The 71,270-nt window shown below is 51.2% G+C and overlaps 4 protein-coding genes and 2 pseudogenes across 4 annotated transcripts; all 6 read left to right on the forward strand.

The window, feature by feature from the left end:
- The first annotated feature begins 12,613 nt into the window (after positions 1-12,613).
- On the forward strand, positions 12,614-13,779 carry LOC136450381 (chlorophyll a-b binding protein 2, chloroplastic-like). Its single transcript, XM_066450785.1, has 2 exons — positions 12,614-13,199; positions 13,324-13,779. The coding sequence occupies exons 1-2, from the start codon at positions 12,702-12,704 to the stop codon at positions 13,627-13,629; spliced, it is 804 nt and encodes a 267-aa protein (XP_066306882.1). The 5' UTR covers positions 12,614-12,701; the 3' UTR covers positions 13,630-13,779.
- Positions 13,780-18,538: 4,759 nt separating this feature from the next.
- Positions 18,539-19,784, forward strand: LOC136452870 (probable serine acetyltransferase 1; annotated as a pseudogene).
- A 7,530-nt stretch (positions 19,785-27,314) lies between these two features.
- LOC136452871 (probable serine acetyltransferase 1) lies at positions 27,315-28,259 on the forward strand (annotated as a pseudogene).
- Positions 28,260-44,129: 15,870 nt separating this feature from the next.
- LOC136450382 (chlorophyll a-b binding protein 2, chloroplastic-like) lies at positions 44,130-45,294 on the forward strand. Its single transcript, XM_066450786.1, has 2 exons — positions 44,130-44,714; positions 44,839-45,294. Exons 1-2 carry the CDS (start codon positions 44,217-44,219, stop codon positions 45,142-45,144), a joined length of 804 nt encoding a protein of 267 aa, XP_066306883.1. The 5' UTR covers positions 44,130-44,216; the 3' UTR covers positions 45,145-45,294.
- A 4,762-nt stretch (positions 45,295-50,056) lies between these two features.
- On the forward strand, positions 50,057-51,592 carry LOC136452872 (probable serine acetyltransferase 1). Its single transcript, XM_066453456.1, has one exon. The coding sequence runs from the start codon at positions 50,257-50,259 to the stop codon at positions 51,187-51,189; it is 933 nt and encodes a 310-aa protein (XP_066309553.1). The 5' UTR covers positions 50,057-50,256; the 3' UTR covers positions 51,190-51,592.
- Positions 51,593-58,687: 7,095 nt separating this feature from the next.
- On the forward strand, positions 58,688-60,025 carry LOC136452873 (probable serine acetyltransferase 1). Its single transcript, XM_066453457.1, has one exon. The coding sequence runs from the start codon at positions 58,848-58,850 to the stop codon at positions 59,778-59,780; it is 933 nt and encodes a 310-aa protein (XP_066309554.1). The 5' UTR covers positions 58,688-58,847; the 3' UTR covers positions 59,781-60,025.
- The last annotated feature ends 11,245 nt before the right edge of the window (positions 60,026-71,270 follow it).

Here is a 71,270-nt window from a genome sequence, read left to right on the forward strand (position 1 = left end):
AGGCAAGCTCCAGCCAGATCGACGGCCTCACATGTGCCAGAAGGGCCGCGATCTGATGATGTGTCCTCACCATCTCACCGACAGGTCCAAAGCCTCCAAGGTGCTAAACGGACACAGGCCAGAATTAATTCACGGTATCAGATCAGATGGCAAATTTCATTCGCATGCATGCATGAGGCGAAGCAGCTACCCCTTCAGTTTGTGTTTGCAAGCACTAGCAGACACATCTCGGTGATCAGATCAGATTAGATGCTCTTCATGTGGGTGAGGCCGCGCCGTGCGGGTCGGCTGAGAGTGAGACTTGGGAGCCCCATGTCCACTGAACTTCGCACGATACCTGTCCATCGTCGTGGTAAGATTCGCGTCTCTTGTCACTAGTGCCAATCCGCTAGCTACCAGATTTCTCAGTCCTTGTTACCAACTTACCTTACGAGCTATTGAATAACTAGCGGCATCCGTTAGTTCCCTAACTATCGATTTCCGACCACAAAACAAGGTGCCCTCATATTCTCCCTTCCCTTCCCTGCTTCCCCTGTGGCTAGCGGTACCTCCGCTGCCGTGTCGTCTGTCCACCATCCGTGCCCTGTCCTTCCTAACCACTCAGCTTATTCTTTTTACCCATTTCTTTCGTCGTCTCCTCATCCCTCTCCCGTCGAGGTTAGAAGAGTTATAGTCATTTATGAAAAAAAAAACATGTGACATTAGAATCAGATATACATATCACACCACCTACTCAACTTTTACAACCACAATTGTAGCTTGAAACACTTTATTGGCATGTTGTATATGTAGCGGTACAGATGCACTTGTGGTACTGGTACGCATGTTTTATGCAAAAACATTTCATGTGCAAGTACAAATACCAATGAAATCTTCTACGGTTCAATTCATATACCATATAATAACAACTATAATTGATCTTTGCAGCATTGTAATTGGGTACAACAATATATCCAATTAGAGCGTCTCCAAGAGTCTTTCTAAATTTCACTATCGACAAAAGATACTCGTCAGTCTACCGAGGGGTATCCCATGATGGTAGATTTGTCGTAGAGGTGAGCGAGATCAGGAGCGAAATGATAATACAAGCACCAAGACAAAAAATTTAGACAGGTTCGGCCGTCAGTATGACGTAATACCTACATCCTGTGTTCTGATATATTGCATTGAGATGTATGGATCTGTCCACTAGAGGACCTCTACCTCTCCTTATATACTCTGGAGGGGTAGGGTTACAAGGAAAATACCATATTTGGTACTATACAATAGCTTGCGGTGCACGCCGAGCAGCGCTGTGCACGCCTTGATCTTGTGGGCTGGGGCACCTCTGATGGTGCGGCTCATGTCTTGTCTTGTGGATATCGGCGGCCATACCACCACAGCTAGTCCCCGAGCCTGACAGTAGGTGACGTAGTCATGTGGTGCCAGAGTCAGAAAGTAGAAGACCAGCCGAGCAGGCAGCCAGTCCCCGGGCGTAGCCTCGAGATGAGAACAAGCACATTCACCGCAAGGTGAAGTGTACCCACTTAGTCCCCGAGCCTACTGGAAGATGAAGAATAAATCTTGTAGCAGGGTTAAAGAAAAAGAAGTCTGAAAGCTTTGCCGACGTCATCCGACATGCGCGCATCAAGACCCCAAACGCGCTGCCTAAGATCAGCACCCTGATCCGAATAGCATGTAGTAGCTTGATAGCACACCGATGAGACGTAGCAAGATCCGACCACCAAGGGAGCACCGAGGAGTCTCCGACGTCGCTGGCGATGTCCAAGCACTGAGGAGCGAGGAGTCCTCGGCGTCGCTGGCGATGTCCGAGCATCGAGGAGTCCCCGGCGTTGCTGGCGATGACCGAGCACCGAGGAGCGAGGAGTCCCCGGCGTCGCTGGCGATGTCCGAGCACCGAGGAGCGAGGAGTCCCCGACGTCGCTGGCGATGATCGAGCACCGAGGAGCGAGGAGTCCCCGGCGTCGCTGGCGATGTCCGAGCACCGAGGAACGAGGAGTCCTCGGCGTCGCTCGCGATGTCCGAGCACCGAGGAGCGAGGAGTCCCTGGCGATGATCGAGCATCGAGGAGCGAGGAGTCCCCGGCATTGCTGGCGATATCCGAGCACCGAAGAGCGAGGAGTCCTGAGTGTCGCTGGCGATGTCCGAGCACCAAGGAGCGAGGAGTCCCCGGCGTCGCTGGCGATGTCTGAGCACCGAGGAGCGAGGAGTCCCTGGCGTCGCTGGCGATGTCCGAGCACCGAGTAGTCCTCGGTGTAGGCGGCGATGTCCGAGCACCGAGGAGTCCCTGGCGTCGCTAGCGATGTCTGAGTACCGAGGAGTCCCCGACGTCGCTGGCGATGTCCGAGCACCGAGGAGCGTGGAGTCCCCAGCATCGCTGGCGATGTCCGAGCATCGAGGAGCGAAGAGTCCTCGGCATCGCTGGCGATGTTTGAGCGCCGAAGAGCGAGGAGTCCCCGGCGTCGCTGGCGATATCCGAGCACCGAGGAGTCCCCGACGTAGCTGGCGATATCCGTGCGGTGAAGTGTGCCCACTTAGTCCTAAAGCACGAAGAATCTGAGCGCCGAGGAGTAACCGGCGTAGCTGGTGATGAAGCAGGAGCGACGAACAGTCTGGTCAACTGGTCGGCGATGAAGTGAGCATTGAGTAGAAGCGATCGGCGAACAGTCCGATTAACTGGTCGGCGCCGAAGTCGATGATCCTAGCGGTCCGACCAGTTGATTGGTGGTGAAGTCCGAGCACCAGGTGATCTGATCACCTGGACGATGATCCTGCAATACAAATATGTAGAATGGGTAATACATGATGTACACATATATGAACTCTGGAGAATAATCAGCAATGGCGATGAAATAGCGTAAGTAGCTCGGCAATTAGTTGGTGTGAAGATGTATTTAATATAAATCGCCCGAATAGTTAGTGTGTAGCTGAGTCTCCAGCCCTAACTTGCATGTTAACCATAACGTGGAGCGCGGAGCCCGTGCATGTGTAGGAGGAACAGGCGTCGCTAAGGAGCCGTTGCTAACCACCCATAACGCAGAGGGTAGATGCTCATGCACGTGTAGGGAGGAGTCGGAGACAGGGCCGTCTCTGGAGGCGTCCGAGCATCAGCAGGACTGTTCGGGGGTTTGGAAAATCGTTTGGAGAGCAAACATGGAGAAAATACCTCGGAGAAACATTATGGTGATTAACGAAGATTGGAGAATATTTAGAAAAATATTAAAGCGTGACTTAGCTTTAGATAGAACGATTGGTCGGTGGCGTATGGCGCTATCTGGTCGACGAGAGGATGGACGTCTTCAACCTGATCAGCGAATCTGCCCATCAGGGCATGTTGGTAAGCGGTGGCGGCGCTGGTGAACCCGAAGGGTAGGGCCGTAACCCCTAGAGTTTCCCGAGCAGCCTCCGATAGATCTGGATCGGAGGGTGGTCGGTGGTGAACTAGAGTGTCTAGAGCCGATTCGGCGATGTAGAGGCAATCGGCGAGCTTCAGACCGACTCGATCGATGGATACGATCAGATCGTCATTGTTGATCTACCTCCTCAGGTAGCGAGGAAGCGGGAGGCGAGTCGTGGATGAAGGTGACCTCGGAAGCTGGTTCTGAGATTGGATCTGCTATCGCGGGGGCTGATGTAGCCAGCGATGAATCATCGTCGTGGACCAGCATGGATCTCCATGAGATTGATGACGAGAACGTGTTGTTGATTTGAGGTCCATTTGGCTCGCCATGGATCAAGTGCAGGCCCCTACCTAGCGCGCCAACTGTCGACAAAAGATGCTCGGCAGTCCATCGAAGGATATCTCATGATGGTAGATTTATCATAGAGTTGAGCGAGATCAGGAGCGAGATGGTAATACAAGCACCAAGACACAAGATTTAGAAATGTTCGGCCGTCAGTATGACGTAATACCTACATCTTGTGTTCTGATGTATTGCATTGAGATGTATGGATCTGTCCACTAAGGGACCCCTGCCTCTTCTTATATACTCTGGAGGGGTAGGGTTACAAGGAAAATATTCTATTTAGTACTATACAATAGCTTGTGGTGCACGCCGAGCAGCGCCGTGCACGTCTTGATCTTGTGGGCTGGGCCACCTCTGATGGTGTGGCCCATGTCTTGTCTTATGGATACCGGGGGTCATACCCCCATAGCTAGTCCCTGAGCCTGACAGTAGGTGACGTAGTCACGTGGTGCAAGGGTTAGAAAGTAGAAGACCAGTCGAGCAGGCAGCCAGTCCTCGGGCATAGCCTCAAGATGAGAACAAACACATTCACCGTAAGGTGAAGTATGCCCACTTAGTCCCCGAGCCTACTGGAAGGTGAAGAATGAATCTTGTAGCAGGGTCAAAGAAAAAGAAGTCTAAAAGCTTTGCCGACGTCATCCGACATGCGCGCATCAAGACCCTAGACGTGCTGCCCAAGATCAGCACCCTGATCCGAACAGCATGGAGCAGCTTGATAGCACACTGATGAGACATAGCAAGATCCAACCACCAAGGGAGCACCTAGAAGTCCCCGACGTCGCTGGCGATGTCCGAGCACCGAGGAGCGAGGAGTCCCCGACGTCGCTAGCGATGACCGAGCACCGAGGAGCGAGGAGTCCCCGCTGTCGCTGGCGATGTCCGAGCACCGAGGAGCGTGGAGTCTCGGCATCGCTGGCGATGACCGAGCACCAAGGAGCGAGGATTCCCCAGCGTCGCTAGTGATGATCGAGCACCGAGGAGCGAGGAGTCCCTGGCGTCGCTGGCGATGTTCGAGCATCGAGGAGCGAGGAGTCCCTAACGTCGCTGGCGGTGTCCGAGCACCGAGGAGCGAGGAGTCCCCGATGTCGCTGGCAATGACCGAGCACCAAGGAGCGAGGAGTCTCCGGCGTCGCTGGCGATGACCAAGCACCGAGGAGCGAGGAGTCCCCAATGTCGCTGGCGATGATCGAGCACCGAGGAGCGAGGAGTCCCCGGCGTCGCTGGCGATGTTCGAGCACCGAGGAGCGAGGAGTCCCCGACATTGCTGGTGATGTCTGAGCACCAAGGAGCGAGGAGTCCCCGACGTCGCTGGCAATGACCGAGCACCAAGGAGCGAGGAGTCTCCAGCGTCGCTGGCGATGACCGAGCATCGAGGAGTGAGGAGTCCCCGGCGTTGCTGGCGACGTCCGAGCACCAAAGAGCTAGGAGTCCCGGGTGTCGTTGGCGATGTCCAAGCACCAAGGAGTGAGGAGTCCCCGGCGTCACTGGCGATGACCGAGCATTGAGGAGCGAGGAGTCCTCGGTGTCGCTGGTGATGTCTGAGCACCTAGGAGCAAGGAGTCCCCAGCATCGCTGGCGATGTCCGAGCACCGAGAAGTGTAGGGTTGAGATGGCGGACTAGAGGGGGGTTGAATAGTCTTTTCTAAAATTAATCGTGTCGGCTAGCCAAAACAAGTGCGGAATTAAAACTATCGATCTAGCCAAGACTACACCCCTCTATCTATGTTCTCTAGCACCTTTCAAAGATACTAAACAAGCAACAAAGGTGTCGGGCTAGCTAATGCTCACCTAATCAATTCTAGGAGCAAGGTCACACAAACCTATGCCACTAGTACTTTAAGCAACAAGGGAGCTCCTACACATGCTAGTAAGCAAAAGCATAAAGCCACCTAATGCTCACTAGCAATGCTCAATAACAAGGCAACCAATGCCAAATTAGAGAGCGCAAATACTTAGCTACACAAACTAAGCAAAGTGACTAAAAAGGTTACATAAACCAAATTAGCCACGCAAGTGAGCTACTTCTATGCTACACAAGCTAACTAATTGCAAGAGCAACTACAAAAGCACAATGTATATGAAAGTAATTACAAGCTTGTGTAACGAGGATGCAAACCAACGGGAAGAACAAGGTTGACACGGTGATTTTTCTCCCGAGGTTCATGTGTTTGCCAACACGCTACGTCCCCGTTGTGTCGACCGCTCACTTGGTAGTTCGGCGGCTAATTGGCATCACCCGCCAAGCCCGCACATCGGGCACCGCAAGAACCTACCCCGAAAGTGAGGGTAGCTCAATGACACGCTCAACGAGAGTTGCTCTTCATGGCTCCCGCGGGGCGAGCACAATGCCCCTCACAATGCTCTTCTCCGGAGCACCGCACAAGCTTCTTGCGGGCTTCGACGGAGACCACCACCAAGCTGTCTAGGAGGTGGCAACCTCCAAGAGTAACAAGCACCACCGGCTTGCAACTCGATCACCTAGTGCCACTCGATACAACCTCACGATGCAATCGCACTAGAATCGCTCTCTCACACAATCGAATAATCACTATCAAGTATATGTAAGATGGAGGGCTCCCAAGCACTACTACATAAGCCACCAAGGCTCTAGTGTGCTCAGCTGCTTGCCCAAGGCCGACCATGGCTTTTATTTATAACCCCACAAACAAATAGAGCCGTTACCCTTTCACTGGGCAAAAGTCGGGACGACCAGACGCTCCGGTCCGATCGACCGTACGCTGGACCTCAGCGTCCGGTCGTGCGATGCATGCCATGTGTCCCCTTCTTCAAACACTGTTTGCCCAATCTCAACGGTCATCTGTTGACTGGACGCTGCAGCTAACACTGACCGGACGTAGGACCCTCAGCGTCTGGTCGTTTCCAGTAAGGTACCAGACATGACCGGACGCGTCCGGTCGGTCGTGATCGGATGCAACACCAGCGTCCGGTTACTTCTAGCTTCTCTGCTCTGCCTACGTCACCACACATCACCCTGACCGGATGCATACGGCCAGCGTCCGGTCACTTCCAGCGCCAGCGTCCGGTCGATGACTGTCGCCTGCCCGCTGACCACCACTACTAACCGGACGCTAGAACCCAGCGTCCGGTCCACTTTGTGAGACCCTATCTTTTCTATATAGGGTGTCGGTGGCACCATCAGACTGTCCGCACTCTACGGACGGACACTCCGCCGGTGGAGTTTCAAACCCTTCTCACCTCCATTCCATCGCCGAGTTGATCCACATCAACTCCAACTTCATCTCCTTTGGAAATGTGCCAACACCACCAAGCGTACACCGCTATGTGTATGTGTGTTAGCATTTTCACAATCATTTTTCAAAGGATTAGCCACTCAACTTGCCACACCACTCAATCCTAGCGACGATGCAAAGTTAGATCACTCGAGTGGCACTTAGATGACCGATATGCAAACAAGTTTGCCCCTCTTGATAGTACGGCCATCTATCCTAAACCCGGTCATCAACTTCTCTACACACCTATGACCGGTGAAATAAAATGCCCTAGGTTATATCTTTGCCTTACGTATTCCATTTCATCTCCTCTAATGTTGATGCAACACATGCACCAACATGATCAACAATGATATGATCCACTTCATATCATCACATGATCATATTGGTTCATCGATCTTGACTTCACTTGCTTTTTACCGTTGCCTTCGTCCATCGGCGCCAAGTCTTGCTCAAGCTTCACCGCCACGTGGTCCATCGCTCCAAAGCCTTCGACTTGCCCTTCACGCTTGCAACCGGTCCATCAAGCCAAGTCTTGTCTTGATCTTCTCCACCTTGATCACATGACTCAATGTCATGTCTCATGTGCAATGAGCTCCTTCATCATCACATGTGTGAGCTTTGCAACATCTCCAAGCCATTTTCACCTTCATGGCATATGTTGCTCACACATATGTACCTATGGAATAATTACCTGTGTATCTCACATAAACACAATTAGTCCACCTAGGTTGTCACTCAATTACTAAAACCACACAAGGACCTTTCAAGGAGTCCTCGGTGTAGGTGGCGATGTCCGAGCACCGAGGAGTCCTCGGCATCGCTGGCGATGTTCGAGTACTGAGGAGTCCCCGACGTGACTGGCGATGTCCGAGCACCGAGGAGCGAGGAGTCCCCGACGTCGCTAGCGATGTCGGAGCACCGAGGAGCGAGGAGTCCCCGGCGTCGCTGGCGTTGTCCGAGCACTGAGGAGCGAGGAGTCCCCGGCGTCACTGGCGATGTCTGAGCGCTGAAGAGCGAGGAGTCCCCGGTGTCGCTGGCGATGTCCGAGCACCGAGGAGTCCCCGGTGTAGCTAGCGATGTCCATACGGTGAAGTGTGCCCTCTTAGTCCTCGAGCACAAAGAATCCGAGCGTCGAGGAGTAACCGACGTAGCTGGCGATGAAGCAGGAGCGACGAACAGTCTGGTCAACTGGTCGGCAGCGAAGTGAGCATTGAGTAGAAGCGACCGGTGAACAGTCCAATCAACTGGTCAGCGCCGAAGTCTATGATCCTAGCGGGGCGACCAGTTGATCGGTGGTGAAGTTCGAGTACCAGGTGATCCGATCACCTGGACGATGGTCCTGCAATACAAATATGTGAACGCGTAGTACATGATGTACAAATATATGAACTCTGGAGAAAAATCAGCAATGTCGATGAAATAGCGTAAGTAGCTTGGCGATTAGTTGGTGTGAAGATGTATTTAATATAAATCACCCGAACAGTTAATGTGTAGCTGAGTCTCCAGCCCTAGCTAGCCTGTTAACCATAACGCGGAGCGCAGAGCCCGTGCACGTGTAGGAGGAACAGGCGTCGCTAAGGAGCCGCTATCGACCACCTATAACACAGAGGGCAGATGCTCATGCACGTGTAGGGAGGAGCCAGAGACAGGGCCGTCTCTAGAGACGTCCGAGCATCAACAGGACTGTTCGGGGGTTCGGAAAATCATTTGGGGAGCAAACATGGAGAAAACAGCTCGAAGAAATATCATGGCGATTAACGAAGATTGGAGAATATTTAGAAAAATATTAAAGCATGACTTATCTTTAGATAGAACGACTGGTCGGCGGCGTATGGCGCTATCTGGTCGGCGAGAGGATCGACGTCTTCAACCTGGTCGGCGAATCTGCCCGTCAGGGCATGTTGGTAAGCGACGGTGGCATTGGTGAACCCGAAGGGTAGGGCTGTAACCCCTGGAGTTTCCTGAACAGCTTCTGATAGATCTAGATCGAAGGGTGGTCGGTGCTGAACCAGAGTGTCCAGAGCCAATTCGGTGATGGAGAGGCAATCAACGAGCTTCAGACCGACCCAATCGATGGATACGATCAGATCGTCGTTGTTGATCTGCCTCCTCTGGTAGCGAGGAAGCGGGCAGCGAGTTGTTGATGAAGGTGACCTCGAAGGTGGTTCCGAGATCAGATCTGCTGTCACGGGGGCTGATGTAGCCAGCGATGAATCATCGTCGTGGACCGGCATGGATCTCCACGAGATTGATGACGAGAACGCGTTGTTGATTGGAGGTTCATCTGGCTCGCCATGGATCAAGCATAGGCCCCTACCTAGCGCACCAACTGTCAACAAAAGATGCTCGATAGTCCACCGAGGGGTATTCCACGATGGTAGATTTGTCGTAGAGGTGAGCGAGATCAGGAGCGAGATGGTAATACAAGCACCAAGACATAAGATTTAGACAGGTTCGGCCGTCAGTATGACGTAATACCTACATCCTGTGTTCTGATGTATTGCATTGAGATGTATGGATCTATCCACTAGGGGACTCCTGCCTCTCCTTATATACTCTGGAGGGGTCGGGTTACAAGGAAAATATCCTATTTGGTACTATACAATAGCTTGCAGTGCACGCCTTGATCTTATGGGCTGGGCCATCTCTGATGGTGCGGCCCATGTCTTGTCTTGTGGATATCGGGGGCCATACCCCCACACTCACTCTCTAAATCATTATTTGGAGAGTTATTTGCATAAAAATGGCTTTTTATATCTTTTGATATTCCAACAATTTTTCTATATCTCGTGCACACTCTAGAGAGCCATGCTAATGATCTATGGGGCTATTAACAATATATAGAGATGTTTAACCAATTGTAGCTATGCTGATGAGCTACTGGACTTATTATGACTGAAACATTATGAATGATGCAATATTTGCATCTTTCCTTTGGCTAAAGAACATTAGATTTTAAGCAGTGTGAGAATCAAATGGCAAGCTCCAAAGGAAATCAGGTACCACCTGCCTAGGAGGTTTTAAGTTCATGTTTTTCTTATGCTAAGGAGAGTACACTAAGATTTCGGATGAGCCCAGGAAATAAATCACAGTGTTAAAGAGGTTACATAACCCCTTTTTTATTTCTGAGATGAGTCATGGTTGCAGAATCAACATGTTCTAGTATGAAAGGAAATGATTTTTCTGAAAAACAAATTAAATTCAAGAAGAAATAATAGGGAGAATTTTATCATCAATTGCAAAAGGCAAACATTTGGGCAATTTAGAAGTATTTATATAGCACACTAATGATGATAACTGTCGGATGTATGGGCCCAGGGTACCTTCACCGTCTGTATACTCGGTGTTGTCCTCTTCCTCCACCAACCATCATTGACTTAAATCGGCAACATGCAAAAGCAAATAAACTGGGAATAATAAAAAATCGACGGATTTCAGTATCGCAGGAAAGGGGGTGGGCAGGTGAGGGGGGCAGAGAATCAATCGGCTCGGTGTGTCATGAGGGGTGAGGAAAGAAAGGGGGGGGGGCGGTGTTTCTCGCAGTTGAGTGAGGGCAACACGAGGGGTGGGGGTGGGGAAGGGGAATGGGGGTGTTTCTCGTAGCTAAGGGAGGGCAACGAGATGCTACCCCATGACAACATAGAAAAATACCAGTGAACCGGACTAGCTCTATGTCAAAGAGTGGTGGTTCGCATGGGTGGGATGGCAACGAGACCGATCTGACTCATTTGGGTTGGCACAGAGGTCACCATGCCTCAAGACAGCATCTAAGAGAAAATGAAGTAACAAGACCACAATACTTATGAAATTACCAATTTACCTTGCTATTTTTCAATTTTTTTTAGTACTTGATATATTTTTCACCATTCAGTCTCTCCTAATAAATGATATATATTCTTTTAACCATCGGTAGAAAACCTGAACTGAGTATAGTTTCTCTTCTTTGAAATAACGATTATGTAAATGAGATACGACAATAGCTAGCACTGTAAAATGAGATACTACAAACGGTCGAGAGACGGACAAGTTCCAAGTCTCTGTTGGAAAGGTCGAAAGGATGCCAAGAGCTCGGTTACTGCTTGACTGTGTGTTGTGTGTGGAATCGATCCGTCCCCTTAGTGGGGTGCCCTGCCCTCCCTTTTATAGACCAAGGGGGGAACAGGGGCTACAGATGGGAGAAAGAGGAAAAAACCAAAGGCGGAGAAGGTCCTTCGAGGGTGCCGGGTCTTCCTTTTTCCTTGAGCCTGCCCTGCTGACATGGCAGACCATGCCAGGAATAGCATGTTTCGCAGATCCTGATAGGGCCGGGCTCTGGCTTTGTTTCAGCGAGTGGTCATGTCCCATCCTCCCCCGGCGGACGGTGCGGTGTGTCAGGGCGCTGAGCCATGACTCTACAGGGAGTAGACGGGGAAATGACTATACGCATATTACTGTAGATGATGTGAGTTCTTCCTTGGATTGTTGTGGTTGTCATATGCTTGTGTTAGGATCCACGCCCGAGGGCTGATGGCGGCGCCTACAATACTGTAGGACAAAAGTCGGCGCCTACAATACTATTCGGGCTCTGCCATCCCTGAGAGGGCTTAAAGCGCCCGTCCCGTCGTATCCTGACAGTACCTTCTCGTAGGTGCGCAGGGCATGGTCCTCAGTACTGCGGTTTGACCTGAGTGTCGTGTCTTTTCTCCAGTTCATCATCATGAAGGAGTAGGGTGCAGTTGTCGGGCGAGGCGGAGCCTGCCCTCAAACGTCGGGCGAGGCGGAGACAGCCCTTCGACGTTGGGCGAGGCGGAGCCTGCCCTCAGCCATCGGGCGAGGCAAAGCCCGCCCTCGGATGTCGGGCGGGGCAGAGCCAGCCCTCAGCCGTCGGGCGAGGCGAAGCCCACCCTCGAACGTCGGGCGGGGCGGAGCCAGCCCTCAGACGTCGGGCGAGGCGGAGCCAGCCCTCAGTCGTCGGGCGAGGCGGAACCAGCCCTCAGCCGTTGGGCGAGGCGGAGTCTAGCCCTCGGGGGTCGGGCGAGGCGGGACCAATCTTCCATCGTTCGGGCAAGAAGCGTAGTAGCGTTCTTGTCTGACCGAAAGCGTCAACGTTCGATGGTTATTAGTTTCACCTCATTAGGTACCCCGATATTAGATCCCCAACAATAGTCCGTATAGATACCTAACATCGAGCCCACTGATTAAGACTACCTAGTCTAAATGCATTGTGGTTACCTATTTAGACTACCTAGTCCCTTCCTAAGCCACTAATTTGATTTGTTTATCAATAATACTATCCCTCCATACTAAATTGTATGTTATTCTAGGTTTTCTAGATTATTTAGACGTAGTAGTAAAAACAATATATTTGTCCCGTTTCAACGAAGGGATTACCCAAAAAAGCTAAACTACTTATGAACCGAAAAAAGTACTCTCTCTCTCTCTCTCTCTTCTGCTTCCCGGGTTCCAGTTGGAGAGCGCACTTGACACGTCAGCAAAGCACACGCACAGGTGGCAAGTGGCATGCATGCCAGATACGTGTTATCCAGTCAGAAATCGCAAGAGATATGCTCATCCAGGCAACGCCCGAACGGGTGAGGCTATCCTATCGTCCCGCCATTATTTAAACTCAAGTCCGGTTGCCTGCCTCCTCACCGCAGCCAGCACAAAATAGCTCACGAGCTCTAACCCAAGCACTAGCAGGAAACATCCTCCGCGATCATCAATGGCGGCATCTACCATGTCACACTCCTCCCCGGCCCTTGCCGGCAAGGCGGCAAAGAACGTCCGGCCCAGCGTGTTCGGCGAGGGCCGCATCACTATGCGCAAGACGGCCGCCAAGCCGCCTAAGCCCGCCGCCGCGTCCGGCAGCCCGTGGTACGGCCCGGACCGCGTCCTCTACCTCGGGCCATTGTCTGGTGAACCTCCGTCCTACCTCACCGGCGAGTTCCCGGGAGACTACGGCTGGGATACCGCTGGGCTGTCGGCGGACCCCGAGACGTTCGCCAAGAACAGGGAGCTGGAGGTGATCCACTGCCGGTGGGCCATGCTCGGCGCGCTTGGCTGCGTCTTCCCGGAGCTGCTTGCCCGCAACGGCGTCAAGTTCGGCGAGGCCGTCTGGTTCAAGGCCGGCGCCCAGATCTTCAGCGAGGGGGGCCTCGACTACCTGGGGAACCCCAGTCTCGTGCACGCACAGAGCATCCTTGCCATTTGGGCATGCCAGGTACAAATTAAATCAGTCCGATTCCGACCCCAACTCGCCTAAGCAGTTTGGATTTTGCTCTGATAGACTGATATTACAATGCAATGCGATTGCAAATTGCATCGCTGATCACCTGATCGACCAGGTCGTCTTGATGGGGGCCGTGGAGGGGTACAGAGTGGCCGGTGGGCCGCTCGGCGAGGTGGTCGACCCGTTGTACCCTGGTGGAAGCTTCGACCCGCTGGGGCTCGCCGACGACCCGGAGAAGTTCGCGGAGCTGAAGGTGAAGGAGATCAAGAACGGCCGCCTCGCCATGTTTTCCATGTTCGGGTTCTTTGTCCAGGCAATCGTCACCGGCAAGGGGCCACTTGAGAACCTCGCCGACCATATCGCTGACCCCGTCAGCAACAACGCCTGGGCGTACGCCACCAACTTCGTCCCCGGCAACTGATGATTCATTTCGAGGCAACCTCCGGCCGGCCAAGGAAACAGCGCGATTGTGCCAAAGACAAGCGTTGCGCACGCACCCTGTATTTGGTCGTGTCATACTGTCATTTGGTATTGTTTGATGAAACAAGGATGATGGATACTGTGAGTCTCAGCTCTGTTTCTTTAGTTTGATCGCAGTAGTATTCGGCCTGTTCGTAAACGATCGTAAATTTCTAGCCACAACATTATTTTTTTCTCATACCAAACCCGTCAGCAGTAATAATCCACGATCGTATATAATCGTTTTAGCCCCAGCCGAACAAACTGATTAAAGGAGGATTAAGGATCGCATATGCCCCCGTGGGCCGACTTTTTCCAGGCATGCTGCGCTACAGCCATTCCCAGGCCAGACCAACTGGACAAAATTGTCAGCGTTGTCGGCCCATGTAAACCTAATGGTATCCAATCTAAGAACGGACTTGCGAGCCCGGACGTCCGATCCGGACACTAGCGTCTGATGCTGTCCGCACAGGGAGCGAACGAGCGCCTAGTGCGTCGGGCTCAGGCCGCTTCCCACGCGCATTCAATGTGTAACATCCTATCTATTTTTGAAATATCTAGATACAACAGTTGTAACATACGAAAGAAGACAGATAAAACGCTTAAACAAGCATCTGAAACACTTGCGAAAACGTCTGAAAAATATTTGAAAACCATTGCAAACATGTGCAACATACAGATAAAACACTTGCAAACATACGTACGAAACACTTGAAACATATGCTTGCAACATACATGTGTATGCAACATCTAGATCTACTTTTGTAACATCTAGACAAAACAATTGCAGCATTCGTCTGGAACAGATGAATCATTTGGAACATACACTTGAAACATAGGTGTATAGCCATTACAACATGTGCAACATCCCGATCTACTTTTGCAACATCGATATACAACACTTGCAACATACCTCAAAAACATCTGAAACATTTTAGATATACTATTGCAACATACGCTTTTAGTGTAGCATCTGCTTGCTGCTTGAACGAATGGAGGCTCGTCGACGCGGAGCTCGACGCCGGCCCGAAGCTCGAAGCTGCGGAGCGGCGTGAAGGTCGCCGGTGTGGAGCTCGTTGGCGACACAACCCTCGGTAGGGGCAGAGACAGGGGCAAGCAGATGGAGCACGCCCGCGATAGGAGACACGAGTCCGGGAGGAACCTAGCGAGTGCTTAGCGCATCAGGCTCATCGTGCACGGTGCAGGCGAGCGGTGGGGGTGGGAGCGGGGGCGGCGGGGGCGAGGACAAGGTTCGTCGCATGAGCAGCGGGCGATGTGGGCGGGGACGGCGTGGGCTAGGTCCATCCAGACAGAAGGACGCCTACTACTAGATCCAAGAATATCGAATGTGCGGAGGTATCCGAACTCCGAAGAAGAAAATCATGCACTGTCCACGCAAATTAGACATGACTAGTCACATACAGCTCTACTGTCCTTTAAGGTGGCGCTCGAGCTCGAAGGCATTCCTCCGCATGCCTGGGCCGAGGACACCGCTGCCAAGATCCTGGTGCCAAGCTGCTGGTTACATGCAGTCGATCCACAATCGGCGTCCAAGGCTGATCTATCGGCGTACAACTGTACAAGCTATCTGCTTGGACATGCGAGCCACGAGCAATTCCCAAGGTCGTATGGCTCCACATCGTCGAGAATGAAGTCGTTCGTGGCTGAGTTCGTGGCGCTGCTGCCGAGAAAGCCGGCGCTAGCAGCCCGGCTGAGTTCAGACCGATCACAATGATCCACACCTTTGCGAAGCTAGTATCCAAGATACTGGTGTTGCGCTTAGCTCCGAGGCTGAACGAGATGATTGACAAGAACCAGAACGCGTTCATTCGAACACGATCCATCCACGACCGGAAAAGGAAGACGCCAATGCTGCTCTTGAAGCTTGACATCTCAAAGGCTTTCGATACCCTCTCGTGGCCGTTCCTGCTGGAGGTGCTTCAGGCGCATGGATTTGGGGAGCGATGGCGTCGATGGATTGAAGCTCTTCTGTCCACAGCAACATCCAGAATCATCCTGAACGGTCATCAAGGGCCACCGATCAGGCAACTGAGGGGGGTGCGCCAAGGAGATTCTCTGTCGCCCATGCTATTCATTATAGCAATGGATGTGCTGCATAGATTATTTCTCAAAGCATCCGCTGATGGGGTACTTAGAAAGATGCAGCCGTCTGAAATCAAGTTTCAGTGCAGTCTATACGCTGACGACGTGATACTGTTCATCCGTCCCACAACACAAGAAGCGACGGCGGTTAATTAAAGAAATACTCAACGTATTTGGAACGGCTTCTGGGCTACACGCAAACCTGCCCAAGTGCTCCATCACCCCGATCTATGGATGGGAGGAAACTTTAAACGACATCGTCTCCATCCTAGGATGCCAAGTTCAGCCCTTCCCCATAAGGTACTTGGGACTGCCGCTGAGCACGAGAGCGATCCCGAAAGCAAACTATCAATCTCTGGTGGAGCAAGTGGCAAGGAAAATACCACCCTGCCACGAAGCACTGATGGCAAGAAGCGGAAGGCTCATATGGATCAAGTCGGTCCTTCGGTCAGTCCCCATCTACGCCATGATGGCGGAAAACCTGCCGGCCTAGGCGAGAAAGGAAATCGACGCCATCTGCCGCAAATTCTTCTGGGCAGGATCCGATCAGTCCGTTCAAGGAAAATGCATGGTCGCCTGGCCGTCGGTATGCAGACCAACCGAGCTGGGAGGGATAGGAATCAGCGACTTGAAGCTCGCCGGCTACGCCCTGCAGACACGGTGGCTCTGGCTTCAAAGAACAGACGAGGACCGGGCCTGGAGCCAACTGCCGATCCGAACGTGCCCCCAAGTGCAAGCTTTTTTTCAAGGCATCAACATTCATGGTGGTGGTGAATGGACAACAAACGCTGTTATGGGAAAGACCGCTAGATCAACGGTGAAGCTGTCAGTGACATCGGCCCTGCTCTTTACCCACTGGTGCCTACAAGAACTCGACGACGGCAGTCCGTAAGAGCTGGGCGGCTGAACAGGACGTGGGCACGCAGCATAACCGGCGGAATGTCAACCCAGGCCATCATTGATTATTTACATCTTTGGAACACAGTAGCCGACTTCCAGCTCTCCGATCAACATGATAAAATGGTCTGGCGCTGGACGGCCAGTGGTGAGTATACGGCCAAGTCCGCGTACAAGATGTTACATAGAGGCTCCACCCCTTTCATTGGCCACAAGCTCATCTGGAAAACGTGGGCGCCATTGAGGATCAAAATTTTCCTCTGGCTCACCTTCAAGCGTAGGCACTGGACCGGTGATAGAAGAAGGAGACATGGCCTGGATGCAAGGGACCGTTGCTACCTCTGCGATCAGGAAGAACAAACCATCGACCACATCAACGGGACTTGCCCTTTCTCTAGGGAAGTTTGGTTCTTCGTCTTGCAAGCACTAGGGAGGCAGCTACCCCAAGCATCACCGACTGCACTGTGCTGGTGGCGGAGTCTGCGTTCCTTGTTCAGTGGAGAGCGAAGGTTAGGCCTCGACTCACTGTTTGCGCTGGTCTCTTGGCTGATTTGGAAGGAGCGCAATACGCGATGCTTCCACGACGCTTCAGCGAGCGTCAGTGATCTATTGCAACTAATCAAGGCCGAAGCGGACCGCTGGATTGAGGCCGGCGCCGGAGGACTACGAGCTTTAGCGCGAGGCTAGCATACCATTTAGGGTGCTCTCTTGGTTATGTGGTTGTTATTCTTCAAAATGTAGCCGCTAGAGTTATTCTGCCGGCCGGGTTCGGCTTCTTTCTAATACAATGATGTGCACACTCGCGTATTCGAGAAAAAAATTATCCTTAAAAAAAAACACAGCTCTACTGATAGCAAGCGAAATGCACCCTACCCTGGACCACCGCTTTGCGGCTACGAGGAGCGACACGCAAGAGCTGGCGGTGCGCAACAAAAACAGAAGTTCGCTCCGTTTATATACTTGATCCCTGCGTCGTGAATTCGTGATCATCCGATTTTTTTTTATTTTTAATACTTTTTTAAACTAATTTTAAATTTAACATTGTTTTATTTTTTTCCCCTAAAATTAACATTTTTGTCTGCGCCTATTTTCCTGGCGCGGCAAAGACGTTTCGCCGCGCTATGCACGGTGGTGCGGCGAGAGGGATGATGTGGCGATGATCAGGGCGCTGACCGGTGACGTGGCAGGGTCTACCGTATCACTGATCTTAGTGTGCCAGGTAAATATCGCCCGCGAGCCGCCCTCCCTCTGTCTGCCTTAATGCGGTGGACGACTTCCGCGTCGCGCCCTCCCGCTACTCCCAAGTGCTGTCGGCGCCCGGGCCTCCATTGCCGCCTCCCTCCCTCCTCGGCTTCGTTCAAGGTAATGACGCATTTTTATTTTTGTTTGAATGGTGGATTGAAATATTATGAATGAGAGTTAAGGTTAGGAGAAAAATTATGTTTGGGAACTATGGGCTATGGTTTGGAGGAAGATATTAGTTTGATTTTGTTAATGTTAAGGTTAATTATTTAGTTAGAAGTATGTTACCATGTATATTTTTGTTGCTATAAGTGTTGGTTTTATTATTTGAGTTGCAATGCAAATGATTATATTTTACATTAATTTACGTCGTTTAATTGATTGATGTCACTGTGGCGCCAAGATCGGTGGCGCGGTAGACCCTGCCACGTCATCGGTCAGCGTCCCGGTCATCGCCACGTCATCCCTCTCGCCGCGACCATGCATGGCGCGGCACAGACGTTTCGCCGTGCTAGAGAAATAGGTACGGGCAAAAGTGTTAGTTTTTGGAAAAAAAAAAATAAAACAGTGTTAGATTAAAATTAGTTTGAAAAAGTGTTAAATTTTTTTTTTCATCCAACATCCGTGACCGTGCACGCTCAGGCTCCGCTTGCTTTCGGCAACTCGGGGTCGTGCTCTCCGGATGGGGCGCCCCACGTGGCTCCGCTTGGACCACTCCTGCTCTTGGGCTATATATTGCCGCTCCGCCTCCACCACGTCTGCGCTGCGCGAGCCACACGCACACCGCCCGCACACCCCACCGGCCACACAGGCACAGACGGCGACTCGAAGATGACGGCCGGCCAGCCGCTGCGCACCGAGCCAGCAGCCCAGCCACCGCGGGTGAACCACAGCACCCCGCCGGCGGCGCTCCAAGCAGACATCGTGCCGTCGTACCCGCCCCCCGAGTCGGACGGCGACGAGTCCTGGGTCTGGTCCCAGATCAAGGCCGAGGCGCGGCGCGACGCGGACGCGGAGCCGGCGCTGGCGTCCTTCCTCTACGCCACGGTGCTGTCGCACCCGTCCCTGGACCGGTCCCTCGCCTTCCACCTCGCCAACAAGCTCTGGTCCTCCACGCTGCTCCCCACGCTCCTGTACGACCTCTTCGTCGCCACGCTCGCCGCGCACCCCGTCCGTCCGCGCCGCCGCCGCCGCCGACCTCGTCGCGGCGCGGTCGCGGGACCCAGCCTGCGCGGGCTTCGCGCACTGCCTCCTCAACTACAAGGGCTTCCTCGCCGTGCAGGCGCACCGCATCGCGCACGTGCTCTGGGCGCAGAGCCGCCGCGCACTGGCGCTCGCGCTCCAGTCCCGCGTCGCCGAGGTCTTCGCCGTCGACATCCACCCGGCCGCCACCGTCGGCAAGGGGATCCTGCTCGACCACGCAACGGGCGTCGTCATCGGGGAGACGGCCTTCGTGGGCAACAACGTCTCCATCCTCCACCACGTCACGCTGGGCGGCACCGGCAAGGCGGTGGGCGACCGGCACCCCAAGCTCGGCGACGGCGTGCTCATCGGCGCCGGCGCGACCATCCTCGGCAACGTCAGGATCGGCGCCGGCGCCAAGGTCGGCGCAGGGTCCGTGGTGCTCATCGACGTGCCGCCCAGGAGCACCGCCGTGGGGAACCCCGCCAGGCTGATCGGCGGGAAGAAGGGCGAGGATGTCATGCCAGGGGAGTCCATGGACCACACCTCCTTCATACAGCAGTGGTCAGACTACATCATTTGAGCTTGAGCCACCACAACCGCAAGCTGCAAGAGTGCTCGTCTTGCTACTGCTATACGCCTATTGTTGCGTTTTCTGTGTATATGTGCCTGTGTTAGTTGTAGTTCTTGCTCCAGTGACGTGAACCGTGCTGGACATGGTCTAGGTACGTGTCTAGCTCGTCTCTGGAACCTGATGTCCAGAAAGATGTGCTGAAAGTTCGCTCTTTATTTTCGAAGCAGATGAACAATATTACTTTTTACTCAAGCAAACAGTAGGAAAAAGGATAATTTTTGTTTCTAGAATCTTTTTTTTTTGAGGTCACGACGGGGAGGATTAAACCCATCCCCACCTGAATTTCATTTTCACTTATTCCGGTGGCACAAGAACTCTGAAACCTCATTGAAGCTCTGGCAAACTGAAAGATCGGCGAATTACCTTTTGTATCTGTGTTTGATTATTGTCATGTGCAATTGTGCCACGTTGCCCTATCTGTATCGTGAATTACACCACAAGTCCACAAGTTTCAGTAATTTCAGAATGAGGGCGCGCTGAAGTGACCGGAATGAGCGAAACACCGCCATATCTCTCAGTCAGCGACTGTGAAAGATGATGTCTTCTCACTTGCCAGCACCTACAGATAAGATGGATATCGCATTGGCTCCTCTTTTTTTCTGGACGAAATAACCAAATCTTTACATGGACGCCTTGATGCAGCCTTAATCTGCGCGTAAGATACAAAGTTGTATACTGCTAAGCACATGGTTTTAGTCTTTTAGATATTCTCGTGGGGAATCTCAACGGTGTCATTGTGTGTTCACACACACCAGCTGCTCGTGCGAATAATTAAGGTGGGTATTTAAATCCAGGAGTAAGTTTAGGGATGTCACGTCGGATGTCACATCAGGGTATCATATAGGAGTGTTTGGATAGTAATAATAAAATAAAATTACAGAAGTTCTCAGTAATCCACGAGACGAATTTATTAAGCATAATTAATCCGTCATTAGCACATGTTTACGGTAGCACACATTGGTCAAATCATGGACTAATTAGGCTTAAAAAAATTGTCTCGCAAATTAGTCGCAACCTGTGCAATTAGTTAGTTTTTTATTCTATATTTAATACTTCATGCATGTGTCCAAACATCCGATGTGATAGGGAGGAAACTTTAGGGGGAACTAAACGAGGCCTAAGTGTGTATATAAAAGATATATTCCACCCGTTCCAAATTATAAGTCGTTTTAACTTAATTGGTACATCTATTTTATTATGCATCTAGATATTTATTTTGCTATGCATCTAGATATAATAATATGTCTAAATACATAGCAAAAATAGATGAATCAAAAATATCAAAATGACTTATAATTGGAAAGGGGGAGTACATTCGCGATGATACAGTGCGACTTTGTCATTGCCAACTTGATGCAACATATGGTAGTCGTAGGCGGAGAAGAAGGCGAACACGGCTTTGGCATCGTCACATTGATTTAGGAACATATGGTAAGTCGTTAGATATGCTTTAGCTGTCGGAAGCTTACAATATGCTCAAGTATGTATGTGCCCTGACTTGGTATTTGTTACCGGGTTACTTTGGCAGATTCTAGAGCAATCCTGGAACAGAATAATAGAAATTGGTAAAGAAAGTCTTGCATTATTTGTAAGGAACGAAATGCCTCATGATGACGTATAGAAGATATGATTCACTCCATATAGTGGGATATCAGATTCTGATTATGCGGGAGATGATAGAAATTCCACATCTGGATATGTATTTACTCTCGCAGGGAAGCTATTTCATGAAAAAACTCAAAGCAAACCATCACTACATCGTCCACAATGTATGACAGTTTTGTAGCGTGTTATGAGGCAACGGGGCAGGTGAACTGGCTAAAGAGTGCATATCCGGTTTGAAGGTGGTTGACGATATCTATAGACCACTAAACTTATACTGTGATAATAATCAGGCAATACAATATGCTCACAACAATAAGTCAAGTGATGCTGCCAAACACATTGACATAAAGTATATTGTTGTGAAAGATAAAGTCCAGGATCATGTCATAAAGTCTTGAGCAATATAAGTATAGAAAAGATACTCGCGGATCCGCTTACAAAAGGCTTACCACCCAACATGTAGCTAGCATAGGTTTAAGGGAAAGCCTAAAATTTCTGGACAAAAGAAGGCCCAAAAATAAGTATCTATTTCAGAACTAATGAGGACATGACCTTCATATATATGACCATGCTTGGAGAACCATACGGAGACCAAGAAGATCAGCGATGGTGTTCTAACCGAGAAGGAGGCCCGAAGCTCATCCAGTTCGAGTCCCCAAGGTGGAGACCCAAATCAAGTTCGAGTCCGGCTCGGGCTCCAGGACCGTCTGCCTTAAACTGGTTATCCAGGACGCATCTAGACTCCATTTTTGACGATCCACATATGGTTGGAAAGCTAATTTGATAAGGAAGCCAATCCATATGGTTTCACGTCAAAAGATCTTCAGAATCAACGGGAATCGTTGAAATAAGTCAGCGTCCAGAATCTGCCAGGGTGCTGCAAACACCGTCTTTTGGTCCGTTGGACCGTGTATCGTGTTTGGGCCCATTAAGGGGCATGTCCAGGGGGGGTGACGCCCAAGACTCATAAATAGTAGTTGTCGCTCTCCTTAGGGTTTGGGTTTTGTTTAGTTCTTGATTCCTCATGAAAACAGACGTCGTTTTGCTGCAACTGTCGCCGCCAAGGCCGCTTGCTGTAAACCAGGGCCCTAGTTCTTGATCTTGTTCGCCTGTGGCGATTAGTCCTTTCGAATAAAGACTTAAACTCTTTCTCATTATCATAAGTCTCATATTATTTGTAATTTCAGATTGCGTTTATCTCGTTCTACTTGTGTTCTCGATTCGCTTGTAGGAAAGCCTTCTCGGCGAGGTCAACCGCGTTCGCGTGGTGATAACCAACAGAGCAGTGGTGTAACGGTTGCGGAGGTCCGAATCAGTCTTGGTTTGAAGCCTAGATCGTGAACGTCGAGTCTCCACCAATCGACGTTATCATACCTTTCGGAAGATCGGGCCTAGTCCTACATCAAGAACAGAGTAGTGTGTTGTAGCTGTTAAATCTATCGGTAATGGACCGTGACGATGAGATATGCTCTATACGCTAATATGTAATGGAATGAATAAAAAGTAAATGATATGAAATTAAAAAATAGTAATGAGATCAAGGGGGAGAATGTTAGTTGATCTCCAACGGTCTATTGGGCCCTTGATCTACGTCCTGATCGGGGGCGCCCAACCCTAATATAGTTGGTGGCCCCCTGTCGCACAGCACTATAAATAGAGGAGTGGGGAACTGGGCTCGGATAACGAGTTGACCGGAGCCGCCGTAACCACTCACAGAAACCTAATCCAATCTAACGGAAGTGCTGCCAGCGACGGGATGCCCCACCGCACTGCCGTCACCTCTGCATCGCCCCTACAGTGTCACCACCGGGCCATTAGACCTCGCCTCATCGCCACTGGTCGCCACCACTACCCGGAGCTGCCACAACCCGACGTCCGCGAGGCTGCAGCACAACCATGGCGAACTAGAGGAACCCTAAAGAGGTCTACCCCGAATCTACTCCATTACAGAGGTAATCAGTGATTCTAACAAGAGGCACTCCATGACCACTTCTGTGCTGTCTTCGGGACAGTGGCGGATGGAGGAATGACACTCAATTTCCAGGCATCGGGATCCACCCCATTGACCTCAATGACCAAGAGATGCCGGTTGAAGCTGCAGAAGTCTGGGCGGCGCATCAATGCAATGCCGATGACCGTGCACCAGGACCCGATGGATTCACCAGTGCATTTTATAAAACGGCCTGGCCGATCATCCAGAACGAGACCATGGAAGCCATCGAAGCCTTCTTGCTTGGCAAAACCAGGAACATGGAAAGCTTAACAGTGCGCTCGTGGCGCTGCTGCCGAGAAAGCCGGCGCTAGCAGCCCGCTGAGTTCGACCGATCACAATGATCCACACCTTTGCGAAGCTAGTATCCAAGATACTGGTGTTGCGCTTAGCTCCGAGGCTGAACGAGATGATTGACAAGAACCAGAAACGCGTTCATTCGAACACGATCCATCCACGACCGGAAAGGAAGACGCCAATGCTGCTCTGGAGCTTGACATCTCAAGGCTTTCGATACCCTCTCGTGCCGTTCCTGCTGGAGGTGCTTCAGGCGCATGGATTTGGGGAGCGATGGCGTCGATGGATTGAAGCTCTTCTGTCCACAGCAACATCCAGAATCATCCTGAACGGTCATCAAGGGCCACCGATCAGGCACCTGAGGGGGGTGCGCCAAGGAGATTCTCTGTCGCCCATGCTATTCATTATAGCAATGGATGTGCTGCATAGATTATTTCTCAAAGCATCCGCTGATGGGGTACTTAGAAAGATGCAGCCGTCTGAAATCAAGTTTCAGTGCAGTCTATACGCTGACGACGTGATATTGTTCATCAGTCCCACAACACAAGAAGCGACGGCGGTTAATTAAAGAAATACTCAACGTATTTGGAACGGCTTCTGGGCTACACGCAAACCTGCCCAAGTGCTCCATCACCCCGATCTATGGATGGGAGGAAACTTTAAACGACATCGTCTCCATCCTAGGATGCCAAGTTCAGCCCTTCCCCATAAGGTACTTGGTACTGCCGCTGAGCACGAGAGCGATCCCGAAAGCAAACTATCAATCTCTGGTGGAGCAAGTGGCAAGGAAAATACCACCCTGCCACGAAGCACTGATGGCAAGAAGCGGAAGGCTCATATGGATCAAGTCGGTCCTTCGGTCAGTCCCCATCTACGCCATGATGGCGGAAAACCTGCCGGCCTAGGCGAGAAAGGAAATCGACGCCATCTGCCGCAAATTCTTCTGGGCAGGATCCGATCAGTCCGTTCAAGGAAAATGCATGGTCGCCTGGCCGTCGGTATGCAGACCAACCGAGCTGGGACAAGGTTTTTTTTATCGGCCGATATTCACCGAAATTTCCGAAATTTCCTTTCTATCCACAGGGTCCGATAAAATTTGACATAGGCCAAATTTTTCCCTTCTTTCCTGCTCCCACACAGACAACCCAAATTCAGCCGTGCGACGGTCCCACACTATAATGTTTTATTCTTGTTTTTATCGGTGAACAAGTGATGTTTAATAGCTTAGGAATAGTTTCAAGTCAAATTCTACGAAATTTTTTTAAAACAATTTGAAATTTTTTTGAATTTGGTCTGATATTTCCGATATATCTTGCTTATCCTGTTTATCCATGACTTCCGATAAATTTTTATTTCCGATAATGAAAACCTTGGCTGGGAGGGATAGGAATCAGCGACTTGAAGCTCGCCGGCTACGCCCTGCAGACACGGTGGCTCTGGCCTCTGGCTTCAAAGAACAGACGAGGACCGGGCCTGGAGCCAACTGCCGATCCGAACGTGCCCCCAAGTGCAAGCTTTTTACAAGGCATCAACATTCATGGTGGTGGTGAATGGACAACAAACGCTGTTATGGGAAAGACCGCTAGATCAACGGTGAAGCTGTCAGTGACATCGCCCCTGCTCTTTACCCACTGGTGCCTACAAGAACTCGACGACAGGACGTGGGCACGCAGCATAACCGGCGGAATGTCAACCCAGGCCATCATTGATTATTTACATCTTTGGAACACAGTGGCCGACTTCCAGCTCTCCGATCAACATGATAAAATGTTCTGGCGCTGGACGGCCAGTGGTGAATATACGGCCAAGTCCGCGTACAAGATGTTACATACAGGCTCCACCCCTTTCATTGGACACAAGCTCATCTGGAAAACGTGGGCGCCATCGAGGGACCATTGCTACCTCTGCGATCAGGAAGAAGAAACCATCGACCACATCATCGCGACTTGCCCTTTCTCTAGGGAAGTTTGGTTCTTCGTCTTGCAAGCACTAGGGCGGCAGCTACCCCAAGCATCACCGACTGCACTGTGCTGGTGGCGGAGTCTGCGTTCCTTGTTCAGTGGAGAGCGAAGGTTAGGCCTTGACTCACTGTTTGCGCTGGTCTCTTGGCTGATTTGGAAGGAGCGTAATACGCGATGCTTCCACGACGCTTCGGCGAGCGTCAGTGATCTATTGCAACTAATCAAGGCCGAAGCGGACCGCTGGATTGAGGCCGGCGCCGGAGGACTACGAGATTTAGCGCGAGGCTAGCATACCATTTAGGGTGCTCTCTTGGTTATGTGGTTGTTATTCTTCAAAATGTAGCCGCTAGAGTTATTCTGTCGGCCGGGTTCGGCTTCTTTCTAATGCAATGATATGCACACTCGCGTATTCGAGAAAAAAATTATCCTTTAAAAAAAACACAGCTCTACTGATAGCAAGCGAAATGCACCGTACCTGGACCACCGCTTTGCGGCTACGAGGAGCGACACGCAAGAGCTGGCGGTGCCCAACAAAAACAGCAGAAGTTCGCTCCGTTTTATACTTGATCCGTGCGTCGTGAAATTCGTGATCATCCGCGATTTTTCTAATTTTTAACACTTTTTATAAACTAATTTTAAATTTAACACTATTTTATTTTATTTTATTTTTCTAAAACTAATACTTTTGCCCGCGTCTATTTTCCTGGCACAGCAAAGACGTTTCGCCGCGCCATGCATGGTGGCACGGCGAGAGGGATGACGGGGCGACGACCACGGCGCTGACCGGTGACGTGGCAGGGTCTACCGCACCACCGATCTTAGCGTGCCAGGTAAATATCGCCCGCGAACCGCCCTCCCTCTATCTGCCTTAATGCGGTGGACGACTTCCGCGTCGCGCCCTCCCGCTACTCCCAAGTACTGTCGGCGCCCGGCCCTCCGTTGCCGCCTCCCTCCCTCCTTTCCCTTCCCTTCCCTTTCCCTTCCATTCCCTGGCCGCCTCCCTTCCTCCTCGGCTTCGTTCAAAATAATGACGCACTTTTTATTTTCGTTTGAACGGTGGATTGAAATATTACGAATGTGAGTTAAGGTTAGGAGAAAAATTATGTTTGAGAACTATGGGTTATGGTTTGGAGGAAGATATTAGTTTGATTTTATCAATGTTAAGGTTAATTATTTAGTTAGAAGTATATTTACCATGTATATTTTTGTTGCTATAAGTGTTGGTTATATTATTTGAGTTGCAATGCAAATGATTATATTTTACATTAATTTGCGTTGTTTAATTTGATTGATGTCACTGCCGCGCTAAGATCGGTGGCGTGGTAGACCTTGCCACGTCACCGGTCAGCGTCCTGGTCGTCGCCACATCATCCCTCTCGCCACGCCACCATGCATGACGCGACACAGACGTTTCGCCGCGCTAGGGAAATATGCGTGGGTAAAAGTGTTAGTTTTGGAAGAAAAAAAAAACAGTGTTAGATTTAAAATTAATTTAAAAAAGTGTTAAAAAAAATTCTCATCCGACATCCGTGACCGTGCACGCTCAGGCTCCGCTTGCTTTCGGCAACTCGGGGTCGTGCTCTCCGGATGGGCCGCCCCACGTGGCTCCGCTTGGACCACTCCTGCTCTTGGGCTATATATTGCCGCTCCGCCTCCACCACGTCTGCGCTGCGCGAGCCACACGCACACCGCCCGCCACACCCACCGGCCACACCGGCACAGACGGCGACTCGAAGATGACGGCCGGCCAGCCGCTGCGCACCGAGCCAGCAGCCCAGCCACCAGCGCGTGAACCACAGCAACCCCGCCGGCGGCGCTCCAAGCAGACATCGTGCCGTCGTACCCGCCCCCGAGTCGGACGGCGACGAGTCCTGGGTCTGGTCCCAGATCAGGCCGAGGCGCGGCGCGAACGCGGACGCGGAGCCGGCGCTGGCGTCTTCCTCTACGCCACGGTGCTGTCGCACCCGTCCCTGGACCGGTCCCCTCGCCTGTCCACCTCGCCAACAAGCTCTGGTCCTCCAACGCTGCTCCCCACGCTCCTGTACGACCTCTTGCGTCGCCAACGCTCGCCGCGCACCCGTCCGTCCGCCGCCCGCCGCCGCCGACCCTCGTCGCGGCGCGGTCGCGGGGACCCAGCCTGCGCGGCTTCGCGCACTGCCTCCTCAACTACAAGGGCTTCCTCGCCGTGCAGGCGCACCGCATCGCGCACGTGCTCTGGGCGCAGAGCCGCCCGCGCGCTGGCGCTCGCGCTCCAGTCCCGCGCTTCGCCGAGGTCTTCGCCGTCGACATCCACCCGGCCGCCACCGTCGGCAAGGGGATCCTGCTCGACCACGCAACGGGCGTCGTCATCGGGGAGACGGCCGTCGTGGGCAACAACGTCTCCATCCTCCACCACGTCACGCTGGGCGGCACCGGCAAGGCGGTGGGCGAACCGGCAACCCCAAGCTCGGCGACGGCGTGCTCATCGGCGCCGGCGCGACCATCCTCGGCAACGTCAGGATCTGCGCCGGCGCCAAGGTCGGCGCAGGGTCCGTGGTGCTCATCGACGTGCCGCCCAGGAGCACCGCCGTGGGGGAAACCCCGCCAGGCTGATCGGCGGGAAGAAGGGCGAGGATGTCATGCCAGGGGAGTCCATGGACCACACCTCCTTCATACAGCAGTGGTCAGACTACATCATTTGAGCGTGAGCCACCCACAAACCGCAAGCTGCAAGATGTGCTCGTCTTGCTACTGCTATACGCCTATACTATTGTTGCGTTTCTGTGTATATGTGCCTGTGTTAGCTGTAAGTTTCTTGCTCCAGTGACGTGAACCGTGCTGGACATGGTCTAGGTACGTGTCTAGCTCGTCTCTGGAACCTGATGTCCAGAAAGATGTGCTGAAAGTTCGCTCTGTAATTTTCGAAGCAGATGAACAATATTACTTTTTACTCGATGCAAACAGTAGGAAAAAGGATAATTTTTGTTTCCCCAGATCTTTTTTTTTGAGGTCAACGACCGGGAGGATTAAAACCGATCCCCACCTGAATTCATTTTCACTGATTCCGGCGTAGCCGGTGGGTGGAAGGGGCGAAGCCCTCAAATAGCGTTTGGATTACAAATCAGGAGAGGGGGAGCGTTTACATAGTAAGGGCAGAACTCCATCTACTAGCAGTGATCACATTCTTTCTTCGGGATCCTGCAGCTCCAGGAACGCCCTCTCTCTGGCAGGCGGCAGCCAGGCGTTCCAGGTTGGGCTCCAGGTGTCTGAAGACAACCTCATTCCGGTGTTTCCAAATTTCCCAGCAATAGAGAAGTATGAGGGGGTGAGCGACACTACAGTGCACTCGGGACGGGGTCTTGGTTTGCCACAGCTCAGCTGCCTTAGCTATCTCCCCAGGCGCCCAGCCTATATGTGCCCAGAAGCCGCGGACGAAGCTGAACCCAGAGATGACATGGTCTGCGGTCTCGTCTTCCAGTCCGCAGACTTCACAACGGGCGTCGTCCAGGATGTTCTTGCGTACCAGCGACGTCTTGCACTGAATTCTGTTCTGGGTCAGCAGCCAGCCGAAGATTTTCACCCTTGGGGAGGCGAAGTCCCTCCACACAAAGGTGTACGACGGGCAAGCATGGTCACCGCGCGTTGATGCACGGTATATGGCCCCAGACAGTAGGCGGTGATTGTTGTCTTCGAAGAAGCTAGTGCGTTGATCACGGGTCTCATCCAATGTAACCTCCTGGAGGAGTTCCTCGAGGTGACTGAGCTCCGCAGCGGCTTGGGCGGTGAGCCTGTGCTGAAGGAGGTTGCGCAAGCCCATGTCCACGACGTCGCGGACAGACGTCACGCAGGCCGCAGTAGTGGCTATGCAAAGCTGGCATCTTGTCTGCAAGCGGCCCATCTAGTAGCATGAGTCTTCCTAGAAGGAGGTGTCGCGGCAGTTTCCCACAGTGACCGGTCGTTATGGCGTTGGTAGGCGGGGAGGAGGTCACGTAAGGGCGGGTCCAGTGCGTGCCGGCCATGTCGCCGCCGAGGTCCGCCAAGTCCACATGAGCAGTGACCCATCGTGCCCAGGCTGAAACCGGCGGGATGGTGGAGGCGGTGTATCATCTTGAGCAGCAGGCAGGCATTCTGGCATCTAACTGTCTGACTCCCAGCCCACCACCTCCTTGTTCGCGGCATACTCTTTCCCACGCCACCAGACACTTGGGCTCCGGAGGCATGTTCTGAGCCCGTCCACAGGAACGCACGACGTCGCGCATCAATGGCGGCGATCACCCCTGGCGGGCGGCAGCATGGCTCCCATTGCATAGGTGGGGATACCAGACAGGACCGAGTTGACAAGGACGACTCGGGCGGCTGTGCTGAGGAGCAGTGCCTGTCAGCTTGCCATGTATTTGTCCAGATCAAATTTTGACTTGTGAGCCTGTCAATCATTGCTTGATTGAGCGATGCTAAAAAAAATTATCACTCAGGAGGGCTTGTCAACTTGCAACTCTCTTTCATGATCGGGACAGGGAACATTTCCAGGTCCGCGTGTTCATGCCGTGCACAAGAAACTCTGAAAACCTCATTGAAGCTCTGGCAAACTGAAAAGATCGGTGAATTACCTTTTGTATCTGCGTTTGATTATTGTCATGTGCAGTTTGCCACGTTGCCCTATCTGTATCGGTGAATTACACCACAAGTCCACAAGTTTCAGTAATTCAGAATGAGGGCGCGCTTAAGTGACCGGAATGAGCGAAACACCGCCATATCTCTCAGTCAGCGACTGTGAAAGATGATGTCTTCTCACTTGCCAGCACCTACAGATAAGATGGATATCGCATTGGCTCCTCTTTTTTCTGGACGAAATAACCAAATCTTTACACGGACGCCTTGATGCAGCCTTAATCTGTGCGTAAGATACAAAGTTGTATACTGCTAAGCACATGGTTTTAGATATTCTCGTGGGGAATCTCAACGGTGTCATTGTGTGTTCACACACACCAGCTACTCGTGCGAATAACTAAGGTGGGGAATCTCAACGGTGTCATTGTGTGTTCACACACACCAGCTACTCGTGCGAATAAGAAAGGTGATGTTTAAATCTAGAGAGCAAAATTTAGGGATGTCACATCGGGTGTCAACAGTCAGAGTGTTACATGGGAGTGTTTAGATAGTAATAATAAAATAAATTATAGAAGTCCTCGGTAATTCGCGAGATGAATTTATCAAGCCTAACTAATCCATCGTTAGCACATGTTTACTGTAGCACCACATTGTCAAATCATGGACTAATTAGGCTTAAATTTTTTGTCTCGCAAATTAGTCACAATCTGTGCAATTAGTTAGTTTTTAGTTTATATTTAATACTTCATGTATGTGTCCAAACATCCGATGTGATAGGGAGTAAACTTTAGGGGAACTAAACGAGGCCTAAGTGTGTATATATAAAAGAGATATTCCACCCGTTCCAAATTATAAGTCGCTTTAAATTTATTGGTACATCTATTTTGCTATGCATCTAGATATAATAATATGTCTAGATACATAACAAAATGGATGAATCAAAAAATATATCAAAATGACTTATAATTTAGAAGGGGGAGTACATTCGCAATGATACAGTGTGACTTTGTCATTGCCGACTTGATGCAACATATGGCAGTCGTAGGCGGAGAAGAAGGCGAACACGGCTTTGGCATCGTCACATTGATTTTGGAACTTTACCGATTTAGGACATTTTTTACCTTGCAGCTCGCTGATTGAGGGCCTGTTTATTTCCCATCTTTTGCAAACTTTAGCACTTTTAGCCATCTTTTGGTAAAATAGATCTAAACAGCAAGGGCAAAAAAGAGCAAAACCTAGTCAGCAAAACTTTTGCTATTTGGGACTCAAGAGGCTTAAAATTGGGTAAAAAACGTCTGGGGGCGCGAGCTGGACGCCACTACCCCACACCCCCCACCCCGCTGCTCGGTACCCTATCCATTCCCCCACACTCACCTCCTGGCGCTCTCGCTCTCTCTCTCTCTCCGCGCGAACCCTAGCTCCGACCGCCGCTCTCGCTCTCTCCCGATCCACCAACCCTAGCTTCGTCCGCCGCCACCCCCAGATCCCGCTCCTCCTCCCTGGCCCCCAGATCCAGCTCCTCCTCCCCGTGTAGCTGCAGCTTGTCCTTCCCGCCGCCAGATCCAGATCCACGCGTCGTAGATGGACGGCTACAACGGTGATCGCACCAGGGACTTTCTATCGTAGCCTAATCGGTATTCCCCTATCGGCAGCTACGACACCTTCTCCGAGCAGCATCAATGCTCCCCAGATGGGCAAGGCAACACTTGATCTCAAATCCCATGGCGAAGGGTGCCCCAGAATGGCGGGCTATGTGGGCCTCCTTCGCTCCAGCCCGCAAGATGGAGGCATCGGCGGTAGCATGGTCCCCCTCCCATTCACGTCCACAGCGACAGTCGTACCCTCGGCTTACGTGCGGCTCGCAGTGGCGATGGAGGAGGCTCCACGGCCGCACGCGCCGTGTCATCATCCTACGGTGGTGGCCGTGGCCCTCCCTTACCTCCTGTGATCGTCGGCGTGCACGACTCACGTGGATCTACATCTGGCGTGCTTGCCGGATCCAGGATCCACGGTGGACGTCGACGACAGCTATTGCGGAAGACAACTTCGACATCAACCACCAGAATGATTGAAAGGTCCTAATGGCTAAAGGGGGGCGTGAATAGCCTATTAAAAATTTCTACAACAACACTTAGCAAACTGGTTAAACAAATATAAGGCGAAGCGAGTGTTGCGCTAGCCTAATAAAAAATGCAAGCCACCCACCATAATTCTAGCTTCTATAGTCTCTATCCACACAATGACTATGTTGCTACACTAAGTTAGTGTGCTCTCAAAGGCTAACTAAAGAGCCCAACTAACTAAACTAACAAGCTCTCACAACTAGTTACACTAAAGAGCTTGACAACTAGTTTGCGGTAATGTAAAGAGATAGAGCAAGATGATTATACCGCTGAGTCAAGGAATGAACCAGTCAATCACAAGAGTGAATACCAATGAATACCAATCACCTCAGAATCAAATGATGACACAATGGTTTTTACCGAGGTTCACTTGCTTGTCGGCAAGCTAGTCCTCGTTGTGGCGATTCACTCACTTGGAGGTTCACGCGTTAATTGGCATCATACGCTAAACCCTCAATAGGGTGCCGTACAACCAACACAAGATGAGGATCATACAAGCCACGAGCAATTTACTAGAGTACCTTTTGGCTCTCCGCTAGGGAAAGGTCAAGAACCCCTCACAATCACCACGATCGGAGCCAGAGACAATCAACAACCTCCGCTCAATGATCCTCGCTGCTCCAAGCCATCTAGGTGGCGGCAACCACCAAGAGTAACAAGCGAATCCCGTAGCGAAACACGAACACCAAGTGCCTCTAGATGCAAACACTCAAGCAATGCACTTGGATTCACTCCTAATCTCACAAAGATGATGAATCATTGATGGAGATGAGTTCGAGGGCTTTAGCTAAGCTCACAAGGTTGCTATGTCAATGCAAATGGCCAAGAGAGTGAGCTTGAGCCGGCCATGGGGCTTAAATAGAGAACCCCCATGAATAGAGCCGTTGACTCTCTGTTCACTGAAAATCGGGGCAGCCGGACATGTCGGTCAGATCGACCGGACACGGGACCCCAGCGTCTGGTCACGCAATGCACGTCATGTGTCTTCTGCTTCAAATGTTGATCACCCGATCTAAACAGTCATCAGTACATTTAAGTTGTGACCGGACATGCTGCTCGAAGTGACCGATGACCGAGCACCGAGGAGCGAGGAGTCCCCGGCGTCGCTGGCGATGTCCGAGCACCGAGGAGCGAGGAGTCCCCGACGTCGCTGGCGATGATCGAGCACCGAGGAGCGAGGAGTCCCCGGCGTCGCTGGCGATGTCCGAGCACCGAGGAACGAGGAGTCCTCGGCGTCGCTCGCGATGTCCGAGCACCGAGGAGCGAGGAGTCCCTGGCGATGATCGAGCATCGAGGAGCGAGGAGTCCCCGGCATTGCTGGCGATATCCGAGCACCGAAGAGCGAGGAGTCCTGAGTGTCGCTGGCGATGTCCGAGCACCAAGGAGCGAGGAGTCCCCGGCGTCGCTGGCGATGTCTGAGCACCGAGGAGCGAGGAGTCCCTGGCGTCGCTGGCGATGTCCGAGCACCGAGTAGTCCTCGGTGTAGGCGGCGATGTCCGAGCACCGAGGAGTCCCTGGCGTCGCTAGCGATGTCTGAGTACCGAGGAGTCCCCGACGTCGCTGGCGATGTCCGAGCACCGAGGAGCGTGGAGTCCCCAGCATCGCTGGCGATGTCCGAGCATCGAGGAGCGAAGAGTCCTCGGCATCGCTGGCGATGTTTGAGCGCCGAAGAGCGAGGAGTCCCCGGCGTCGCTGGCGATATCCGAGCACCGAGGAGTCCCCGACGTAGCTGGCGATATCCGTGCGGTGAAGTGTGCCCACTTAGTCCTAAAGCACGAAGAATCTGAGCGCCGAGGAGTAACCGGCGTAGCTGGTGATGAAGCAGGAGCGACGAACAGTCTGGTCAACTGGTCGGCGATGAAGTGAGCATTGAGTAGAAGCGATCGGCGAACAGTCCGATTAACTGGTCGGCGCCGAAGTCGATGATCCTAGCGGTCCGACCAGTTGATTGGTGGTGAAGTCCGAGCACCAGGTGATCTGATCACCTGGACGATGATCCTGCAATACAAATATGTAGAATGGGTAATACATGATGTACACATATATGAACTCTGGAGAATAATCAGCAATGGCGATGAAATAGCGTAAGTAGCTCGGCAATTAGTTGGTGTGAAGATGTATTTAATATAAATCGCCCGAATAGTTAGTGTGTAGCTGAGTCTCCAGCCCTAACTTGCATGTTAACCATAACGTGGAGCGCGGAGCCCGTGCATGTGTAGGAGGAACAGGCGTCGCTAAGGAGCCGTTGCTAACCACCCATAACGCAGAGGGTAGATGCTCATGCACGTGTAGGGAGGAGTCGGAGACAGGGCCGTCTCTGGAGGCGTCCGAGCATCAGCAGGACTGTTCGGGGGTTTGGAAAATCGTTTGGAGAGCAAACATGGAGAAAATACCTCGGAGAAACATTATGGTGATTAACGAAGATTGGAGAATATTTAGAAAAATATTAAAGCGTGACTTAGCTTTAGATAGAACGATTGGTCGGTGGCGTATGGCGCTATCTGGTCGACGAGAGGATGGACGTCTTCAACCTGATCAGCGAATCTGCCCATCAGGGCATGTTGGTAAGCGGTGGCGGCGCTGGTGAACCCGAAGGGTAGGGCCGTAACCCCTAGAGTTTCCCGAGCAGCCTCCGATAGATCTGGATCGGAGGGTGGTCGGTGGTGAACTAGAGTGTCTAGAGCCGATTCGGCGATGTAGAGGCAATCGGCGAGCTTCAGACCGACTCGATCGATGGATACGATCAGATCGTCATTGTTGATCTACCTCCTCAGGTAGCGAGGAAGCGGGAGGCGAGTCGTGGATGAAGGTGACCTCGGAAGCTGGTTCTGAGATTGGATCTGCTATCGCGGGGGCTGATGTAGCCAGCGATGAATCATCGTCGTGGACCAGCATGGATCTCCATGAGATTGATGACGAGAACGTGTTGTTGATTTGAGGTCCATTTGGCTCGCCATGGATCAAGTGCAGGCCCCTACCTAGCGCGCCAACTGTCGACAAAAGATGCTCGGCAGTCCATCGAAGGATATCTCATGATGGTAGATTTATCATAGAGTTGAGCGAGATCAGGAGCGAGATGGTAATACAAGCACCAAGACACAAGATTTAGAAATGTTCGGCCGTCAGTATGACGTAATACCTACATCTTGTGTTCTGATGTATTGCATTGAGATGTATGGATCTGTCCACTAAGGGACCCCTGCCTCTTCTTATATACTCTGGAGGGGTAGGGTTACAAGGAAAATATTCTATTTAGTACTATACAATAGCTTGTGGTGCACGCCGAGCAGCGCCGTGCACGTCTTGATCTTGTGGGCTGGGCCACCTCTGATGGTGTGGCCCATGTCTTGTCTTATGGATACCGGGGGTCATACCCCCATAGCTAGTCCCTGAGCCTGACAGTAGGTGACGTAGTCACGTGGTGCAAGGGTTAGAAAGTAGAAGACCAGTCGAGCAGGCAGCCAGTCCTCGGGCATAGCCTCAAGATGAGAACAAACACATTCACCGTAAGGTGAAGTATGCCCACTTAGTCCCCGAGCCTACTGGAAGGTGAAGAATGAATCTTGTAGCAGGGTCAAAGAAAAAGAAGTCTAAAAGCTTTGCCGACGTCATCCGACATGCGCGCATCAAGACCCTAGACGTGCTGCCCAAGATCAGCACCCTGATCCGAACAGCATGGAGCAGCTTGATAGCACACTGATGAGACATAGCAAGATCCAACCACCAAGGGAGCACCTAGAAGTCCCCGACGTCGCTGGCGATGTCCGAGCACCGAGGAGCGAGGAGTCCCCGACGTCGCTAGCGATGACCGAGCACCGAGGAGCGAGGAGTCCCCGCTGTCGCTGGCGATGTCCGAGCACCGAGGAGCGTGGAGTCTCGGCATCGCTGGCGATGACCGAGCACCAAGGAGCGAGGATTCCCCAGCGTCGCTAGTGATGATCGAGCACCGAGGAGCGAGGAGTCCCTGGCGTCGCTGGCGATGTTCGAGCATCGAGGAGCGAGGAGTCCCTAACGTCGCTGGCGGTGTCCGAGCACCGAGGAGCGAGGAGTCCCCGATGTCGCTGGCAATGACCGAGCACCAAGGAGCGAGGAGTCTCCGGCGTCGCTGGCGATGACCAAGCACCGAGGAGCGAGGAGTCCCCAATGTCGCTGGCGATGATCGAGCACCGAGGAGCGAGGAGTCCCCGGCGTCGCTGGCGATGTTCGAGCACCGAGGAGCGAGGAGTCCCCGACATTGCTGGTGATGTCTGAGCACCAAGGAGCGAGGAGTCCCCGACGTCGCTGGCAATGACCGAGCACCAAGGAGCGAGGAGTCTCCAGCGTCGCTGGCGATGACCGAGCATCGAGGAGTGAGGAGTCCCCGGCGTTGCTGGCGACGTCCGAGCACCAAAGAGCTAGGAGTCCCGGGTGTCGTTGGCGATGTCCAAGCACCAAGGAGTGAGGAGTCCCCGGCGTCACTGGCGATGACCGAGCATTGAGGAGCGAGGAGTCCTCGGTGTCGCTGGTGATGTCTGAGCACCTAGGAGCAAGGAGTCCCCAGCATCGCTGGCGATGTCCGAGCACCGAGAAGTGTAGGGTTGAGATGGCGGACTAGAGGGGGGTTGAATAGTCTTTTCTAAAATTAATCGTGTCGGCTAGCCAAAACAAGTGCGGAATTAAAACTATCGATCTAGCCAAGACTACACCCCTCTATCTATGTTCTCTAGCACCTTTCAAAGATACTAAACAAGCAACAAAGGTGTCGGGCTAGCTAATGCTCACCTAATCAATTCTAGGAGCAAGGTCACACAAACCTATGCCACTAGTACTTTAAGCAACAAGGGAGCTCCTACACATGCTAGTAAGCAAAAGCATAAAGCCACCTAATGCTCACTAGCAATGCTCAATAACAAGGCAACCAATGCCAAATTAGAGAGCGCAAATACTTAGCTACACAAACTAAGCAAAGTGACTAAAAAGGTTACATAAACCAAATTAGCCACGCAAGTGAGCTACTTCTATGCTACACAAGCTAACTAATTGCAAGAGCAACTACAAAAGCACAATGTATATGAAAGTAATTACAAGCTTGTGTAACGAGGATGCAAACCAACGGGAAGAACAAGGTTGACACGGTGATTTTTCTCCCGAGGTTCATGTGTTTGCCAACACGCTACGTCCCCGTTGTGTCGACCGCTCACTTGGTAGTTCGGCGGCTAATTGGCATCACCCGCCAAGCCCGCACATCGGGCACCGCAAGAACCTACCCCGAAAGTGAGGGTAGCTCAATGACACGCTCAACGAGAGTTGCTCTTCATGGCTCCCGCGGGGCGAGCACAATGCCCCTCACAATGCTCTTCTCCGGAGCACCGCACAAGCTTCTTGCGGGCTTCGACGGAGACCACCACCAAGCTGTCTAGGAGGTGGCAACCTCCAAGAGTAACAAGCACCACCGGCTTGCAACTCGATCACCTAGTGCCACTCGATACAACCTCACGATGCAATCGCACTAGAATCGCTCTCTCACACAATCGAATAATCACTATCAAGTATATGTAAGATGGAGGGCTCCCAAGCACTACTACATAAGCCACCAAGGCTCTAGTGTGCTCAGCTGCTTGCCCAAGGCCGACCATGGCTTTTATTTATAACCCCACAAACAAATAGAGCCGTTACCCTTTCACTGGGCAAAAGTCGGGACGACCAGACGCTCCGGTCCGATCGACCGTACGCTGGACCTCAGCGTCCGGTCGTGCGATGCATGCCATGTGTCCCCTTCTTCAAACACTGTTTGCCCAATCTCAACGGTCATCTGTTGACTGGACGCTGCAGCTAACACTGACCGGACGTAGGACCCTCAGCGTCTGGTCGTTTCCAGTAAGGTACCAGACATGACCGGACGCGTCCGGTCGGTCGTGATCGGATGCAACACCAGCGTCCGGTTACTTCTAGCTTCTCTGCTCTGCCTACGTCACCACACATCACCCTGACCGGATGCATACGGCCAGCGTCCGGTCACTTCCAGCGCCAGCGTCCGGTCGATGACTGTCGCCTGCCCGCTGACCACCACTACTAACCGGACGCTAGAACCCAGCGTCCGGTCCACTTTGTGAGACCCTATCTTTTCTATATAGGGTGTCGGTGGCACCATCAGACTGTCCGCACTCTACGGACGGACACTCCGCCGGTGGAGTTTCAAACCCTTCTCACCTCCATTCCATCGCCGAGTTGATCCACATCAACTCCAACTTCATCTCCTTTGGAAATGTGCCAACACCACCAAGCGTACACCGCTATGTGTATGTGTGTTAGCATTTTCACAATCATTTTTCAAAGGATTAGCCACTCAACTTGCCACACCACTCAATCCTAGCGACGATGCAAAGTTAGATCACTCGAGTGGCACTTAGATGACCGATATGCAAACAAGTTTGCCCCTCTTGATAGTACGGCCATCTATCCTAAACCCGGTCATCAACTTCTCTACACACCTATGACCGGTGAAATAAAATGCCCTAGGTTATATCTTTGCCTTACGTATTCCATTTCATCTCCTCTAATGTTGATGCAACACATGCACCAACATGATCAACAATGATATGATCCACTTCATATCATCACATGATCATATTGGTTCATCGATCTTGACTTCACTTGCTTTTTACCGTTGCCTTCGTCCATCGGCGCCAAGTCTTGCTCAAGCTTCACCGCCACGTGGTCCATCGCTCCAAAGCCTTCGACTTGCCCTTCACGCTTGCAACCGGTCCATCAAGCCAAGTCTTGTCTTGATCTTCTCCACCTTGATCACATGACTCAATGTCATGTCTCATGTGCAATGAGCTCCTTCATCATCACATGTGTGAGCTTTGCAACATCTCCAAGCCATTTTCACCTTCATGGCATATGTTGCTCACACATATGTACCTATGGAATAATTACCTGTGTATCTCACATAAACACAATTAGTCCACCTAGGTTGTCACTCAATTACTAAAACCACACAAGGACCTTTCAAGGAGTCCTCGGTGTAGGTGGCGATGTCCGAGCACCGAGGAGTCCTCGGCATCGCTGGCGATGTTCGAGTACTGAGGAGTCCCCGACGTGACTGGCGATGTCCGAGCACCGAGGAGCGAGGAGTCCCCGACGTCGCTAGCGATGTCGGAGCACCGAGGAGCGAGGAGTCCCCGGCGTCGCTGGCGTTGTCCGAGCACTGAGGAGCGAGGAGTCCCCGGCGTCACTGGCGATGTCTGAGCGCTGAAGAGCGAGGAGTCCCCGGTGTCGCTGGCGATGTCCGAGCACCGAGGAGTCCCCGGTGTAGCTAGCGATGTCCATACGGTGAAGTGTGCCCTCTTAGTCCTCGAGCACAAAGAATCCGAGCGTCGAGGAGTAACCGACGTAGCTGGCGATGAAGCAGGAGCGACGAACAGTCTGGTCAACTGGTCGGCAGCGAAGTGAGCATTGAGTAGAAGCGACCGGTGAACAGTCCAATCAACTGGTCAGCGCCGAAGTCTATGATCCTAGCGGGGCGACCAGTTGATCGGTGGTGAAGTTCGAGTACCAGGTGATCCGATCACCTGGACGATGGTCCTGCAATACAAATATGTGAACGCGTAGTACATGATGTACAAATATATGAACTCTGGAGAAAAATCAGCAATGTCGATGAAATAGCGTAAGTAGCTTGGCGATTAGTTGGTGTGAAGATGTATTTAATATAAATCACCCGAACAGTTAATGTGTAGCTGAGTCTCCAGCCCTAGCTAGCCTGTTAACCATAACGCGGAGCGCAGAGCCCGTGCACGTGTAGGAGGAACAGGCGTCGCTAAGGAGCCGCTATCGACCACCTATAACACAGAGGGCAGATGCTCATGCACGTGTAGGGAGGAGCCAGAGACAGGGCCGTCTCTAGAGACGTCCGAGCATCAACAGGACTGTTCGGGGGTTCGGAAAATCATTTGGGGAGCAAACATGGAGAAAACAGCTCGAAGAAATATCATGGCGATTAACGAAGATTGGAGAATATTTAGAAAAATATTAAAGCATGACTTATCTTTAGATAGAACGACTGGTCGGCGGCGTATGGCGCTATCTGGTCGGCGAGAGGATCGACGTCTTCAACCTGGTCGGCGAATCTGCCCGTCAGGGCATGTTGGTAAGCGACGGTGGCATTGGTGAACCCGAAGGGTAGGGCTGTAACCCCTGGAGTTTCCTGAACAGCTTCTGATAGATCTAGATCGAAGGGTGGTCGGTGCTGAACCAGAGTGTCCAGAGCCAATTCGGTGATGGAGAGGCAATCAACGAGCTTCAGACCGACCCAATCGATGGATACGATCAGATCGTCGTTGTTGATCTGCCTCCTCTGGTAGCGAGGAAGCGGGCAGCGAGTTGTTGATGAAGGTGACCTCGAAGGTGGTTCCGAGATCAGATCTGCTGTCACGGGGGCTGATGTAGCCAGCGATGAATCATCGTCGTGGACCGGCATGGATCTCCACGAGATTGATGACGAGAACGCGTTGTTGATTGGAGGTTCATCTGGCTCGCCATGGATCAAGCATAGGCCCCTACCTAGCGCACCAACTGTCAACAAAAGATGCTCGATAGTCCACCGAGGGGTATTCCACGATGGTAGATTTGTCGTAGAGGTGAGCGAGATCAGGAGCGAGATGGTAATACAAGCACCAAGACATAAGATTTAGACAGGTTCGGCCGTCAGTATGACGTAATACCTACATCCTGTGTTCTGATGTATTGCATTGAGATGTATGGATCTATCCACTAGGGGACTCCTGCCTCTCCTTATATACTCTGGAGGGGTCGGGTTACAAGGAAAATATCCTATTTGGTACTATACAATAGCTTGCAGTGCACGCCTTGATCTTATGGGCTGGGCCATCTCTGATGGTGCGGCCCATGTCTTGTCTTGTGGATATCGGGGGCCATACCCCCACACTCACTCTCTAAATCATTATTTGGAGAGTTATTTGCATAAAAATGGCTTTTTATATCTTTTGATATTCCAACAATTTTTCTATATCTCGTGCACACTCTAGAGAGCCATGCTAATGATCTATGGGGCTATTAACAATATATAGAGATGTTTAACCAATTGTAGCTATGCTGATGAGCTACTGGACTTATTATGACTGAAACATTATGAATGATGCAATATTTGCATCTTTCCTTTGGCTAAAGAACATTAGATTTTAAGCAGTGTGAGAATCAAATGGCAAGCTCCAAAGGAAATCAGGTACCACCTGCCTAGGAGGTTTTAAGTTCATGTTTTTCTTATGCTAAGGAGAGTACACTAAGATTTCGGATGAGCCCAGGAAATAAATCACAGTGTTAAAGAGGTTACATAACCCCTTTTTTATTTCTGAGATGAGTCATGGTTGCAGAATCAACATGTTCTAGTATGAAAGGAAATGATTTTTCTGAAAAACAAATTAAATTCAAGAAGAAATAATAGGGAGAATTTTATCATCAATTGCAAAAGGCAAACATTTGGGCAATTTAGAAGTATTTATATAGCACACTAATGATGATAACTGTCGGATGTATGGGCCCAGGGTACCTTCACCGTCTGTATACTCGGTGTTGTCCTCTTCCTCCACCAACCATCATTGACTTAAATCGGCAACATGCAAAAGCAAATAAACTGGGAATAATAAAAAATCGACGGATTTCAGTATCGCAGGAAAGGGGGTGGGCAGGTGAGGGGGGCAGAGAATCAATCGGCTCGGTGTGTCATGAGGGGTGAGGAAAGAAAGGGGGGGGGGCGGTGTTTCTCGCAGTTGAGTGAGGGCAACACGAGGGGTGGGGGTGGGGAAGGGGAATGGGGGTGTTTCTCGTAGCTAAGGGAGGGCAACGAGATGCTACCCCATGACAACATAGAAAAATACCAGTGAACCGGACTAGCTCTATGTCAAAGAGTGGTGGTTCGCATGGGTGGGATGGCAACGAGACCGATCTGACTCATTTGGGTTGGCACAGAGGTCACCATGCCTCAAGACAGCATCTAAGAGAAAATGAAGTAACAAGACCACAATACTTATGAAATTACCAATTTACCTTGCTATTTTTCAATTTTTTTTAGTACTTGATATATTTTTCACCATTCAGTCTCTCCTAATAAATGATATATATTCTTTTAACCATCGGTAGAAAACCTGAACTGAGTATAGTTTCTCTTCTTTGAAATAACGATTATGTAAATGAGATACGACAATAGCTAGCACTGTAAAATGAGATACTACAAACGGTCGAGAGACGGACAAGTTCCAAGTCTCTGTTGGAAAGGTCGAAAGGATGCCAAGAGCTCGGTTACTGCTTGACTGTGTGTTGTGTGTGGAATCGATCCGTCCCCTTAGTGGGGTGCCCTGCCCTCCCTTTTATAGACCAAGGGGGGAACAGGGGCTACAGATGGGAGAAAGAGGAAAAAACCAAAGGCGGAGAAGGTCCTTCGAGGGTGCCGGGTCTTCCTTTTTCCTTGAGCCTGCCCTGCTGACATGGCAGACCATGCCAGGAATAGCATGTTTCGCAGATCCTGATAGGGCCGGGCTCTGGCTTTGTTTCAGCGAGTGGTCATGTCCCATCCTCCCCCGGCGGACGGTGCGGTGTGTCAGGGCGCTGAGCCATGACTCTACAGGGAGTAGACGGGGAAATGACTATACGCATATTACTGTAGATGATGTGAGTTCTTCCTTGGATTGTTGTGGTTGTCATATGCTTGTGTTAGGATCCACGCCCGAGGGCTGATGGCGGCGCCTACAATACTGTAGGACAAAAGTCGGCGCCTACAATACTATTCGGGCTCTGCCATCCCTGAGAGGGCTTAAAGCGCCCGTCCCGTCGTATCCTGACAGTACCTTCTCGTAGGTGCGCAGGGCATGGTCCTCAGTACTGCGGTTTGACCTGAGTGTCGTGTCTTTTCTCCAGTTCATCATCATGAAGGAGTAGGGTGCAGTTGTCGGGCGAGGCGGAGCCTGCCCTCAAACGTCGGGCGAGGCGGAGACAGCCCTTCGACGTTGGGCGAGGCGGAGCCTGCCCTCAGCCATCGGGCGAGGCAAAGCCCGCCCTCGGATGTCGGGCGGGGCAGAGCCAGCCCTCAGCCGTCGGGCGAGGCGAAGCCCACCCTCGAACGTCGGGCGGGGCGGAGCCAGCCCTCAGACGTCGGGCGAGGCGGAGCCAGCCCTCAGTCGTCGGGCGAGGCGGAACCAGCCCTCAGCCGTTGGGCGAGGCGGAGTCTAGCCCTCGGGGGTCGGGCGAGGCGGGACCAATCTTCCATCGTTCGGGCAAGAAGCGTAGTAGCGTTCTTGTCTGACCGAAAGCGTCAACGTTCGATGGTTATTAGTTTCACCTCATTAGGTACCCCGATATTAGATCCCCAACAATAGTCCGTATAGATACCTAACATCGAGCCCACTGATTAAGACTACCTAGTCTAAATGCATTGTGGTTACCTATTTAGACTACCTAGTCCCTTCCTAAGCCACTAATTTGATTTGTTTATCAATAATACTATCCCTCCATACTAAATTGTATGTTATTCTAGGTTTTCTAGATTATTTAGACGTAGTAGTAAAAACAATATATTTGTCCCGTTTCAACGAAGGGATTACCCAAAAAAGCTAAACTACTTATGAACCGAAAAAAGTACTCTCTCTCTCTCTCTCTCTTCTGCTTCCCGGGTTCCAGTTGGAGAGCGCACTTGACACGTCAGCAAAGCACACGCACAGGTGGCAAGTGGCATGCATGCCAGATACGTGTTATCCAGTCAGAAATCGCAAGAGATATGCTCATCCAGGCAACGCCCGAACGGGTGAGGCTATCCTATCGTCCCGCCATTATTTAAACTCAAGTCCGGTTGCCTGCCTCCTCACCGCAGCCAGCACAAAATAGCTCACGAGCTCTAACCCAAGCACTAGCAGGAAACATCCTCCGCGATCATCAATGGCGGCATCTACCATGTCACACTCCTCCCCGGCCCTTGCCGGCAAGGCGGCAAAGAACGTCCGGCCCAGCGTGTTCGGCGAGGGCCGCATCACTATGCGCAAGACGGCCGCCAAGCCGCCTAAGCCCGCCGCCGCGTCCGGCAGCCCGTGGTACGGCCCGGACCGCGTCCTCTACCTCGGGCCATTGTCTGGTGAACCTCCGTCCTACCTCACCGGCGAGTTCCCGGGAGACTACGGCTGGGATACCGCTGGGCTGTCGGCGGACCCCGAGACGTTCGCCAAGAACAGGGAGCTGGAGGTGATCCACTGCCGGTGGGCCATGCTCGGCGCGCTTGGCTGCGTCTTCCCGGAGCTGCTTGCCCGCAACGGCGTCAAGTTCGGCGAGGCCGTCTGGTTCAAGGCCGGCGCCCAGATCTTCAGCGAGGGGGGCCTCGACTACCTGGGGAACCCCAGTCTCGTGCACGCACAGAGCATCCTTGCCATTTGGGCATGCCAGGTACAAATTAAATCAGTCCGATTCCGACCCCAACTCGCCTAAGCAGTTTGGATTTTGCTCTGATAGACTGATATTACAATGCAATGCGATTGCAAATTGCATCGCTGATCACCTGATCGACCAGGTCGTCTTGATGGGGGCCGTGGAGGGGTACAGAGTGGCCGGTGGGCCGCTCGGCGAGGTGGTCGACCCGTTGTACCCTGGTGGAAGCTTCGACCCGCTGGGGCTCGCCGACGACCCGGAGAAGTTCGCGGAGCTGAAGGTGAAGGAGATCAAGAACGGCCGCCTCGCCATGTTTTCCATGTTCGGGTTCTTTGTCCAGGCAATCGTCACCGGCAAGGGGCCACTTGAGAACCTCGCCGACCATATCGCTGACCCCGTCAGCAACAACGCCTGGGCGTACGCCACCAACTTCGTCCCCGGCAACTGATGATTCATTTCGAGGCAACCTCCGGCCGGCCAAGGAAACAGCGCGATTGTGCCAAAGACAAGCGTTGCGCACGCACCCTGTATTTGGTCGTGTCATACTGTCATTTGGTATTGTTTGATGAAACAAGGATGATGGATACTGTGAGTCTCAGCTCTGTTTCTTTAGTTTGATCGCAGTAGTATTCGGCCTGTTCGTAAACGATCGTAAATTTCTAGCCACAACATTATTTTTTTCTCATACCAAACCCGTCAGCAGTAATAATCCACGATCGTATATAATCGTTTTAGCCCCAGCCGAACAAACTGATTAAAGGAGGATTAAGGATCGCATATGCCCCCGTGGGCCGACTTTTTCCAGGCATGCTGCGCTACAGCCATTCCCAGGCCAGACCAACTGGACAAAATTGTCAGCGTTGTCGGCCCATGTAAACCTAATGGTATCCAATCTAAGAACGGACTTGCGAGCCCGGACGTCCGATCCGGACACTAGCGTCTGATGCTGTCCGCACAGGGAGCGAACGAGCGCCTAGTGCGTCGGGCTCAGGCCGCTTCCCACGCGCATTCAATGTGTAACATCCTATCTATTTTTGAAATATCTAGATACAACAGTTGTAACATACGAAAGAAGACAGATAAAACGCTTAAACAAGCATCTGAAACACTTGCGAAAACGTCTGAAAAATATTTGAAAACCATTGCAAACATGTGCAACATACAGATAAAACACTTGCAAACATACGTACGAAACACTTGAAACATATGCTTGCAACATACATGTGTATGCAACATCTAGATCTACTTTTGTAACATCTAGACAAAACAATTGCAGCATTCGTCTGGAACAGATGAATCATTTGGAACATACACTTGAAACATAGGTGTATAGCCATTACAACATGTGCAACATCCCGATCTACTTTTGCAACATCGATATACAACACTTGCAACATACCTCAAAAACATCTGAAACATTTTAGATATACTATTGCAACATACGCTTTTAGTGTAGCATCTGCTTGCTGCTTGAACGAATGGAGGCTCGTCGACGCGGAGCTCGACGCCGGCCCGAAGCTCGAAGCTGCGGAGCGGCGTGAAGGTCGCCGGTGTGGAGCTCGTTGGCGACACAACCCTCGGTAGGGGCAGAGACAGGGGCAAGCAGATGGAGCACGCCCGCGATAGGAGACACGAGTCCGGGAGGAACCTAGCGAGTGCTTAGCGCATCAGGCTCATCGTGCACGGTGCAGGCGAGCGGTGGGGGTGGGAGCGGGGGCGGCGGGGGCGAGGACAAGGTTCGTCGCATGAGCAGCGGGCGATGTGGGCGGGGACGGCGTGGGCTAGGTCCATCCAGACAGAAGGACGCCTACTACTAGATCCAAGAATATCGAATGTGCGGAGGTATCCGAACTCCGAAGAAGAAAATCATGCACTGTCCACGCAAATTAGACATGACTAGTCACATACAGCTCTACTGTCCTTTAAGGTGGCGCTCGAGCTCGAAGGCATTCCTCCGCATGCCTGGGCCGAGGACACCGCTGCCAAGATCCTGGTGCCAAGCTGCTGGTTACATGCAGTCGATCCACAATCGGCGTCCAAGGCTGATCTATCGGCGTACAACTGTACAAGCTATCTGCTTGGACATGCGAGCCACGAGCAATTCCCAAGGTCGTATGGCTCCACATCGTCGAGAATGAAGTCGTTCGTGGCTGAGTTCGTGGCGCTGCTGCCGAGAAAGCCGGCGCTAGCAGCCCGGCTGAGTTCAGACCGATCACAATGATCCACACCTTTGCGAAGCTAGTATCCAAGATACTGGTGTTGCGCTTAGCTCCGAGGCTGAACGAGATGATTGACAAGAACCAGAACGCGTTCATTCGAACACGATCCATCCACGACCGGAAAAGGAAGACGCCAATGCTGCTCTTGAAGCTTGACATCTCAAAGGCTTTCGATACCCTCTCGTGGCCGTTCCTGCTGGAGGTGCTTCAGGCGCATGGATTTGGGGAGCGATGGCGTCGATGGATTGAAGCTCTTCTGTCCACAGCAACATCCAGAATCATCCTGAACGGTCATCAAGGGCCACCGATCAGGCAACTGAGGGGGGTGCGCCAAGGAGATTCTCTGTCGCCCATGCTATTCATTATAGCAATGGATGTGCTGCATAGATTATTTCTCAAAGCATCCGCTGATGGGGTACTTAGAAAGATGCAGCCGTCTGAAATCAAGTTTCAGTGCAGTCTATACGCTGACGACGTGATACTGTTCATCCGTCCCACAACACAAGAAGCGACGGCGGTTAATTAAAGAAATACTCAACGTATTTGGAACGGCTTCTGGGCTACACGCAAACCTGCCCAAGTGCTCCATCACCCCGATCTATGGATGGGAGGAAACTTTAAACGACATCGTCTCCATCCTAGGATGCCAAGTTCAGCCCTTCCCCATAAGGTACTTGGGACTGCCGCTGAGCACGAGAGCGATCCCGAAAGCAAACTATCAATCTCTGGTGGAGCAAGTGGCAAGGAAAATACCACCCTGCCACGAAGCACTGATGGCAAGAAGCGGAAGGCTCATATGGATCAAGTCGGTCCTTCGGTCAGTCCCCATCTACGCCATGATGGCGGAAAACCTGCCGGCCTAGGCGAGAAAGGAAATCGACGCCATCTGCCGCAAATTCTTCTGGGCAGGATCCGATCAGTCCGTTCAAGGAAAATGCATGGTCGCCTGGCCGTCGGTATGCAGACCAACCGAGCTGGGAGGGATAGGAATCAGCGACTTGAAGCTCGCCGGCTACGCCCTGCAGACACGGTGGCTCTGGCTTCAAAGAACAGACGAGGACCGGGCCTGGAGCCAACTGCCGATCCGAACGTGCCCCCAAGTGCAAGCTTTTTTCAAGGCATCAACATTCATGGTGGTGGTGAATGGACAACAAACGCTGTTATGGGAAAGACCGCTAGATCAACGGTGAAGCTGTCAGTGACATCGGCCCTGCTCTTTACCCACTGGTGCCTACAAGAACTCGACGACGGCAGTCCGTAAGAGCTGGGCGGCTGAACAGGACGTGGGCACGCAGCATAACCGGCGGAATGTCAACCCAGGCCATCATTGATTATTTACATCTTTGGAACACAGTAGCCGACTTCCAGCTCTCCGATCAACATGATAAAATGGTCTGGCGCTGGACGGCCAGTGGTGAGTATACGGCCAAGTCCGCGTACAAGATGTTACATAGAGGCTCCACCCCTTTCATTGGCCACAAGCTCATCTGGAAAACGTGGGCGCCATTGAGGATCAAAATTTTCCTCTGGCTCACCTTCAAGCGTAGGCACTGGACCGGTGATAGAAGAAGGAGACATGGCCTGGATGCAAGGGACCGTTGCTACCTCTGCGATCAGGAAGAACAAACCATCGACCACATCAACGGGACTTGCCCTTTCTCTAGGGAAGTTTGGTTCTTCGTCTTGCAAGCACTAGGGAGGCAGCTACCCCAAGCATCACCGACTGCACTGTGCTGGTGGCGGAGTCTGCGTTCCTTGTTCAGTGGAGAGCGAAGGTTAGGCCTCGACTCACTGTTTGCGCTGGTCTCTTGGCTGATTTGGAAGGAGCGCAATACGCGATGCTTCCACGACGCTTCAGCGAGCGTCAGTGATCTATTGCAACTAATCAAGGCCGAAGCGGACCGCTGGATTGAGGCCGGCGCCGGAGGACTACGAGCTTTAGCGCGAGGCTAGCATACCATTTAGGGTGCTCTCTTGGTTATGTGGTTGTTATTCTTCAAAATGTAGCCGCTAGAGTTATTCTGCCGGCCGGGTTCGGCTTCTTTCTAATACAATGATGTGCACACTCGCGTATTCGAGAAAAAAATTATCCTTAAAAAAAAACACAGCTCTACTGATAGCAAGCGAAATGCACCCTACCCTGGACCACCGCTTTGCGGCTACGAGGAGCGACACGCAAGAGCTGGCGGTGCGCAACAAAAACAGAAGTTCGCTCCGTTTATATACTTGATCCCTGCGTCGTGAATTCGTGATCATCCGATTTTTTTTTTATTTTTAATACTTTTTTAAACTAATTTTAAATTTAACATTGTTTTATTTTTTTCCCCTAAAATTAACATTTTTGTCTGCGCCTATTTTCCTGGCGCGGCAAAGACGTTTCGCCGCGCTATGCACGGTGGTGCGGCGAGAGGGATGATGTGGCGATGATCAGGGCGCTGACCGGTGACGTGGCAGGGTCTACCGTATCACTGATCTTAGTGTGCCAGGTAAATATCGCCCGCGAGCCGCCCTCCCTCTGTCTGCCTTAATGCGGTGGACGACTTCCGCGTCGCGCCCTCCCGCTACTCCCAAGTGCTGTCGGCGCCCGGGCCTCCATTGCCGCCTCCCTCCCTCCTCGGCTTCGTTCAAGGTAATGACGCATTTTTTATTTTTGTTTGAATGGTGGATTGAAATATTATGAATGAGAGTTAAGGTTAGGAGAAAAATTATGTTTGGGAACTATGGGCTATGGTTTGGAGGAAGATATTAGTTTGATTTTGTTAATGTTAAGGTTAATTATTTAGTTAGAAGTATGTTTACCATGTATATTTTTGTTGCTATAAGTGTTGGTTTTATTATTTGAGTTGCAATGCAAATGATTATATTTTACATTAATTTACGTCGTTTAATTTGATTGATGTCACTGTGGCGCCAAGATCGGTGGCGCGGTAGACCCTGCCACGTCATCGGTCAGCGTCCCGGTCATCGCCACGTCATCCCTCTCGCCGCGACCATGCATGGCGCGGCACAGACGTTTCGCCGTGCTAGAGAAATAGGTACGGGCAAAAGTGTTAGTTTTGGAAAAAAAAAATAAAACAGTGTTAGATTAAAATTAGTTTGAAAAAGTGTTAAATTTTTTTTTTCATCCAACATCCGTGACCGTGCACGCTCAGGCTCCGCTTGCTTTCGGCAACTCGGGGTCGTGCTCTCCGGATGGGGCGCCCCACGTGGCTCCGCTTGGACCACTCCTGCTCTTGGGCTATATATTGCCGCTCCGCCTCCACCACGTCTGCGCTGCGCGAGCCACACGCACACCGCCCGCACACCCCACCGGCCACACAGGCACAGACGGCGACTCGAAGATGACGGCCGGCCAGCCGCTGCGCACCGAGCCAGCAGCCCAGCCACCGCGGGTGAACCACAGCACCCCGCCGGCGGCGCTCCAAGCAGACATCGTGCCGTCGTACCCGCCCCCCGAGTCGGACGGCGACGAGTCCTGGGTCTGGTCCCAGATCAAGGCCGAGGCGCGGCGCGACGCGGACGCGGAGCCGGCGCTGGCGTCCTTCCTCTACGCCACGGTGCTGTCGCACCCGTCCCTGGACCGGTCCCTCGCCTTCCACCTCGCCAACAAGCTCTGGTCCTCCACGCTGCTCCCCACGCTCCTGTACGACCTCTTCGTCGCCACGCTCGCCGCGCACCCGTCCGTCCGCGCCGCCGCCGCCGCCGACCTCGTCGCGGCGCGGTCGCGGGACCCAGCCTGCGCGGGCTTCGCGCACTGCCTCCTCAACTACAAGGGCTTCCTCGCCGTGCAGGCGCACCGCATCGCGCACGTGCTCTGGGCGCAGAGCCGCCGCGCACTGGCGCTCGCGCTCCAGTCCCGCGTCGCCGAGGTCTTCGCCGTCGACATCCACCCGGCCGCCACCGTCGGCAAGGGGATCCTGCTCGACCACGCAACGGGCGTCGTCATCGGGGAGACGGCCTTCGTGGGCAACAACGTCTCCATCCTCCACCACGTCACGCTGGGCGGCACCGGCAAGGCGGTGGGCGACCGGCACCCCAAGCTCGGCGACGGCGTGCTCATCGGCGCCGGCGCGACCATCCTCGGCAACGTCAGGATCGGCGCCGGCGCCAAGGTCGGCGCAGGGTCCGTGGTGCTCATCGACGTGCCGCCCAGGAGCACCGCCGTGGGGAACCCCGCCAGGCTGATCGGCGGGAAGAAGGGCGAGGATGTCATGCCAGGGGAGTCCATGGACCACACCTCCTTCATACAGCAGTGGTCAGACTACATCATTTGAGCTTGAGCCACCACAACCGCAAGCTGCAAGAGTGCTCGTCTTGCTACTGCTATACGCCTATTGTTGCGTTTTCTGTGTATATGTGCCTGTGTTAGTTGTAAGTTCTTGCTCCAGTGACGTGAACCGTGCTGGACATGGTCTAGGTACGTGTCTAGCTCGTCTCTGGAACCTGATGTCCAGAAAGATGTGCTGAAAGTTCGCTCTGTAATTTTCGAAGCAGATGAACAATATTACTTTTTACTCAAGCAAACAGTAGGAAAAAGGATAATTTTTGTTTCTAGATCTTTTTTTTTTTGAGGTCAACGACGGGGAGGATTAAACCCATCCCCACCTGAATTTCATTTTCACTTATTCCGTGCACAAGAAACTCTGAAACCTCATTGAAGCTCTGGCAAACTGAAAAGATCGGCGAATTACCTTTTGTATCTGTGTTTGATTATTGTCATGTGCAATTTGCCACGTTGCCCTATCTGTATCGGTGAATTACACCACAAGTCCACAAGTTTCAGTAATTCAGAATGAGGGCGCGCTGAAGTGACCGGAATGAGCGAAACACCGCCATATCTCTCAGTCAGCGACTGTGAAAGATGATGTCTTCTCACTTGCCAGCACCTACAGATAAGATGGATATCGCATTGGCTCCTCTTTTTTCTGGACGAAATAACCAAATCTTTACATGGACGCCTTGATGCAGCCTTAATCTGCGCGTAAGATACAAAGTTGTATACTGCTAAGCACATGGTTTTAGTCTTTTAGATATTCTCGTGGGGAATCTCAACGGTGTCATTGTGTGTTCACACACACCAGCTGCTCGTGCGAATAATTAAGGTGGTATTTAAATCCAGGAGTAAAGTTTAGGGATGTCACGTCGGATGTCACATCAGGGTATCATATAGGAGTGTTTGGATAGTAATAATAAAATAAATTACAGAAGTTCTCAGTAATCCACGAGACGAATTTATTAAGCATAATTAATCCGTCATTAGCACATGTTTACGGTAGCACACATTGTCAAATCATGGACTAATTAGGCTTAAAAAATTTGTCTCGCAAATTAGTCGCAACCTGTGCAATTAGTTAGTTTTTTATTCTATATTTAATACTTCATGCATGTGTCCAAACATCCGATGTGATAGGGAGGAAACTTTAGGGGGAACTAAACGAGGCCTAAGTGTGTATATATAAAAGATATATTCCACCCGTTCCAAATTATAAGTCGTTTTAACTTAATTGGTACATCTATTTTATTATGCATCTAGATATTTATTTTGCTATGCATCTAGATATAATAATATGTCTAAATACATAGCAAAATAGATGAATCAAAAAATATCAAAATGACTTATAATTTGGAAAGGGGGAGTACATTCGCGATGATACAGTGCGACTTTGTCATTGCCAACTTGATGCAACATATGGTAGTCGTAGGCGGAGAAGAAGGCGAACACGGCTTTGGCATCGTCACATTGATTTAGGAACATATGGTAAGTCGTTAGATATGCTTTAGCTGTCGGAAGCTTACAATATGCTCAAGTATGTATGTGCCCTGACTTGGTATTTGTTACCGGGTTACTTGGCAGATTCTAGAGCAATCCTGGAACAGAATAATAGAAATTGGTAAAGAAAGTCTTGCATTATTTGTAAGGAACGAAATGCCTCATGATGACGTATAGAAGATATGATTCACTCCATATAGTGGGATATTCAGATTCTGATTATGCGGGAGATGATAGAAATTCCACATCTGGATATGTATTTACTCTCGCAGGGGAAGCTATTTCATGAAAAAACTCAAAGCAAACCATCACTACATCGTCCACAATGTATGACAGTTTTGTAGCGTGTTATGAGGCAACGGGGCAGGTGAACTGGCTAAAGAAGTGCATATCCGGTTTGAAGGTGGTTGACGATATCTATAGACCACTAAACTTATACTGTGATAATAATCAGGCAATACAATATGCTCACAACAATAAGTCAAGTGATGCTGCCAAACACATTGACATAAAGTATATTGTTGTGAAAGATAAAGTCCAGGATCATGTCATAAAGTCTTGAGCATATAAGTATAGAAAAGATACTCGCGGATCCGCTTACAAAAGGCTTACCACCCAACATGTAGCTAGCATAGGTTTAAGGGAAAGCCTAAAATTTCTGGACAAAAGAAGGCCCAAAAATAAGTATCTATTTCAGAACTAATGAGGACATGACCTTCATATATATGACCATGCTTGGAGAACCATACGGAGACCAAGAAGATCAGCGATGGTGTTCTAACCGAGAAGGAGGCCCGAAGCTCATCCAGTTCGAGTCCCCAAGGTGGAGACCCAAATCAAGTTCGAGTCCGGCTCGGGCTCCAGGACCAGTCTGCCTTAAACTGGTTATCCAGGACGCATCTAGACTCCATTTTTGACGATCCACATATGGTTGGAAAGCTAATTTGATAAGGAAGCCAATCCATATGGTTTCACGTCAAAAGATCTTCAGAATCAACGGGAATCGTTGAAATAAGTCAGCGTCCAGAATCTGCCAGGGTGCTGCAACACCGTCTTTTGGTCCGTTGGACCGTGTATCGTGTTTGGGCCCATTAAGGGGCATGTCCAGGGGGGGTGACGCCCAAGACTCTATAAATAGTAGTTGTCGCTCTCCTTAGGGTTTGGGTTTTGTTTAGTTCTTGATTCCTCATGAAACAGACGTCGTTTTGCTGCAACTGTCGCCGCCAAGGCCGCTTGCTGTAAACCAGGGCCCTAGTTCTTGATCTTGTTCGCCTGTGGCGATTAGTCCTTTCGAATAAAGACTTAAACTCTTTCTCATTATCATAAGTCTCATATTTATTTGTAATTTCAGATTGCGTTTATCTCGTTCTTACTTGTGTTCTCGATTCGCTTGTAGGAAAGCCTTCTCGGCGAGGTCAACCGCGTTCGCGTGGTTGATAACCAACAGAGCAGTGGTGTAACGGTTGCGGAGGTCCGAATCAGTCTTGGTTTGAAGCCTAGATCGTGAACGTCGAGTCTCCACCAATCGACGTTATCATACCTTTCGGAAGATCGGGCCTAGTCTACATCAAGAACAGAGTAGTGTGTTGTAGCTGTTAAATCTATCGGTAATGGACCGTGACGATGAGATATGCTCTATACGCTAATATGTAATGGAATGAATAAAAGTAAATGATATGAAATTAAAAAAATAGTAATGAGATCAAGGGGGAGAATGTTAGTTGATCTCCAACGGTCTATTGGGCCCTTGATCTACGTCCTGATCGGGGGCGCCCAACCCTAATATAGTTGGTGGCCCCCTGTCGCACAGCACTATAAATAGAGGAGTGGGGAACTGGGCTCGGATAACGAGTTGACCGGAGCCGCCGTAACCACTCACAGAAACCTAATCCAATCTAACGAGAAGTGCTGCCAGCGACGGGATGCCCCACCGCACTGCCGTCACCTCTGCATCGCCCCTACAGTGTCACCACCGGGCCATTAGACCTCGCCTCATCGCCACTGGTCGCCACCACTACGCCGGAGCTGCCACAACACCGACGTCCGCGAGGCTGCAGCACAACCATGGCGAACTAGAGGAACCCTAAAGAGGTCTACCCCGAATCTACTCCATTACAGAGGTAATCAGTGATTCTAACAAGAGGCACTCCATGACCACTTCTGTGCTGTCTTCGGGACAGTGGCGGATGGAGGAATGACACTCAATTTCCAGGCATCGGGGATCCACCCCATTGACCTCAATGACCAAGAGATGCCGGTTGAAGCTGCAGAAGTCTGGGCGGCCATCAATGCAATGCCGAGTGACCGTGCACCAGGACCCGATGGATTCACCAGTGCATTTTATAAAACGGCCTGGCCGATCATCCAGAACGAGACCATGGAAGCCATCGAAGCCTTCTTGCTTGGCAAAACCAGGAACATGGAAAAGCTTAACAGTGCGCTCGTGGCGCTGCTGCCGAAGAAAGCCGGCGCTAGCAGCCCGGCTGAGTTCAGACCGATCACAATGATCCACACCTTTGCGAAGCTAGTATCCAAGATACTGGTGTTGCGCTTAGCTCCGAGGCTGAACGAGATGATTGACAAGAACCAGAACGCGTTCATTCGAACACGATCCATCCACGACCGGAAAAGGAAGACGCCAATGCTGCTCTGGAAGCTTGACATCTCAAAGGCTTTCGATACCCTCTCGTGGCCGTTCCTGCTGGAGGTGCTTCAGGCGCATGGATTTGGGGAGCGATGGCGTCGATGGATTGAAGCTCTTCTGTCCACAGCAACATCCAGAATCATCCTGAACGGTCATCAAGGGCCACCGATCAGGCACCTGAGGGGGGTGCGCCAAGGAGATTCTCTGTCGCCCATGCTATTCATTATAGCAATGGATGTGCTGCATAGATTATTTCTCAAAGCATCCGCTGATGGGGTACTTAGAAAGATGCAGCCGTCTGAAATCAAGTTTCAGTGCAGTCTATACGCTGACGACGTGATATTGTTCATCAGTCCCACAACACAAGAAGCGACGGCGGTTAATTAAAGAAATACTCAACGTATTTGGAACGGCTTCTGGGCTACACGCAAACCTGCCCAAGTGCTCCATCACCCCGATCTATGGATGGGAGGAAACTTTAAACGACATCGTCTCCATCCTAGGATGCCAAGTTCAGCCCTTCCCCATAAGGTACTTGGTACTGCCGCTGAGCACGAGAGCGATCCCGAAAGCAAACTATCAATCTCTGGTGGAGCAAGTGGCAAGGAAAATACCACCCTGCCACGAAGCACTGATGGCAAGAAGCGGAAGGCTCATATGGATCAAGTCGGTCCTTCGGTCAGTCCCCATCTACGCCATGATGGCGGAAAACCTGCCGGCCTAGGCGAGAAAGGAAATCGACGCCATCTGCCGCAAATTCTTCTGGGCAGGATCCGATCAGTCCGTTCAAGGAAAATGCATGGTCGCCTGGCCGTCGGTATGCAGACCAACCGAGCTGGGACAAGGTTTTTTTTATCGGCCGATATTCACCGAAATTTCCGAAATTTCCTTTCTATCCACAGGGTCCGATAAAATTTGACATAGGCCAAATTTTTCCCTTCTTTCCTGCTCCCACACAGACAACCCAAATTCAGCCGTGCGACGGTCCCACACTATAATGTTTTATTCTTGTTTTTATCGGTGAACAAGTGATGTTTAATAGCTTAGGAATAGTTTCAAGTCAAATTCTACGAAATTTTTTTAAAACAATTTGAAATTTTTTTGAATTTGGTCTGATATTTCCGATATATCTTGCTTATCCTGTTTATCCATGACTTCCGATAAATTTTTATTTCCGATAATGAAAACCTTGGCTGGGAGGGATAGGAATCAGCGACTTGAAGCTCGCCGGCTACGCCCTGCAGACACGGTGGCTCTGGCCTCTGGCTTCAAAGAACAGACGAGGACCGGGCCTGGAGCCAACTGCCGATCCGAACGTGCCCCCAAGTGCAAGCTTTTTACAAGGCATCAACATTCATGGTGGTGGTGAATGGACAACAAACGCTGTTATGGGAAAGACCGCTAGATCAACGGTGAAGCTGTCAGTGACATCGCCCCTGCTCTTTACCCACTGGTGCCTACAAGAACTCGACGACAGGACGTGGGCACGCAGCATAACCGGCGGAATGTCAACCCAGGCCATCATTGATTATTTACATCTTTGGAACACAGTGGCCGACTTCCAGCTCTCCGATCAACATGATAAAATGTTCTGGCGCTGGACGGCCAGTGGTGAATATACGGCCAAGTCCGCGTACAAGATGTTACATACAGGCTCCACCCCTTTCATTGGACACAAGCTCATCTGGAAAACGTGGGCGCCATCGAGGGACCATTGCTACCTCTGCGATCAGGAAGAAGAAACCATCGACCACATCATCGCGACTTGCCCTTTCTCTAGGGAAGTTTGGTTCTTCGTCTTGCAAGCACTAGGGCGGCAGCTACCCCAAGCATCACCGACTGCACTGTGCTGGTGGCGGAGTCTGCGTTCCTTGTTCAGTGGAGAGCGAAGGTTAGGCCTTGACTCACTGTTTGCGCTGGTCTCTTGGCTGATTTGGAAGGAGCGTAATACGCGATGCTTCCACGACGCTTCGGCGAGCGTCAGTGATCTATTGCAACTAATCAAGGCCGAAGCGGACCGCTGGATTGAGGCCGGCGCCGGAGGACTACGAGATTTAGCGCGAGGCTAGCATACCATTTAGGGTGCTCTCTTGGTTATGTGGTTGTTATTCTTCAAAATGTAGCCGCTAGAGTTATTCTGTCGGCCGGGTTCGGCTTCTTTCTAATGCAATGATATGCACACTCGCGTATTCGAGAAAAAAATTATCCTTTAAAAAAAACACAGCTCTACTGATAGCAAGCGAAATGCACCGTACCTGGACCACCGCTTTGCGGCTACGAGGAGCGACACGCAAGAGCTGGCGGTGCCCAACAAAAACAGCAGAAGTTCGCTCCGTTTATATACTTGATCCGTGCGTCGTGAAATTCGTGATCATCCGCGATTTTTCTAATTTTTAACACTTTTTATAAACTAATTTTAAATTTAACACTATTTTATTTTATTTTATTTTTCTAAAACTAATACTTTTGCCCGCGTCTATTTTCCTGGCACAGCAAAGACGTTTCGCCGCGCCATGCATGGTGGCACGGCGAGAGGGATGACGGGGCGACGACCACGGCGCTGACCGGTGACGTGGCAGGGTCTACCGCACCACCGATCTTAGCGTGCCAGGTAAATATCGCCCGCGAACCGCCCTCCCTCTATCTGCCTTAATGCGGTGGACGACTTCCGCGTCGCGCCCTCCCGCTACTCCCAAGTACTGTCGGCGCCCGGCCCTCCGTTGCCGCCTCCCTCCCTCCTTTCCCTTCCCTTCCCTTTCCCTTCCATTCCCTGGCCGCCTCCCTTCCTCCTCGGCTTCGTTCAAAATAATGACGCACTTTTTATTTTCGTTTGAACGGTGGATTGAAATATTACGAATGTGAGTTAAGGTTAGGAGAAAAATTATGTTTGAGAACTATGGGTTATGGTTTGGAGGAAGATATTAGTTTGATTTTATCAATGTTAAGGTTAATTATTTAGTTAGAAGTATATTTACCATGTATATTTTTGTTGCTATAAGTGTTGGTTATATTATTTGAGTTGCAATGCAAATGATTATATTTTACATTAATTTGCGTTGTTTAATTTGATTGATGTCACTGCCGCGCTAAGATCGGTGGCGTGGTAGACCTTGCCACGTCACCGGTCAGCGTCCTGGTCGTCGCCACATCATCCCTCTCGCCACGCCACCATGCATGACGCGACACAGACGTTTCGCCGCGCTAGGGAAATATGCGTGGGTAAAAGTGTTAGTTTTGGAAGAAAAAAAAAACAGTGTTAGATTTAAAATTAATTTAAAAAAGTGTTAAAAAAAAATTCTCATCCGACATCCGTGACCGTGCACGCTCAGGCTCCGCTTGCTTTCGGCAACTCGGGGTCGTGCTCTCCGGATGGGCCGCCCCACGTGGCTCCGCTTGGACCACTCCTGCTCTTGGGCTATATATTGCCGCTCCGCCTCCACCACGTCTGCGCTGCGCGAGCCACACGCACACCGCCCGCACACCCCACCGGCCACACCGGCACAGACGGCGACTCGAAGATGACGGCCGGCCAGCCGCTGCGCACCGAGCCAGCAGCCCAGCCACCGCGCGTGAACCACAGCACCCCGCCGGCGGCGCTCCAAGCAGACATCGTGCCGTCGTACCCGCCCCCCGAGTCGGACGGCGACGAGTCCTGGGTCTGGTCCCAGATCAAGGCCGAGGCGCGGCGCGACGCGGACGCGGAGCCGGCGCTGGCGTCCTTCCTCTACGCCACGGTGCTGTCGCACCCGTCCCTGGACCGGTCCCTCGCCTTCCACCTCGCCAACAAGCTCTGGTCCTCCACGCTGCTCCCCACGCTCCTGTACGACCTCTTCGTCGCCACGCTCGCCGCGCACCCGTCCGTCCGCGCCGCCGCCGCCGCCGACCTCGTCGCGGCGCGGTCGCGGGACCCAGCCTGCGCGGGCTTCGCGCACTGCCTCCTCAACTACAAGGGCTTCCTCGCCGTGCAGGCGCACCGCATCGCGCACGTGCTCTGGGCGCAGAGCCGCCGCGCGCTGGCGCTCGCGCTCCAGTCCCGCGTCGCCGAGGTCTTCGCCGTCGACATCCACCCGGCCGCCACCGTCGGCAAGGGGATCCTGCTCGACCACGCAACGGGCGTCGTCATCGGGGAGACGGCCGTCGTGGGCAACAACGTCTCCATCCTCCACCACGTCACGCTGGGCGGCACCGGCAAGGCGGTGGGCGACCGGCACCCCAAGCTCGGCGACGGCGTGCTCATCGGCGCCGGCGCGACCATCCTCGGCAACGTCAGGATCGGCGCCGGCGCCAAGGTCGGCGCAGGGTCCGTGGTGCTCATCGACGTGCCGCCCAGGAGCACCGCCGTGGGGAACCCCGCCAGGCTGATCGGCGGGAAGAAGGGCGAGGATGTCATGCCAGGGGAGTCCATGGACCACACCTCCTTCATACAGCAGTGGTCAGACTACATCATTTGAGCGTGAGCCACCACAACCGCAAGCTGCAAGAGTGCTCGTCTTGCTACTGCTATACGCCTATACTATTGTTGCGTTTTCTGTGTATATGTGCCTGTGTTAGCTGTAAGTTCTTGCTCCAGTGACGTGAACCGTGCTGGACATGGTCTAGGTACGTGTCTAGCTCGTCTCTGGAACCTGATGTCCAGAAAGATGTGCTGAAAGTTCGCTCTGTAATTTTCGAAGCAGATGAACAATATTACTTTTTACTCGAGCAAACAGTAGGAAAAAGGATAATTTTTGTTTCCAGATCTTTTTTTTTTGAGGTCAACGACGGGGAGGATTAAACCGATCCCCACCTGAATTTCATTTTCACTGATTCCGGCGTAGCCGGTGGGTGGAAGGGGCGAAGCCCTCCAAATAGCGTTTGGATTACAAATCAGGGAGAGGGGGAGCGTTTACATAGTAAGGGCAGAACTCCATCTACTAGCAGTGATCACATTCTTCTTCGGGATCCTGCAGCTCCAGGAACGCCCTCTCTCTGCAGGCGGCAGCCAGGCGTTCCAGGTTGGGCTCCAGGTGTCTGAAGACAACCTCATTCCGGTGTTTCCAAATTTCCCAGCAATAGAGAAGTATGAGGGGGTGAGCGACACTACAGTGCACTCGGGACGGGGTCTTGGTTTGCCACAGCTCAGCTGCCTTAGCTATCTCCCCAGGCGCCCAGCCTATATGTGCCCAGAAGCCGCGGACGAAGCTGAACCCAGAGATGACATGGTCTGCGGTCTCGTCTTCCAGTCCGCAGACTTCACAACGGGCGTCGTCCAGGATGTTCTTGCGTACCAGCGACGTCTTGCACTGAATTCTGTTCTGGGTCAGCAGCCAGCCGAAGATTTTCACCCTTGGGGAGGCGAAGTCCCTCCACACAAAGGTGTACGACGGGCAAGCATGGTCACCGCGCGTTGATGCACGGTATATGGCCCCAGACAGTAGGCGGTGATTGTTGTCTTCGAAGAAGCTAGTGCGTTGATCACGGGTCTCATCCAATGTAACCTCCTGGAGGAGTTCCTCGAGGTGACTGAGCTCCGCAGCGGCTTGGGCGGTGAGCCTGTGCTGAAGGAGGTTGCGCAAGCCCATGTCCACGACGTCGCGGACAGACGTCACGCAGCCGCAGTAGTGGCTATGCAAAGCTGGCATCTTGTCTGCAAGCGGCCCATCTAGTAGCATGAGTCTTCCTAGAAGGAGGTGTCGCGGCAGTTTCCCACAGTGACCGTCGTTATGCGTTGGTAGGCGGGGAGGAGGTCACGTAAGGCGGTCCAGTGCGTGCCGGCCATGTCGCCGCCGAGGTCCGCCAAGTCCACATGAGCAGTGACCCATCGTGCCCAGGCTGAACCGGCGGGATGGTGGAGGCGGTGTATCATCTTGAGCAGCAGGCAGGCATTCTGGGCATCTAACTGTCTGACTCCCAGCCCACCATCCTCCTTGTCGCGGCATACTCTTTCCCACGCCACCAGACACTGGGCTCCGGAGGCATGTTCTGAGCCCGTCCACAGGAACGCACGACGTCGCGCATCAATGGCGGCGATCACCCCTGGCGGCGGCAGCATGGCTCCCATTGCATAGGTGGGGATACCAGACAGGACCGAGTTGACAAGGACGACTCGGGCGGCTGTGCTGAGGAGCAGTGCCTGTCAGCTTGCCATGTATTTGTCCAGATCAAATTTTGACTTGTGAGCCTGTCAATCATTGCTTGATTGAGCGATGCTAAAAAAAATTATCACTCAGGAGGGCTTGTCAACTTGCAACTCTCTTTCATGATCGGGACAGGGAACATTTCCAGGTCCGCGTGTTCATGCCGTGCACAAGAAACTCTGAAACCTCATTGAAGCTCTGGCAAACTGAAAAGATCGGTGAATTACCTTTTGTATCTGCGTTTGATTATTGTCATGTGCAGTTTGCCACGTTGCCCTATCTGTATCGGTGAATTACACCACAAGTCCACAAGTTTCAGTAATTCAGAATGAGGGCGCGCTTAAGTGACCGGAATGAGCGAAACACCGCCATATCTCTCAGTCAGCGACTGTGAAAGATGATGTCTTCTCACTTGCCAGCACCTACAGATAAGATGGATATCGCATTGGCTCCTCTTTTTTCTGGACGAAATAACCAAATCTTTACACGGACGCCTTGATGCAGCCTTAATCTGTGCGTAAGATACAAAGTTGTATACTGCTAAGCACATGGTTTTAGATATTCTCGTGGGGAATCTCAACGGTGTCATTGTGTGTTCACACACACCAGCTACTCGTGCGAATAACTAAGGTGGGGAATCTCAACGGTGTCATTGTGTGTTCACACACACCAGCTACTCGTGCGAATAAGAAAGGTGATGTTTAAATCTAGAGAGCAAAATTTAGGGATGTCACATCGGGTGTCACATCAGAGTGTTACATGGGAGTGTTTAGATAGTAATAATAAAATAAATTATAGAAGTCCTCGGTAATTCGCGAGATGAATTTATCAAGCCTAACTAATCCATCGTTAGCACATGTTTACTGTAGCACCACATTGTCAAATCATGGACTAATTAGGCTTAAATTTTTTGTCTCGCAAATTAGTCACAATCTGTGCAATTAGTTAGTTTTTTAGTTTATATTTAATACTTCATGTATGTGTCCAAACATCCGATGTGATAGGGAGTAAACTTTAGGGGAACTAAACGAGGCCTAAGTGTGTATATATAAAAGATATATTCCACCCGTTCCAAATTATAAGTCGCTTTAATTTATTTGGTACATCTATTTTGCTATGCATCTAGATATAATAATATGTCTAGATACATAACAAAATGGATGAATCAAAAAATATCAAAATGACTTATAATTTAGAAGGGGGAGTACATTCGCAATGATACAGTGTGACTTTGTCATTGCCGACTTGATGCAACATATGGCAGTCGTAGGCGGAGAAGAAGGCGAACACGGCTTTGGCATCGTCACATTGATTTTGGAACTTTACCGATTTAGGACATTTTTTACCTTGCAGCTCGCTGATTGAGGGCCTGTTTATTTCCCATCTTTTGGCAAAACTTTAGCACTTTTAGCCCATCTTTTGGTAAAATAGATCTAAACAGCAAGGGCAAAAAAGAGCAAAACCTAGTCAGCAAAACTTTTGCTATTTGGGACTCAAGAGGCTTAAAATTGGGTAAAAACGTCTGGGGGCGCGAGCTGGACGCCCACTACCCCACACCCACCCACCCCGCTGCTCGGTACCCTATCCATTCCCCCACACTCACCTCCTGGCGCTCTCGCTCTCTCTCTCTCTCCGCGCGAACCCTAGCTCCGACCGCCGCTCTCGCTCTCTCCCGATCCACCAACCCTAGCTTCGTCCGCCGCCACCACCCAGATCCCGCTCCTCCTCCCTGGCCCCCAGATCCAGCTCCTCCTCCCCGGCGTGTAGCTGCAGCTTGTCCTTCCCGCCGCCAGATCCAGATCCACGCGTCGTAGATGGACGGCTACAACGGTGATCGCACCAGGGACTTTCTATCGTAGCCTAATCGGTATTCCCCTATCGGCAGCTACGACACCTTCTCCGAGCAGCATCAATGCTCCCCAGATGGGCAAGGCAACACTTGATCTCAAATCCCATGGCGAAGGGTGCCCCAGAATGGCGGGCTATGTGGGCCTCCTTCGCTCCAGCCCGCAAGATGGAGGCATCGGCGGTAGCATGGTCCCCCTCCCATTCACGTCCACAGCGACAGTCGTACCCTCGGCTTACGTGCGGCTCGCAGTGGCGATGGAGGAGGCTCCACGGCCGCACGCGCCGTGTCATCATCCTACGGTGGTGGCCGTGGCCCTCCCTTACCTCCTGTGATCGTCGGCGTGCACGACTCACGTGGATCTACATCTGGCGTGCTTGCCGGATCCAGGATCCACGGTGGACGTCGACGACAGCTATTGCGGAAGACAACTTCGACATCAACCACCAGAATGATTGAAAGGTCCTAATGGCTAAAGGGGGGCGTGAATAGCCTATTAAAAATTTCTACAACAACACTTAGCAAACTGGTTAAACAAATATAAGGCGAAGCGAGTGTTGCGCTAGCCTAATAAAAAATGCAAGCCACCCACCATAATTCTAGCTTCTATAGTCTCTATCCACACAATGACTATGTTGCTACACTAAGTTAGTGTGCTCTCAAAGGCTAACTAAAGAGCCCAACTAACTAAACTAACAAGCTCTCACAACTAGTTACACTAAAGAGCTTGACAACTAGTTTGCGGTAATGTAAAGAGATAGAGCAAGATGATTATACCGCTGAGTCAAGGAATGAACCAGTCAATCACAAGAGTGAATACCAATGAATACCAATCACCTCAGAATCAAATGATGACACAATGGTTTTTACCGAGGTTCACTTGCTTGTCGGCAAGCTAGTCCTCGTTGTGGCGATTCACTCACTTGGAGGTTCACGCGTTAATTGGCATCATACGCTAAACCCTCAATAGGGTGCCGTACAACCAACACAAGATGAGGATCATACAAGCCACGAGCAATTTACTAGAGTACCTTTTGGCTCTCCGCTAGGGAAAGGTCAAGAACCCCTCACAATCACCACGATCGGAGCCAGAGACAATCAACAACCTCCGCTCAATGATCCTCGCTGCTCCAAGCCATCTAGGTGGCGGCAACCACCAAGAGTAACAAGCGAATCCCGTAGCGAAACACGAACACCAAGTGCCTCTAGATGCAAACACTCAAGCAATGCACTTGGATTCACTCCTAATCTCACAAAGATGATGAATCATTGATGGAGATGAGTTCGAGGGCTTTAGCTAAGCTCACAAGGTTGCTATGTCAATGCAAATGGCCAAGAGAGTGAGCTTGAGCCGGCCATGGGGCTTAAATAGAGAACCCCCATGAATAGAGCCGTTGACTCTCTGTTCACTGAAAGATCGGGGCAGCCGGACATGTCGGTCAGATCGACCGGACACGGGACCCCAGCGTCTGGTCACGCAATGCACGTCATGTGTCTTCTGCTTCAAATGTTGATCACCCGATCTAAACAGTCATCAGTACATTTAAGTTGTGACCGGACATGCTGCTCGAAGTGACCGGACGCACCAACACCAGCATCCGGTCGTTTCCGGTAAGGTTCCACTCGCGACCGGATGCGTCCGGTCAAGCCCGACCGAACTTGCCCAGCATCTGGTCACTCATCGTCTCCTCTGTGCGCTGCCATATCAGCGTACGTCAGCACTGACCGGACTCAGACCTGGAGTGTCCGGTCACTTTTCGCGCCAGCATCCGGTCACAAGACCGAGACCGCACGCTCACTGCTGTCACTAACCGGACGCAGGACCCAGCGTCCGGTCACTGCATGACCAGTGTCCGGTGCACTCTATAAAACCCTGTCTTTTCTGTATAGGGCGCCGGTTGTACCGTTGGACTGTCTGCACTCTACGGGCGGATACTCCACCGGTGAAGTTTTGAACCCTTGCTCAAATGTGCCAACCACCAAGTGTACCACCTTGTGCACATGTGTTAGCATATTTTCACAAATATTTTCAAGGGTGTTAGCACTCCACTAAATCCTAAATGCATATGCAATGAGTTAGAGCATCTAGTGGCACTTTGATAACCGCATTTCAATACGAGTTCACCCCTTTTAATAGTATGGCTATCGATCTTAATGTGATCACACTCGCTAAGTGTCTTGATCACCAAAACGAAATGGCTCCTACTACTTATACATTTGCCTTGAGCCTTTTATTTTTCTCTTTCTTCTATTCAAGTCCAAGCACTTGATCATAACCATGGCATCACCATCATCATGTCATGATCTTCATTTGCTTCACCACTTGGAATGTGCTACCTATCTCATGATCACTTTGATAAACTAGGTTAGCACTTAGGGTTTCATCAATTCACCAAAACCAAACTAGAGCTTTCAATGATGCTGAAGACGACGAGATCCAAGAGATCCTTCCGAACGTTCAAGTCCTAGTATATTCTCAAACCCAGACAAATATGACTGATGTTGGAATTTGCCGTTTTCATAATGTATGTGCATATTCTTGTTATGCATGGATTAGGCTAGAGTGGACAGGGGAAATTGGTCAGAACCAAATACTGGGACACTGTGTGATATTTGGGTTGACCAAATTAATAAGGGTTACTGCGTGAAAGGAACCATGAACAAGTTAGGGATGAGGAAGGTCATAGGAAGGTATTTTGCAGCAACCAATTTGGTCCATGATAGAGTGCAGATCGCTAATAGGATTAGGCAACTAAAGGGACTATGGCAATTCATACAAAGACTACGCAATGACACTGGCTTAGGCCGTAGAGATGATGGCACTATTGATACCACTGATCAATGGTGGGAAGACAACACTAAGGTACTTGCTAAACTGCTTGTTTGTTGTTTCACATCTAGTTAGTTGTACACTTGCTCACATTGATAAAGTTCTGTAGGGCCACCCAGACTGGAAGAAATGCAAGTGGGGGTGGCCAGATTACATGGATCAATTGGACCAAATGTTCCATGATGTAGCTATTGATGGCTCCACCTCATTTGTTGCTGGAGAAAGTTTCACTATGGATGAGGAAGAGGAGGAGGAGGCAGCTTAGGACCCTAATGTGCACACTCCAGTTAGCATCACTAGCCACAAGAGAGCAAGCAGCACAAGCATCACTGGCTCTGGTCCACGCAAGCAGCCCAAGAGCCCAGCAGTTCGGACCATGAACGAGTACATGAGCGAGAACGCTAAGATTCAAGCTCAGAGGAATGAGTACTTCAAGCAACATTTGGCAGCGAAGCGACAGAAGGAGGCTGCCAAATATGACAAGATTATGCATGTGCAGCAGTTGGCTAGAGAGTGCGATGTAGAGGAGACAGACCAAAATATGTGGTATGTTGTGCACATGATCTGCAGTGAAGAAAGCAGTATGGCGTTCTTCATTGGAACATCTATAGTGGAAGGAAGGCTGGCCTTCATTGAGGAATATGCTAGGGTTAACAACCTGATCTAGATCCTATTACCTTAACTTCAGTCTGTCTTTTGAACTTAGCATGTCATTTGAACTAAGTGTGTGATTTGAACTATGTCTGTCATTTGAACTAAGTGTGTCATTTGATCTATGTTTGGCATTTGCACTATGACTGTTATGAATTAAATGTTCTGTGTGATGAATTTGAATTATGATTGTGATGTGAGCATGTGCACTTTTACTGACATATGTAATTGAGTTTTTGATGCATTTATGTGTCAGGATGGTAATTCAGCAAGAGCTGGGGACACTTCTGATGAATCAAGTGATGAGGAAATCTTCAGACTTCTTGTTGAGGATGATGACAGAGAATTTATGGACGGTATGCTTTTGTTTGCTATTCACTTTGACAAATAGTGCAATAGGGCTAAGAGGAGGAAACCAATGCTAACTGGACTGCAATGGGTAGAGAGAACTCTAGGAGATAGAAATAGATGCTACAACATGTTTAGAATGAGCCCAACTGTGTTTCATCGACTTCATGATATGTTGGTAGAGTCATATGGCCTCAAATCAAGTACCAAGAGTACCTCGGTGGAGGCTTTAGGAATGTTCCTCTGTTTCTTGGAGCACCACAGTCAGTTAGGCAAGCTGAGGATAGATTTGAGAGATCATTATGCACAGTTTACAACAACTTTGAGAAAGTTTTGTAATGTGTGGTTAAGCTAGCTGCAGACATCATTAAGCCAGTTGACCCAGAATTCAGAACAATTCATCCTAGATTGACAAATTCTAGGTTCCATCCCTTCTTCAACAATCATATAGGAGCACTAGATGGCACTCACATACCATGTGTGGTACCAAGTGATAAGCTGGTTCAGGACATGTGCCGCAAGGGCATGACAACACAGAATGTGCTGGTTGTTTGTGGCTTCGACATGAGGTTCACATTTGTTCTTGCTGGATGGCCTGGTTTTGTACATGACATGAGAGTGTTCACTGATGCTATGACCAAGTACAACCACATCTTTCCACATCCACCCATAGGTAAACACCTTCCAATGCAGCATTTGCAGCTTCTAGTTCAACTAGTTGAAACTTACAAACTGTTTCATTGTGTAGAAAAATTTTACCTGGTGGACTCGGGCTACCTAAACCGTCCGGGTTATCTTGCGCCCTACAAGGGAACCAAGTACCATTGTCCGGAGTATCGCGACGGCCTGGAGCCACAAGGTAAAAAAGAGATCATCAACTACGCACATTCATCTCTTAGAAATGTCATCGAGAGGTCGTTTGGAGTTTTGAAGATGAAGTGGAGGTTTTTGTTGCATATGCCAAGTTATGTACCTCATAAGCAAAGCCAAATTATCGTTGCATGCATGGCACTCCATAACTTCATTAGAACGAGTGGAATAGTGGATAGGGACATTGATCGTTGTGATCGTGATGAGAACTATGTTCCACCGGAGGCATCAGCCTCACAGCCACGAACTCGTCAACCGCCAAGGGATGAATCTGCAATCATGAATGATTTCCATGACCAAATAGCCCTTGGCTTGTTAAATAGAATATGACAATTTGAATGGTGTACTTCAATTGTAACGTGTGTGATTGATTTGTATGGTTGAGGACAATTGAATTGTGTACTTAAACTATTGAATAATTGTGTAATAATGTGTAATTTTTTATTATTTGTAAACACCGCCAGGCATGGCAACACCGCCGGCGTGCAGTGTCTAGGCGAGCAGCACCACAAGGCTAGCATGCAACATGCATGGCTGTGCATGGCTGCCAATTAATGAAGTAAATCAGTCATTAAATGAGAGTGAATTAGTCTTTATTTGATACAGTGCTAAAGTTTTGCCATGCATCTAAACACAAAGATGTAAAGTTTGAATGCCTCAAGATTTACAGAAAAAAATTAGAACCAAAAGTTTTGCCATTTTAAATGCATCTAAACCGGCACTGAATTATTAGTTTTCTGTGCGACGCTGGCGGGATCATTACTTGTACAGATCGATAGCCAAGGGACAAACTGCATCTCATCACTCTTCAGGTGTTTGCTTGTGTGTACCGACTACCATCCGTATAGAATGTCGGGATGGCCTCACTTTTTTCTGAACGGGCGGTACATTTATCTTAGTAGAAAATGCCTTTAAAAATTGGATTATTTCAAAGAATTTCCTCACCAGGATGCTTTCCATCCTGGACGAGTTCACATGGGAGACCCTTATGACACCCAAAAACTGGAAGTGTACAGGATGGACACTCCTTCATCGGGGTCCAATTCTCCAAGATGACTATATATTGACTATGACTGAAAACAACAAATGGCTCGCCACTCATCTGATTCCTGGAAACGTAGCACTGCGTTCTCTTTGTGACTGAAAACAAAAGCGTTCCAGATTATAGAAGTTCTATTGCTAGGCTGTTGCTAGCTGATATAGTACGTAAATCGCAGCCCTTGGACTCAACAGCTGGAACTTAGCTTCCGTCAGTGCCGTGCTTGCATTTCAGCCGCATCCACTTAGGCGCTTCTGGGTCAGCTGAAGCAATTGCTGCTCTCGTCACTGCTTTGCTTGCATCGAATCTGTAACCGTTCTGTTTAGACAAAACCGATCTATACTTGCTTCGTTCTGACCCACGGCTAAGTTCGAGCGGTGCCGCATGAAAAAAGAATAATTATAACATATAACAAGAGCATATACTAGTAAGTAAACATCAATATGAGACTATATAAGATCAAAATAATTCTAAACTATGCCGTCCTTCTCCCACTCCATCAAAGATTCTTCCGGGAAGGTCATGACAGTGTCCGTCGAACTCCCGTCTCCTACCAGCTTTGGTGGGTCTTGGAAAAGGGACTTCTTTGCCGCTCCTGCCGTACCGGATGGCTCTGCCTGCTTCAAAGGACTGATCACCTCCTGATCTTCCTCACCTACATCTCCTTATTGCTTCCTGCGGTATCACCCTTCCTCCAACTAATCCACCACTTCCTCGTCCTCCTGATGCACTCCTCCACGGAAGCTGCGGTCGTGAACCGCTTGATCTGCTCCGCAAATCCTCCCTAGACCTCTTCTTCTCAGGTATGAAACGAAGAGCTTTACTGAACTGCTGGACAGCTCCCTTCTCCACCTTCTCTTCACACATACGATCCGTATGACCAATGGGACCACACGTGTAACAGAAGTTCGGAAGGAACTCGTAAACTAGAGGGCACCACTTCATATTCTCCTTGATCTCATCACCCAAGTCCAACGTGACACCCCACATCAAGGGTTTTCGAATATCCAGCCTAATCTTAATTCTCATATATTGGCCGATGGCCATATCATCTTCATCAGCATCCACTTCCAAGACATCACCGATCATCCCTCCTATCACCTCCCCGGCGGCTTTATTCATCAATCCCAAAGGCATTTTCAGAACTCTCACCCAGATTGGAATTGAATTAAACTCAATCTCATCAATTGTTTTAGCGCCATCAAATTCTGCCATCACCACCAGATCCTTCCTAAACATCCATGGTCCATCCTCCAAAGCTCTTCTCTTCCCCGATCCTTGCAGGAAAGTGAAGAGGAAGCGATTGTCCCCCAGATCCTTACACTCCACGCCCCTAAGCGGCCACCAAATCTTCCCCAGAGTGAATGAGTGATTTCCAGAGATTTCGGCCGAGCCAGCTTCTCGGCCAACACCTTTCCTACCGCTTGGGGATCCCCTCGCTTCCTGATCCCTGCCGAAGAACCCCCGAACTTGATGCTTGCCTTCTCTGTCTCCGACAGCCTCATCTTCTCCAACAGACCAGTCACACTCGCATCCATGGCGGCGAACACTCCTAACCGGGAAACCAAATCCGGACGGAGAGTATGACTTGGACACGATCGTGGGATGGGTTGTGGACTCGCGATCAGATCCTAGGGAAGAATCGGCCAAAGCACGGGGGAGAAGAGGGAAAGCCTAATTGCCCTGAGACCCTATCTCGACTTCTCGAGTCGCCAACCGGCGCCGAGGACCGAGCTTCTTTCGACGGCGTTTGGCGTTAACGAAGCACCCTGCTGCGACAAAGCCCGTAAAACCCATGGATTGTCGCATGTGCCCGCGAACTCTCTTCCGGCTCGCGCGGACGCGGGGTGGGCTGCCCACAGAAGGCCCGCTTCCAAGCGGACGATTCGTTCAGCCCATTCTCTCTAAGAGATGAATTCGGCTCAGACCAGTGAGCAAGTCCAAGGGCTCAAACTCAATCCCCTCGGTCTGGAACTCTGGATCTTAGCTCTCGCACGTTTCCAATCAAGGCTTCTTCGCCTCTGCTTTCTCCACGATGCCCGGGAGCTTCGTCGACGTCGGCTGCCGCGGGGCGCGGGCGCTAGCGGCCGGGTGGTGGTCGCGGCGCCGGGTGCTGGCGGGATCGGAAGATCTTCATCCCAGCCTCGCGGTCCTGGCGCTTGAGCTCGCCCGCAAGGCCGGCGCTGGCGCCGGCGCCATGGGGCTTCACCCAGATCTCAAGTGCGGCGCAGGTCCGTGCCT

Source organism: Miscanthus floridulus, chromosome 5 (genome assembly GCF_019320115.1).
Source record: "Miscanthus floridulus cultivar M001 chromosome 5, ASM1932011v1, whole genome shotgun sequence".
In the NCBI taxonomy this organism is placed as follows: Eukaryota; Viridiplantae; Streptophyta; class Magnoliopsida; order Poales; family Poaceae; genus Miscanthus; species Miscanthus floridulus.

Bases quoted from the DNA above. Each gene is read 5' to 3' on its own strand.
- LOC136450381 (XM_066450785.1), top strand. From the start codon at position 12,702: ATGGCGGCATCTACCATGTCACACTCCTCCCCGGCCCTTGCCGGCAAG. The intron at 13,200-13,323 runs GTACAAATTAAA...CTGATCGACCAG, and splicing joins TTGCCATTTGGGCATGCCAG to GTCGTCTTGATGGGGGCCGT.
- LOC136450382 (XM_066450786.1), top strand. From the start codon at position 44,217: ATGGCGGCATCTACCATGTCACACTCCTCCCCGGCCCTTGCCGGCAAG. The intron at 44,715-44,838 runs GTACAAATTAAA...CTGATCGACCAG, and splicing joins TTGCCATTTGGGCATGCCAG to GTCGTCTTGATGGGGGCCGT.
- LOC136452872 (XM_066453456.1), top strand. From the start codon at position 50,257: ATGACGGCCGGCCAGCCGCTGCGCACCGAGCCAGCAGCCCAGCCACCG.
- LOC136452873 (XM_066453457.1), top strand. From the start codon at position 58,848: ATGACGGCCGGCCAGCCGCTGCGCACCGAGCCAGCAGCCCAGCCACCG.